At 41.1% G+C, this 54072-nt stretch overlaps 2 protein-coding genes and 1 long non-coding RNA gene across 5 annotated transcripts; 2 read left to right on the top strand and 1 right to left on the bottom strand.

Moving 5' to 3' along the window:
* Positions 1–4708: 4708 nt before the first annotated feature.
* LOC132712372 (uncharacterized) lies at positions 4709–5518 on the bottom strand. The gene is made up of 2 exons (XR_015729390.1): positions 5434–5518; positions 4709–4759 (listed from the first exon to the last, which is right to left on the bottom strand). It is a non-coding gene; the product is annotated as an uncharacterized LOC132712372 (long non-coding RNA).
* A 10034-nt stretch (positions 5519–15552) lies between these two features.
* On the top strand, positions 15553–33922 carry EI24 (EI24 autophagy associated transmembrane protein). Of its 3 annotated transcripts, XM_034421917.3 has the most exons (12): positions 15605–15752; positions 16213–16269; positions 19927–20072; positions 21706–21851; positions 24868–24928; positions 25965–26031; positions 26414–26538; positions 27104–27223; positions 28205–28316; positions 28708–28819; positions 30594–30668; positions 32363–33922. In XM_034421917.3, the coding sequence occupies exons 3-12, from the start codon at positions 20031–20033 to the stop codon at positions 32511–32513; spliced, it is 1011 nt and encodes a 336-aa protein (XP_034277808.2). In that variant the 5' UTR covers positions 15605–15752; positions 16213–16269; positions 19927–20030; the 3' UTR covers positions 32514–33922. The 3 variants fall into 3 exon arrangements, with proteins under 3 accessions (XP_087731950.1, XP_034277808.2, XP_087731951.1); XM_087875824.1 differs by lacking the exon at positions 16213–16269 and having other exon boundaries at positions 15553–15748; XM_087875825.1 differs by lacking the exons at positions 15605–15752; positions 16213–16269 and adding an exon at positions 19535–19791.
* Positions 33923–36009: 2087 nt separating this feature from the next.
* On the top strand, positions 36010–53067 carry STT3A (STT3 oligosaccharyltransferase complex catalytic subunit A). The gene is made up of 18 exons (XM_034421916.2): positions 36010–36345; positions 39361–39483; positions 39783–39843; positions 41407–41528; positions 41875–42020; positions 43272–43362; positions 44549–44655; positions 45423–45587; positions 45786–45966; positions 46610–46765; positions 48227–48318; positions 49107–49262; positions 49524–49712; positions 50160–50276; positions 50550–50652; positions 51077–51265; positions 52322–52437; positions 52819–53067. The coding sequence occupies exons 2-18, from the start codon at positions 39396–39398 to the stop codon at positions 52855–52857; spliced, it is 2118 nt and encodes a 705-aa protein (XP_034277807.1). The 5' UTR covers positions 36010–36345; positions 39361–39395; the 3' UTR covers positions 52858–53067.
* Positions 53068–54072: the final 1005 nt, after the last annotated feature.

Raw genomic sequence — 54072 nt, 5'->3', positions numbered from 1 at the left:
ATTAATAAGGAGCAACAGGTGAATCAGATTCAGATTAGAGCTGGAAGGGACCTTGGAGGTCTTCTAGTCCAGCCCCCTGCTCAAGCAGGATATCCTATACCATTTCAAACAAGTAACTGTCCAGTTTCTTCTTAAAAACCTCCAGTGATGAAGCACCCATGATTTCTGAAGGCAAACTGTTCCACTGGTTAATTGTCCTTGGAGTTAGGAAGTTTCTCCTTTATTCCAGGTTGCTTCTCTCCTTGATTGGTTTCCATCCATTGCTTCTTGGCTGCCTCTCAAATACTGGAATACTGCCATCCCCTGCATGTTAGTATGGCTCAAAAACAGTAACTGTGAGAGGGACCTTGGAGTCCTAGTGGACGATCACTTAAACATGAGCCAGCAGTGTACGGTAGCAGCTAAAAAAGCTAATACAATCCTTGGTTGTATGAATAGAGGTATAGAATCAAAATCACGTATTAGTATCTCTTTATTAAGCCTTAGTGAGACCACACCTGGAATACTGCATCCAGTTTTAATCACATTACAAAAAAGATATTAAGACTTTGAAAAAAGTACGAAGAAGAGCAATTAAGATGATTAAAGGCCTGAAAACTTAAACATATGAAGAACGGTTGCAGGATTTGGGTTTGGCTAGTCTAGAGAAAAGGACAAGGGGTAGCAGTATTTCTGTAATTGAGAGGCTGCCAAAAGGAGGAGGAGATCAATTTATTTTCCAAAGCACCAGAAGGCAGCACAAGCAATGGATGGAAACTAATCGAACAGAGAAGCAACCTGGAATTAAGGAGAAACTTTCCTAACAGCGAGGACAATTAACCAGTGGAACAGCTTGCCTTCAGAAGTTGTAGGGCCTTCATCAGCAGAGGTTTTTAAGAAGAGACTGGACAGTCACTTGTCTGAAATGGTAAAGGATCTCCTGCTTCAGCAGCGGGCTGGACTAGAAGACCTCCAAGGTCCCTTCCAGCTCTAATCTGAATCTGATTCTGATTCTTTTCTCTAGACTAGTCAAACCCAAATCTTGCAACCTTTCTTCATATGTTTTAGTTTTCAGGCCTTTAATCATCGTTTGCTCTTCTTTATATCTTTTCCAAAGTCTTGGTATCTTTTTTGTAATGAGGTGACTGTTGAATCGTGGGCACAAGAATGGACAGGACAATTAATACTTTTATTAGCTCCGTAAATCGCAATGGGGAATCCTAGCTGCGGCAGCTCCTTTTATAGCTAGGAGCTGTCCGTGGCTTCAGCCACTGACGTTACTCTGAATTTCCCGCTCACGTCCCTGATTGGTCCGTTCAAATCTGCCATTCAATACTCAACAGTGACCAAAGATCCCTCTCCCTATGGTTGAGTCCCTATGGTTTTTGAGCCATACCAACATGCAGAGCAATGTATTTGGGAACTGGAAAGTGAACAATATATGAATTTTCCAACACTAAGCAGACACCACAAATACTTAAACTTGGTTGAAGAGAAGGTCCATGTGATGTCTTTGGAAGAGGAGGAAAGGGAATGGACACCCACCCCTCCACTTCCATATGCCCATCCTTCAAGTGTTGAATGACCAGTTCCAGAAGAGGTTTGTCCTTCTGTCTCTTGGAATACAAGCCTTCAAGCAAATGGAAGGAAACCTCTCTGATGACATTCTCAGTCCATCCCAGAAGTCTAGAATTTCAGGATTGGGGACCTGGTGCCTCTTTTTAGGGGTACAGGAGTTTCTGTCTGCCAAGCTGGTCTTCAGTTATTTGAGGGGTTCTAATGGTAATTGGCAATGAATGAAATTTGAGTGTTCTCACTATGTTAGTTTTCACTTTTTCTAACCTTTGGAGCAGATTGCTCAGGATCTACTTCAGTAAATGCTCAAATATTCATTTGCCCTGAACTCTGGAGTCATAACACAATATATATTCATGCGATGATCTTCCGGGTTTCCTTAAGGGGGACAGTCTGTCTTATTTTCCTCTTTACATTTTCAGGTGAAACTCCAGATATATGTAATCTTCCCGCAAAAGTAGGACGGTGCAGAGCTCTGTTTTATCGTTTTTATTTTAATACAACAACTCGAAACTGTGAGAAATTCATTTATGGAGGATGTGATGGAAATAAAAACAACTTTGTATATTGGTCTCAATGCAGAGCTACATGTCAAAATACTGGTAAGGTAGAAACTTTAATCTTTGCCTTGTCATAACCATTAAAACAAATAACACTACTCTTGTTTACAATCACTGATCTGAAAAATTCAATATCTTTATAAATGACCTAGATGGGGGAATAGAAAGGGAACTCATTTAATTTTCAGCTGATACTAAACTGGCGGGAATAGTTAACATCCCAGAAGATAAACTCAGGTTCCAAAAAGATCTTGATAAACTGGAACAATGGGCCCTATGAAACAAAATGAATTTTAATGTGAAGAAAAGCAAAGCTTTACATTTAGGCAGGAAAAAGCAAAGCTATAAGTATAGATTAGGTGAGACCTGGTTCAAAAACAATAACTATGAGAGGGACCTTGGAGTCCTAGTGGATGATCATTTGAATATGAGCCAGCAGTATGCAGCAGCCACCGCCAAAAAAGTTAATATAATCCTGGGTTGTATAAACAGAGGCATAGAATCAAAATCATGTAAGGTATTAGTACTGCTTTACAAACGCTAGTAAGACCATACCTTGAATACTGCAACCAATTTTGGTCACCATACTACAAAAAAGATGTTGAGACTTTGGAAAAAGTTCAGAGATGAGCAACTACGATTCAGATTCAGATTAGAGCTGGAAGGGACCTTGGAGGTCTTCTAGTCCAGCCCCCTGCTCAAGCAGATCTTTTACCATTTCAGACAAGTGACTGTCCAGTCTCTTCTTAAAAATGTCTGCTGATGAAGCCCCTACAACTTCTGAAGGCAAGCTGTTCCACTGGTTAATTGTCCTCGCTGTTAGAAAGTTTATCCTTAATTCCAGGTTGCTTTTCTCCTTGTTTACTTTCCATCCATTGCTTCTTGTGCTGCCTTCCGGTGCTTTGGAAAATAAATTTATTTATTTATTTATTTATTTATTTATTGAACTTCTATACCGCCCTTCTCCTTTCGGACTCAGGGCGGTGAACAGCCAAAATAAAAACATTTATACATAACATTACAGTTAAAAATAGATTTAAAATAACTACATAAATTTGGCCCGTAATTTAAAACTTGTCAATATAAAATCCATATCAAAATTTTAAAACCAACTATAAAATCAAGACAGACCTAACTGAAAAAAGTAAGTTTTTAGGGCCTGATGAAAAGTCCGGAGGTCGGAGATCACTCGTATCTCTGGGGGTAGATTGTTCCAAAGGGTAGGTGCCACCACAGAGAAGGCTCTCCTCCTGGGCGTCGGCAGTCGACATTGTCTGGCTGACGGCACCCTGAGGAGGCCCTCTCTGTGGGAACGAACCGGCCAGTGGGAGGCTATTGGTGGCAGAAGGCGGTCCCATAAGTACCCCGGCCCTAAGCCATGGAGCGCTTTAAAGGTGGTCACCAACACCTTGAAGCGCACCCGGAAGTCCACCGGATCAAAGGCCTGGAGACTAAAACATATCAAGAACGACTGCAGAATTTGAGTCTGGCTAGTCTAAAAAAAAGAAAAATTAGGGTGACATCATAGCAGTATTTTAGTATTTGAGGGGTTGCCACAAAGAAGAGAGGGTCAAATTATTCTCCAAAGCAGCAGAGGGCAGGGCAAGAAATAATGGTTGGAAAATAATCGAACAGAGAAGCAACCTGGAATTAAGGAGAAACTTCCTAACAGTGAGGACAATTAACTAGTGGAATGGCTTGCCTTCAGAAATCGTGGACGCTCCATCATTGGAAGTTTTTAAGAGGAGACTGGACGGTCAGTTGTCTGAGATGGTACAGGTTGTCTTGCTTCAGCAGGGGGCTGGACGAGTTGACCTGCAAGCTCTCTTCCACCTCTATTCTATTCTAAAACTCTTTAGTCCTAAAGTTACCTCGATCTCAGTAATGCAATCCAGGCTCTGGACTGGCAACAGGCGCTTATTAGGAAACGCAATCAACAAAATCAGAAAATATTTTAAAATGGTAAAAATGCAAAAATTAAAAAAAATTAAATAAAAAAATCCTAAAGGCAGTTTTCTTGTTTTTTCTTATAAGAGTTCTGTGATTATTTCTGCACTAAGTTGATAAAGGGCATTAAGCAAAATACTGGAAAATCGAAGGAAATAATACATTCCTCACAGGAAAAGTCAGTTTTAACATGTAATGTAATGCCTGGAGATGCTTTTATTTGTCCAGATTGGCTTGCAATGCTTCATAAAAGAAAATGTATTATATACTATTTAAAGCATGAAAATGTTTTTTGCCAAGTTCCTGCTATTCTGCATTCAAGCAGAACATGAAGCCAATGAATTTTCTTGCAGTGTTTGGAGTGGGATTTCCACCTCTGTGGACCTGGCTATAGACTGGGACTTCTTTTTTTAATTCACTTTTGAGAATTTGTCTGGCTCTTTCTCTATAATAGACCTGGCATTTTTAACTATATGGTAACTCACCTTACTCATCCTATTTCCTCCACCTCCGCTGTCCCCCTTTGTATGTCAGGAGTTCATAATTCCTGCTACTGAGCAAAATTATAGAGAATGGTTTCAATTGTTGGAAGAAATGTCCATCTGGGTTCCGTTCCAAGTGGGGAGAAAGACACTGGAATCATGGAGACTGTTTGGAAAGATGGTTTAATGGTGGACAGGATCACATGGTTTGAGGTCCTAGGCAATTGAGCACATGGAAGAAAGAGAGAGACAGAGAGATTTATATCATCCCTTGGGCCCGCCTTGGAGCTTCCTGTTCCTGTGTAAGGGCATGTATTCTGATTGGTTGTCAGACTCCCAAGGGGCCATGGAGGGGTAACTTTGTAGGTTGTCTTGAGTCCTAGGCCTGGTTGAATCTTGCTGGGTGATGATATAATGAAGGGGCTTTGGGCAATTCCTATTATGGCTTAATGGCTTTCTCCTGGTTTGGATCTTGAGTGAGGGCTAATCCTAGCATGTCCTGAGGGTGAACGTCTTTTGTTTTGTAGATAGGTTGGCACCATTCTTTCTGGGGCTATTAACAAAGGTGGGGTCTGCTTTCCAAGAGCATGTTTCTCCTTTTCTCATCCAGGGAGGTATAATATTCTGCCTTTTTAACATTTCCTATAATATTTCATTCCTCTAGGAGAGGGATGGGTGCTAACTTTCTACACAATCGTTATAGAAAGACAATAAAAAGTCAGACTCTGTAAATACTTAAATCTGGGTGAGAAGTTCCACATGAAGTGTTTGGAAGAGGAGGAAAGAGAATGGACACCCACCCCCCACTTCCAGGTGCTCCCCCTCCAAGTGTTGAATGCTCAGCTCCAGAAGGGGTTTCTCCTTCTGTCTGCTGGAATAGAAGTCCTAACCTTCAAGCAAATGGGAGGAACCTTCTCCCTGATGATATTCTCAGTCCGTCTCTGCAGGCTAATCTCAAGAATATGGGCCTGCTGTCTCTTCTTAGGGTTACAGCAGCCTGTATCTGCCAGGCTGTACTTCAATTCTTTGCATGACAATTCTATTGTCAATTGGCGATGACACAAAATTTAGGTGTTCTCAAAATGTTATAGTAGACAAACTGTTTTCACTTTTTCTGATGTTTGGAGCAGATTTTTCAGGGTCCAGTTTTCCAATGGATGGTCAAATATTCATGTTGCCCTGCACTCTGGAGTTAGAACACAATATATTTATATGCAATGATCTTCTGGCTTTCCATAAAAGGGACAGTGTGTCTTATTTTCCTCTTTTCAATTTCAGTACTATTTCCCGAGAAATGTACATTTCGCCCAATAGTAGGACCATGCGATACTCCTACTATTCGCTTTTTTTTCGACACAATCACTGGGACATGTAAGCTGTTTGTTCATAGTGGATGTGGGGGGAATGAAAACAACTTCATATCCGAAGAAGCCTGCATAAACGAATGTAAAAATACTGGTAAGGAAGTATTGTAATCTAGGTTCTGTACTAGTAATAGAAGAAAATGGAGCACATTATTGGGATCAATCAGTAAATATTTAGAACATTAAAAACACAAAAAGAAATTTCATAAAAAAGTGCCCTAAAAGTAGCTTTTTGTTTTTACGGTTTTCCTTGAAAATGGTTATGTGAGTATTTCCAGCGGTAGGCTCCTGGGGGTTTGGCAGGGTTCAGGCGATCCTCTAGCCAAGGATCGCCAGGGTTCGGCAAATGCCACCCCTAGCTGTCCATGCCCACCCGGCCCCTCTCCTCCCCGGAGTCTCCACGTGGGCCATTCATCATTCCAGGTAAATGCAGAATCTGAGAGGGCAAAAAATGGGCCTACCAGAGGTTCCAGCCTGTTTCCGGCCTCTGGAGGGCCTCCAGACCCCAGAGGAAAATGTTTTTGTCCTTCCAGAGGCTCAAGAAAAGCCTCCGGACCCTGGGGAGAGTGAAAAACGCCCCCTCCCCCATGGTGCAGGCAACTGACTAGGCCACGCCCACCCAGCAACGGGACAGCAAACCGTTGCTAAAGAATGAAGCCCACCCCTAAGCATTTCCACACTCAATTGACAAAGTGGATCACATAACAATTACATACACTACTGAAAAATTGACTGTTGACAACTTGATTTTCATTGTCTCCTTTCCAGGGTAATACTGATTCCAATACCTGATCGGATTGATAGATGGGGTGGATTCAGCAGCTAGGGAAGGAATCCAAACTTCCATGGACTCTCCCACTGGAATACTTTGCATGCATTGAATTTTAAGCATTCTCTTAAATAAACAAACAAGTGCTTTGAACCACAATAGTCTGTCTCTAAAGTACTGTTTTCATTGCTCCCTTTATTCTGTCAGGCCATCAACAACATTGCAAACAGGACACCCCAGTACAGAATATTCAGTGAATATATCAGATACAGGGAATATTAAAATACGTTTTGCAGTAATAGAGAATGTTGACCGTCTGATCCGGTAGGAATATTTGGTTGGCCTTCTTCTCTGTCAGCCCTTTTGAAATACATCAGTCAGGAACTCCAACCTATGGTTGAAGGGATAGTGAGAATGATTGGTGTATATCTAAAGTTGTAAAGGATGTAAAAGAGTTTCTAACTCTTTCCATATGCCTTCAATTTAGTAAATGCAACATTTCTTAGTCCTTGCTATGTTTTATTTAGCCTTACCTAACCAGTATGGAAGTACGTAGTTAAAGCAGAACTGTACTTAAGTTCCCACATATCATGGTTCCAACTGCATGAAAGTCCAGCTGCATTTCCTATTGTGCATATAAAAAGTGGCTTGATTGAGCACCAGACATTTGTTTTCAACACCAGGATGTATTTCAATTTGTGGTTGTTCGGACTGATTCATTTTTTGGTTTTAGGTTGCCTCTAACCCAAATTTAGGAACCCTTTCCAACCGAATGCAGAGTTTTGTATATCCACATACAAGATGGTCTCCCTCCACACTGCACAATGATGACTTTAAAGAGAATAGATGGTGGAAAGCTCTCCTCATTTTAGATTGACTTTAGAAAACTGTTCCCTTACCAGAGACACATGACATTTATTTATTTATTTTATTTTATTGCAATTTATATGCCGCCCTTCTCCCGAAGGACTCAGGGCGGCTTACAAGATAAAAATTCAACAATATGAATTAAATATAAATTAAAATCCAATTAAAATTAATTAAAATTATTACAATGTAAAAACCCCCTCAACGGGTCAGTCCATTTGATGAAAAAGCTACGTCTTCAGTTCGTGGCGGAAGGAGAGGAGGCCGGGGGCTGTCCTAAGCCCGGTGGGCAAACCGTTCCAGAGGGTCGACGCTCCCACACAGAACGCTCTCCCTCTGGGGGCTGCCAGCTGACATTGTCTGACTGACAGCACCCTGAGGAGGCCCGCTCTGTGAGAGCGCACAGGACGATGGGAGGATGGCAGAAGATGGTCCTGCAAGTACCCCGGGCCTAAGCCATGTACGGCTTTATAGGTGAGCACCAGCACCTTGAAACGAACCCGGAGGACCACTGGCAGCCAGTGCAGCTCGTGCAGGAGAGGTGTTATACGGGAAATAAGACTCTCTTTTCTGCATTATGCCCTGTCACCCCTTAGTTTTGAGATAACCATATGAAAAATTCTTGGAGGACTGTTCCATTTTCATGAAAGGCATTTAGGTACATGAAGATGGGCACATTTTGGGATGAGAGCATAATTCAAATTTTGGGGGAGCTAGTGTTTCTGAAAGAAAAAGTCTAAACCATATATATGGACAAACCCTCCCTCCCTCCCTCCTTACATGATGTTATTATAGTGGGAGAGACAGGTAATGTTCAACCTGAAGATCCACTGCACTCCTACTTTCTTATTTCTAACTGAAATAAAGTTGTTAATTTAAAAAACAAACATTTAAGAACAACTTAAACACTGAAATTTTCAAAGGAATAAAATTACATGCAAAAATGGTAGAAGGTGGGATAAATGATGATACTCAGCTGTACATCTCCACCCCAGACCACCCCAATGATGCCCTTGCAGTGATGTCCCGGTGCCTCGAAGCCGTGCGGATCTGGATGGGGAGAAACAGGCTCCGACTCAACCCTTCCAAGACCGAGTGGCTGTGGCTGCCGGCGTCCCGATATAGCCAGCTGATACCATTGCTGACTATTGGGGGCGAGTCATTGGCCCCCACGGAGAGGGCTCGCAACTTGGGTGTCCTCCTGGACACGTGGCTGTCTTTAGAAGAGCATATGACAGCCGTGGCCAGGGGAGCTTTCTATCAGGTTCGCCTGATTCGCCAGTTGCGACCCCTTCTAGATCGGGACTCCTTACGCACAGTCACTCATGCCCTCATCACTTCCTGTCTGGACTACTGTAATGCTCTCTACATGGGGCTCCCCTTGAGGTGCACGCGGAGGCTCCAACTGGTCCAGAACGCAGCTGCGCGGGTGATATTGGGAGCGAAATGGTGCTCACATGTAACACCTCTCCTACGCGAGCTGCACTGGCTCCCGGTGGTCTTCCGAGTGCGCTTCAAGGTGTTGGTTCTTACCTTTAAAGTGCTCCATGGCATAGGACCTGGGTACTTACGAGACCACCTTCTGCAACCAATAACCTCCCACCAACCAGCACGCTCCCACAGGGTGGGCCTCCTCAGGGTGCCATCACTAAAGCAATGTCGACTGGTGGTTCCCAGAGAAAGAGCCTTTTCTGTGGGGGCACCTAGCCTTTGGAACAGGTTACCCCCAGGGATACGAATGATCCCAGATCTTCGTACTTTCTGTCATGCACTTAAGACCTTTCTATTTCACCAAGCCGGGCTGGCATAAATCTCTTCTAACTGTTCTAAATCTTTACGCTGCAAATTCTTAATCGATGAACCAAATTGGCTTAATCATCTTATATTCACATTTTATATGTATGTATATATATGTACTGTTCACCGCCCTGAGTCCTTCGGGAGAAGGGCGGTATAGAAATTGAATGAATGAATGAATGAATGAATGAATGAATGAATGAATGAATGAATAAATAAATAAATAAATAAATAAATAAATAAATAAATAAATACAGAAAAGACAGAAAAACAAAGGGAATACATCTTTGGGAAGGTCCCTGCAGATCTTTTCAACAAATGTGGGACATGTGATGCTCTGGGAAGCAAGATATATATTCAATATATCTTGAATATATTTCAAGATATTTTCCTAAAGGAGAAATGGAGAAACATGTTTTTAGAAGCAGGAAGCAGCCCCAGAGTCTTTCTTAATAGCCCCCAAGCAGAAACTGAGGACCCAGCTTTTAGAAATGCAGATTTGTTAATCCATTCAAGACATGAACTTTTGAAACTCCCTGCAGCAAAGGCAGAATGATAGGATTAGAAGCAGCCCCTCACCCAAGATTCAACAAAGGATGAAAGCCATTAGGCACAATAGAAATTGTGCCTTTCAAAACACAAGCCCCTTCATTGCACCCCCCCCAGAGCAGTCCAAACTTCACCTGGGAGCTCAGATAAACAATGAACCAGAGGTTGACTAGATTAGCTCAGACAAGCACCTACGATTTGTATTTCCTTTTTTGCATATAGAGCCAGCTATGACCCCTACATAACCCCTACATGACCCCATAGGAATCTGACAATGGCCAATAGAATATTAAAGGACATGTTCTTGCATAGGAACAGGAAGCTCAAATACAAAGCCCAAAGAAGGTAAAAAACCCACCCACTCTCAACTCCATTTTGTCAGCTGCCCAGAATCACACGTGGTTCTGCTTCATCAATAAACCATCTTTTCAATCAGCCTCCATGTTTACAGTGTCTTTCTCCCAGCTTGGAACTGAACCAGATGGTTATTTCTTCCAACAATTGGAAAAGGGGTAGCTATATCATTCGTGTGGTAAACCAAGAAGGGATATAGTGGGGAGTGTGTGTGGGGCATAATGAATACAAAATACAAAAAGTCTAGTAGAGTAAATTTATGGCAAACACGTTGCTAAGCAAATGCATGAAGAAAAAGCGAATTGTTAATAATGAAGGCAAAGAGTTAGAGTTATGGCTGGATCAGATGAGACTCTGGAAAGAAAGAGATGAGACATCAGAATATGGAAGTGGTAAAAAGAACGTTGGTTTGCAGGAATAGAAAGATACAGTGAGGGGAGGTAGTGCAGAGACATTCTACCTCTTTCCTTTTTATCACTTTCCTCATTCCTTCAATTTAATTCGGGTACAATTCCTAACTCATTTGCTACACTCTATATAGCACTGTTTATGCATGATTGGTGACCTGTACTCAGGGTCCCTACTAGGTTTGGCCTCCTTGTTCCAACAACATGAATACCCAGGTCTACTTCCCTATTGCCTATTCCCCCTCTCCTGGAAGAATGAAATATTTTGAAAAATATTAAAAAGGCAGAATATTATATTTCCCTAAAGGAGAAATATGTTTTAAACACAGAAAGTAACTCCTTGCCCCCAGCAGATATTTGGTGCCCATTAAGAAAGACTGGGACAGGCTATCTACAAGGCAAAAGACCTCCAACTCCAGATTGATGGGATTAAGACATGACCCTCCAGGACATAATAGGATTAACCCATCTAGCAGCAGAGCAAACATCAACCAAACCTGGGACTCAGACAACCTACAAAATTAGCTATGGCCCCTACAACAGCCAACAGCCACGTTCTTGCACAGGAACAGGAAGTTCAAGTTCAAAGCCCAAGAGAGGGTATAAATACCCCCCTCTCTCAACTCCAGGTGGTCAGCTGCATCAGGACCATCAGGATGGTTCTGCTTCATCATTAAACCATCTTTCCAATCAGCCTCCATGTTTCCAGTGTCTTTCTCCCAGCTTGGAACTGAAGTAGATGGATATTTTTTCCAACATCTATAAAATGGATCAACTCAAATTCATTTTCTTGCTTTGAGCACAATGAAGAATTCGAACTGCATGCTCCTCGCTTTTGGACTGCTCATTTGCTGCTTTCAGGATGTCTCTTCTGGAGATAGGTAGAGAAGACCTTTCTTTTCCCTCCACACCTACGTGCAATCTGCTCGCAAATGCAAATTCCCCTTCCAAGATATGATCACATTAACAACAGATTTGATGTTGGAGGGGCCACCAGAATATGTCATTCACTATATACAGAAGCCATTTTCTGGAATGAATCATCCAAAACACACAGAATAAAACTTCCTTTTCAGCAGTATTCCCAGTTAGTCCTTAGTTGTGTAGGAAGTTAGCACCCACCCCTTTCCTAGAAGAATGAAATATTTTAGGAAATATTAAAAAGGCAGAATATTATGTTTCCCTGGATGAGAAATGGAGAAGCATGTTTTAAAGACGAAGCAGCTCCCACCTTATTGCCCCCCCCACCCTTTGTCAATGGGCCAGAGGCAGAAACTCAATTCCCTCCCATCTGTGTCAATGGACCAATGCAACACAATAGGACCCATCTAGCAACAGAAACTAAAACAATAGGACCCATCTAGCAACAGAAATTAACACAATAGGACCCATCTAGCAACAGAAACTCACCACATGGCACCTGGGAAGATTACATCAGCCAGCAAGGCTAGCTAAAACCCTCAACCCCTGGGAGTTTGACAACCAATCAGGATACTCTTTCGGGGCCCCAGGAAGTTCAAAGCCAGAGAGGGCATAAAACCAGGGGACTCGCTGCATCTCGCCCCTTTTCTGTTCGGGAACTCAAACTATGTGATCCTGTCTATCATTAAACCATTTTTCCAAGCAGTCTCCATGTTTCCAGTGTCTTTTTTCCCACTTGGAGCTGAACCCAGAAGGATAATTCTTCTAACAGTTGTGAGGGAACCATTTTGGGATGGATGAGCATTATTCAAATATTGGGGGGAGATTCTGATTCAGTATAAAACTAAATGCGAGTAGAAGCTTTCATGCAGTTTTGTGTATAAGCTTTCCTATGAATAATATATTCTTCCTAAAACCTGTTGTGTCCGGCGCGCTGCCTGATGACAGGAGCACGCATCCTGATTGGTTGTAGCAAGCGCGGGAGTTTTCGCGCTTGCGGATTGGTTAGTTAATTTGACAGCCGGGTATAAAAGGCTGTAATTTTCCTCAGCTGTTTTGTTCTGTCAGTTTTAGTGTTACTGCGTTAAATGAATGAAGTTAGATGTTCCGAGTTGCCTCGTTATTGCTACCCCCAGTATTTAATACTGGCGACGAGGGTTGAGGATCGCTCCACGGCCTGCACAGTACCGTCTCCATGAGTTTTGCCACCTTAGCGCTCGAACAGTGTTATTGCTGTGATGGCCCCGCCAATCTTCGCCCCTTTCGATGCGGCTACTGAGACCTGGGACGCATATGAAGCATGTTTTGAATGTTTTTTAGAGGCCAACGATTATACTGACCTATCCAGTAATTGGAAACGGGCCCATTTCTTGAACTCCTGTGGCCCTGAGGTATTTGCTACGACTAGGGCATTATTAGCTCCTTTGCCTGTACACACAGTTTCCTGGGAGACATTGAAGGAGAAACTTAGAAACCATTATTTTCCTACACCGTCTAGCATCACACGCCGTTTTAACTTGCGGCAAGTGCTTCAGGAGGAGGGGGAGTCAATTAACCGCTATGTGGCTCGCCTAAGGACCGCTGCTCTCGATTGTGAATATCGGGACTTGGATGACGCTTTGGTAGAGCAGCTGGTATGCGGGGTCAGAGACATTAGGCGGCTTTTGGCTAAGAGAAACTTAGATCTACCTACAGGCATAGAGGAAGCCCAGGCGGCAGAGATGTCAGAAAAATCCACTGCTGATATTCGGAAATTTCATTCCCGTTGCCCCACCTGCTGCGACTGTACACCTGCAGGAGTTGCCTCTGATGAAACCTCTGAGGAGGAGGCAGATGTCAGTCTTCTGAAGGCCACCAAAGCCCGGGGTTCTGGCCAGGGGCCGAAGAAAAAGCCTCCTGCCTCTTGTCTTGGCTGCGGGGAGAATCACCCAAGGGCTTCCTGTCATTTTCGATCTGCCATTTGTCACTATTGTGGCAAGCAGGGCCACATTGCCAGGGTTTGCCGTTCTTCACCCAAGCCTACCTTTGCCTCCAAGCCCAGGCGTCCAGCGAATGAGGAGTGTTTTGCCATTTTTCGTGGCCGCCGGGTGGAAGATGTCACCGCCCGCCCTGCTGTATCTGGGGAGTCTAAACTATGGATGACTGTCAAAATCGAAGGAGCTGACTGCTGCATGGAAGTCGACACGGGGTTGTCCAAGTCTATTGTGTCCTGGAAAGTGTTGAAGTGCCTAATCCCCACAATTCAAAAGAGCCAGCTTCGTTCCTGTCCTGTCAAACTGCGGGACTATCAGGGAAATTACATCCCTATCCTGGGGCATGGCCGATTCCTAGTAGAGAGAGGGGTTCGCGGGGCGTCTGCCTCTGATTGTAGTCGATGGGTCCCTTCCTAGCCTTCTCGTCTTGGATTGGTACCGTTCCCTGGGGTTGGAAATTTCGGGAATTCACTCCATGTGTGTGGATGAATTCTCTGCCTTATCCTCTGAATTCGCTGATGTGTTTGAGGACTCTTTAGTATACAGGCTCCCCAATTTCCCTGAACCTTGACCCTGGGGTGGCCCCGATACGTCTCAAGCCTCGCCGGGTGCCACTGGCCCTGCGTCCTAAGGTCGATGCCAAGCTGGACAAGCTCATCGCCCAAGGGGTTTTAGAACCCACCGACCATTCTAGATGGGAGACCCTATTGTGATACCGATTAAGCAGGACGGATCTATAAGGAATTGTGCTGATTTTAAATGCACGTTAAATAAGGCGTTGCAAGCTAATCCATACCCGGTAGCTGTTGTACTTACTTCACTCCCTTGGGCCGGGCTCCATTTTTGCTAAATTAGATTTAGCTCAAGCGTACCAGCAGCTCCCAGTGGATGATGCTTCTGCAGAAGCCCAGACCATCATGACCCACCGGGAACTCAAACTATGTGATCCTGTCTATCATTAAACCATTTTTCCAAGCAGTCTCCATGTTTCCAGTGTCTTTTTTCCCACTTGGAGCTGAACCCAGAAGGATAATTCTTCTAACAGTTGTGAGGGAACCATTTTGGGATGGATGAGCATTATTCAAATATTGGGGGGAGATTCTGATTCAGTATAAAACTAAATGCGAGTAGAAGCTTTCATGCAGTTTTGTGTATAAGCTTTCCTATGAATAATATATTCTTCCTAAAACCTGTTGTGTCCGGCGCGCTGCCTGATGACAGGAGCACGCATCCTGATTGGTTGTAGCAAGCGCGGGAGTTTTCGCGCTTGCGGATTGGTTAGTTAATTTGACAGCCGGGTATAAAAGGCTGTAATTTTCCTCAGCTGTTTTGTTCTGTCAGTTTTAGTGTTACTGCGTTAAATGAATGAAGTTAGATGTTCCGAGTTGCCTCGTTATTGCTACCCCCAGTATTTAATACTAAGTTACTGTTTTTTTGTACCTCAGCAAAGAGCAACAGATGCAGAGCAATGTCCAGATAGCCCTCGACTTACAACAGTTCACTTAGTGACTATTCAAAGTTACAAGGGCACTGAAAAAAAGAGATTTAGGACCATTTTTCAGACTTATGACCAATGCAGCTTCCTCATGGTCACTGTGACTTATATTTGGATGCTTGACCACTGACTCACGTTTATGACCGTTGCAGTGTTCTCGGGTCACGTGATCGCCTTTTGCAAACCTTCTGTCAAGCAAAGTCAACGGGGAAACCAGATTCGCTTAATAACCCTGTTATTATTTTAAGAAACGCCATGATTCACTTCCCATACGTGGCCAAGGAAAGTCGTAAAATGGCGCAAACTCACCTAACCAATTTCTGACTTGGCAACATAAATTCTGGGCTCAGTTGTGGGGGTAAGTGGAGGACTACTTGTACACGGGAACTGGGATAGATTTGAAAAAAAAAAAAAATACACGAAAGTCCCTCACGCGCGTCTGAGGTGGGAAGGAGAATACGCGCGCCGGCCGGGGGTTGGAGGAGCTTTTGAACTGCGCATGACTTTCCTGGCGGGAGGGCGCATGCGCATCGCCGCGGTCGAAGCCCGGGATGCTCCCTGGTGCGGGCGCTACCTCCTGACGGGGCTTGAGGAGGGTTGGGAAAGAATGGTGTGAGGTGGGCCGCGCGTGCGCAGTGGCGTCCCGCCCGGTGCTGCCTGAGGAGTGAAAGGCTGACGGGCCGCCGCGGACCCCAGGAGGCCTGGGCTGGCAAGTATCGACGGCCGTCTGGGCTGGCTGGCTGGAGGAGGGAGGCGGCCTCCCGGTTTTCTTTTCTGGAGTCCGTCTCGGGCTTCCCCGGATTGCAGATTTCCCCGCTTCGCTTTCCCCCTTTTTTTGGGCCACTTCGCGTCGTCCCCGGCGGGCCTGACTACAAAGCCCATCGCCCACTGCTTGCCCGCCTTTCCTGGGTCGTTCCCCGTCCGGCTGGGCAGGAGGGATGCTGTGGTCCCTTTCTGCCATTGCCGGGGAAACCGGGCCGCATCTATCTCGATCCCTGGCCACCAAGGTGTAGTGCATGGGGATGATGGGAATTGTAGTCCTTTGGAGACACCTGGACGCGGACCCCCGCCCCCCCAAACAGTTTTCATCGATACTTATGTGCAACGCTGTGTTTTGAGGGAATAATAATAATATCTTTTTTCTAAAATTTTATTTTGTACAATTCAAGGCAGTGTTATTTAATGCTCCTGCTTCCTGTTTTCCCACAACAACAACAACAACCCTGTGAGGTAGGTTGGGCTAAAAGAAAGCAGCTGGCCTCACAGGTTTTCATGTCTGATTAATAATAATAACATCACCCACAATCTTTCTATTTCCTTGGTGCTCTCTCAAGCTCTCAGCTTGGTTGTTTACTTGCGGACATTTCATTACTCAGCTAGGTAACAACATCATTGTTTGAGACTCTCTCTCTGCTACAGGTAGTCCTCGACTTACAGCAGTTTGTTTAGCGATGGCTCGAAGAACTGTGGCAAGAAAGGTTGTAGAATGGGGCAAAACTCCCTTAACAAACGCCTCACTTAGCAACAGGAATGTTGGGCTCAATTGTGGTCGTAAGTCAAGGACTACCTGTATTGGAGTCTCCATTTCTTCTCCCCATGTCATTTTCCCCCCTTCTTCAATTACATCCAAATCCTTAAATTTGGAACCTGCTTTGCAATCCAGCACTGCTGCACCCTAATACTTTTTGGAGTTGAAATTTTTCCCTTCTCTTTTTTCTGTTTCCTCCATTACTTTGAAGCTTTCCCCACCCTGTGGGGAAATGTTTGTTTATAATATTTTAAGGCACTCCATTTGCAGAAGTTTCCTTCTCGTTCAGCAAACAAATAGACACTGTTAGCAAGTAGTTCAGATGTCAGAGAGATGGTCTGTTGCAGCACATCTTCTGAGTTAATCTCCTTGTCAAAAGGAGTCTAGTGCAGTGATTAGAAGCCTACTAGAAACTATCAGTCATGAAGTTATTTTTTCAGGCTTTGCTGCATCTACTTGCACGCAGATTGTCCAGTAAATTTAGTTAATATGATTTTTCTCAGAACCAGATATTTCTGTTCTGGGAATTGGGGCAATAACACAGACATTTATGACGGCTTCAGTAAAGTTAAAATAAACATGTTCTAAAAAGTGGCATAGTACCTCTAAACTGAAACATGATTTCAGTTGCATTTCAAACATTATTTTAAACACAGTACTCGGGAGTAATTCTGTCTTGGCAAGAGGATGAATGAGTACTGTACAGCACGCAGTAGTAGTTCTGTTCCCAAATGACATGATTTAGTGAGAGGTTCCTACATATTGTAATGCTTAAGGTTGTATTTCAAAGTACTAGAGTTGAACAGTTCTTTGAGACTGAAAGTTTTCCTTATAAATAATCTCAGACCTTTGAAAATTTGTACTTCATCCTTTTCTTCTAAGTCTTATTACTGCAACTGCAGATAAAATAGTTCTGGTTTGAAATATGAACCATTTGAGAGTTAATTTGGAAGAGGTTTAGATTGAAATTCAGTACATGTATTGATTTATATTTTCTGTAATGTATATATGGTTCTTGTGGAGATCTGAATTGATTTATGACAAAATAAGCTTCTTCATATTAAATTTTATGCCAGGTAGCCTTGGTATTTATAGGAGAGGTCACAGCCTGATGTTTTAGAGCCCTGTATTACTTTCCCTTGGCATCCATACCCTCTGTTATGGAGAGAATATTATGAGTAATTATACTATCTTTAATTGAATTTACTAATTAAATCAAATTATTTTTTGTCTTGACATGAACCTCTTCATTAAACCTTCCGTCTTGCTTCAGGTTATGATTATTTTAGTCTCTAGAAGCAGTTTTGTTACCACCTCTTCAAATTGTTCCTTGATGCTATTCTAGAAATTAACCCCGGAATCATGATCATTATCTTTAACCCAGACAAAACGAACGATTAGAGCAATCTGTTGGTTTTCCCTTTTCTTCTGTAAATCCTCAAGTTAAACATCTAAGCATCATTTTTTCATTAAGCTGAATGATTTGAACAAACCATCATTTGAAAACAAACCTCAAATCATGATCTATGACTGTTTTTAGCCAGTCATAAATTATAATTTCATAGTTCAGTAACTAGAATGAGACTAAACATTAATGATGGTTTGGTGTAATATCTCAGGGAAACTGGTTTTGCAACTCTTCTATGTACTATTCTGTAATGTTAATTCTCTGTAAAGTCCTTCTACATACTAGCTAACTCATATTAGTCTGTAAAGTGATTAGTACATTGATAGTCCTATATTTAAAAAATTTGCATATGCCATATAAAGATCTTAAATTGTATTTTAACTTCACAGACAAAAATGAGAAATTATTCAGTTAATTGTTTGTTAATAAAAGATCCCTATTCTTATTTCATTGGCAGCAGCCTGATTTCTTTGGAGAATTCTTCTCATAGTATATCACCATTTGCTTTGCCATCACTTGCGCTCTAAATTAATTTTTTCTTTGGTTTACTTTGTTCAGTAGTATTTTGGTGACTCTGAAGCATTGTTCTAGTTGTAAGAACTTTGAAAAATATAAGAAAAGACATGTTTGAAAGATAAAATTCTAGTTGTGGATACTTTGTAATTTGTGATTTTTTAATTAAAAATGTTTGAATGCTAAGTAAAATATACATGCATATTTATTGGCAATAGCACTTAGACTTACGGAAAATAAGACCCTGTTTTATATTTTTTTGAACTCTGAAATAAGCGCTTGGCCTTATTTTCGGGGAGGTCTTATTATTTTGGGGCTCATGGAGGAAACCAGAGGAAATGGCAGGGACTGGCTGCACATGTGTTTAAATATTTTTGGGGAGGGCTTATTTTCAGGGGGCGCTTATTTTAATGTATGTGCTCAAAAGCCCAGTTGGACTTATTATCAGGGGATGTCTTATTTTAGGGGAAACGCTATATACTGCTTCATAGTTCTTTACAGCCCTCTCTAAGTGGTTTACAGAGTCAGCATATTGCCCCCAACAATCTGGGTCCTCATTTTAACGACTTCGGAAGGATGAAAGGCTAAGTCAACCTTGAGCCTGGTGAGATTTGATCTGCCAAACTGCTGGCAGCAGGTGATCAGCAGAAGTAGCCTGCAGTACTGCACTCTAACCATTGCGCCACTGTGGCTCATTAATTTATAGAAACATAAATGAATAACATAAAATATGTCAAAAAAATGACAGAAAGTAAAGTAGAGAACCAGAATAGTTTGAGCTGGCATCTCATTGGTACTGAGAAAGGGGTTGACATGTTTGTGGGTGGTATTTGTCTCACTTGTGTTTAATGGAAACCATCCCTGCTGAGCTGTTGTGACATCTTAAATTTTTTTTGCCATGATTTTATATATCATCCACACCCCAAACATGAGACTTGAATATTTGGAGCATTGTATTATTTGTTGTTGCTTCTTCTTGGAATATCTTAAGCACTGATGTTTATTGTGGTCTGGAAGAAGCATGTTTAAAATGATTTAATATGGTCTTGGAAAGTAAACATTTTCATGATCCATATGAATTTAAGAATGATTAAGGACAAATATACTCCATTTATAATTATTTTTTTTTTGCTTTAATTTATATGCCGCCCTTCTCCGGAGACTCACGGCGCCCTACAATGCGTTAAGCAATAACCTTCATACTTTTGTATATTTATACAAAGTCAGCTTATTGCCCCCACAATCTGGGTCCTCATTTTACCTACCTTTGAAAGGATGGAAGGCTGAGTCAACCTTGAGCCTGGTGAGATTTGAACTTGCAGTAATTGCAAGCAGCAGATGTTAATAACAGTGCTTTAGTCCACTGTACTATCAGGCTCTTATCATAACATTAATTTTGTTGCTTCACTTACAGCTATCTTTTTTGTTCTTTTGTCAGATTACCAATTTCTCATGTTTTCACAATGAGACAGGCCTGGGGTCATTTCTTCCCTACACCTTGTAGTTGATAGTTTTAGATGTCGAGACAATGCTGGTGTAGATATGGCAGACAGCGTCAAGATCTTCCTTAATGATCTTATCAGGGTAAGTACTTCCTTTTATTCTTGTTATACAGGACAGTGCATTTAAGATAAGATTGGATTTTAGAGTGTTTCAGCCATTAACATTTATGTTAGCTCCCATAAATCTGTCTTTGGTGGTATGAAGAAAGGAAGTTTTAGGAACCTGTAGGACTTCTTTCACAAACTATGTGTAACTAACAAGTAAAATCCATTTCAGCACCAATTCTAACTCTGATAGTTTCTCAGCATTTGGGTTAAGCTCAAGTGTAATATCCTTGTGTCTAACTATGATTCATAGTAAATGGAGAGTTTCTGAACTGTGATGCCATTATATTACTGATCAGATAATGAATATCAGAATAACAGAACAGAATAACAGAATTGGAAGGAATCCTATACCATTTCTGACAAGTGGTTGACAAGTCTTGCTTTAAAGGATTAGATTTAGCTAGAAAACCACTGGGTAGTTGCTTAGATATCTTATTTAGAAAAAAATCAGGAGAAACAAGATGTCGATGAAGATTCTCAGTCACCCAGGTAGAACTGTTTGATGAATCATGACAATTGGTCAGCAGAAACAAGAACACCTAGAGCAAGTATCCAACTTATCTCAGACATTTGAAGTATCTAACGGGATTGCATTTTGACATTCAGTAGAATATCTTTAGAAGAAAATATGCAGGCAACAGATGTTTAAATTTGAATTTGCAGCAGAGGTGCACAATCTGTTTTGAGTCAGGGAGCGCATTTTGTTTTTGAGTCAAATGCCAGGGTAAACATATACTTCATTTAGTTTCTGGTTTTCACTGAATTAAATTAATGAAATACAATTACTATTACAAGCTTTTATTAGTGAAATAGTTACAAACAGGCTTTCTGAAGCTTCAGATTTTGCTGCTCTGACATACAGATAGTCCTCACTTACCAATCACAATTGGGACCGGTGGCTCTGTCATTATGTAGTATGGTCATTAAGTGAAACATTAAATGGCTGTGCCAATTTACAACATCAGTTCTGGCTGCTGCCAATAAGTATATCACTGTAGGTTGTTAATTTTAATGTAACGTGACCACGATTGGTAACTTCCTGATGGCTTCCCCATTAAACTGTTGGAAGCCAGCTGAAAAAGTCGTAAATGGTGTTCATGTGCCTGAAGGGGATTGTGACAACTGCAACTTCAAGGAACAGCTACAAATCTTTTTCAGTGCTGTCATAACATCAGTCACTGAATGAGTGGTTGGTAAGCGTGCACTATCTGTAGTCCCAATACTGAAGCATCTAACTTTTTATCATTTGCATTTAATACTTTTGAAATACATTTTCAAAATCTGGATTTTTCATACATGTTGGGGATTTGGAACTATTTGCGGAATTTGAGTTTTGCTTGTCAGAAGCCAGTGGGCAAAGTCGCAAATGGTAAATCCATCATTCTGGGACTCTGCAGCTACTGTAAATAGCTGCTGGTTACCAAATTTTGATCATATGACTGGAGTTGCTACAACAATCATAAGTGGAAGGACTGGTCATAAGTCACTTTTTTTAGTGCTGTTGGAATTTTGAATGGTCACTAAATGAACGGCTGTTGGTTGAGAAGTACCTGCATACAGACTTGAATTGTATACTATATGTTGAATTTAGATGTTTATGTCTCTAGGGAATTAAAGATTCCATATGGGGGATCTGCACAATCTCCAAGCTGGATGCTCGGATCCAACAGAAAAGGGAAGAGCAGCGGAAAAGAAGAGCAACTAGTGTGCTTGCCCAACGAAGAGCACAAAGCGAAGAGAGGAAGCAAGAGAAGTAAGTTCCAAGCTTGGGAATTGTGTCGTGACCTCAGTAATCATCTATCAGTGTTTTATCAACAATAGCAATAGCACTTAGACTTATATACCGCTTCACAGTGCTTTTTACAGCCCTCTCTAAGTGGTTTTACAGAGTCAGCATATTGCCCCCAACAATCTGAGTCCTCATTTTACTGACCTCAGAAGGACAGAAGGTTGAGTCAAATTTGAGGCTGGTGAGAATTGAACTGTTGGCAGTCAGCAGAATTAGTCTGCAATACTGCATTCTAACTACTGCACCACCACCAAGATGGCACTGAATCCCTAGAAATCACTTCTGCTAGCATAGTCATAAACTGGATCCTGCAAATTTTAGTAGGGATTTTTATTTTATATTGGCAAAATTAAATGAGGATTTTGAAATATTCTATTATGTGGATCTCTCAGCCAGTGTCATTTGAGGGACTGACTATGTTCTATATAGCTGTTTAATTTCATCATGGAAGCCACTGGATTCTTTGTAGGAAGAGACTTGGAATGAAGATTTTAAGATAATAATTTTAGTCTCCAGCCCAGTAGCTTCTGTAGTTGTAATTCACGTTTTTTAAAAAAGTTGACTTTATGAAAAAGAAATAAAAAAGGCTGCAAAGGCTGCCGGGAAGAAGAGAAGCCAAGGAGGCTGAGAATTTTTCTTTCCAAGAGGCGGACTCCTTGTAACTGGGAAGGGGAAAAGGAGAATTGAGGAGAATGAAGAGGAACGCCAAAAGCTCGTCGACTATGTCTACTACGCCATCCTCTAAAAAGCGACCACAGCTCCTGACGAGTCATATAATACCTGTAAGTGTTTCGTCTGTGTTGAAGAATTTGAGGAGGATAAGAGTACTATGAAGTGCTCCCTGTGGGACTCGCATGCTCATCACAAGTGTCTGGGGTTAACCAAAGGTGTTGCCCAGTTTTTACACTCGACTTCCCTAACCCAGTTTGTGTTTCCGTTGTTTTGCCCTTCTTGTAAGCTTAAATTTGACAGATTCATTGTTTTGTTTGAACGGGTTGACCGTATGGAAGAATGTTTGGCGGCCTTAGAAGAAAAGGAAAGGATACAGAGCATTGAACCATCAATTTCCTGCAATTCCAATCTGAATCGCCGGCCTAAATTGCAGGACGTTGTTAAGCCCATGCATGACATCTGGCTCCACATGAAAGACGCGATTGAAAGAGAAAAGAAATGACCCAACGTGATCTTATTCGGATTGGATGACTCTGATGAATTTGATGACATCACCAGGGTGTGCGGCATTATCAGCAGTTTCCAGGCGTCAACCATTAGACCCAACAAAAACGTACACGTTTCCCGTGAAGGCCCTGAGTATAAGAATAATGACGGCTCAGTGGTGCCACGGTTTTTGCAAAGTAGTTTGCAAGAATGAAACCTGTAAACGGGAGTTCATATCCATGATAAATTTGTTTGCCAAAAGCAGCGTAAACCATAAGAAATTACATTCGCAGCCTGATTTGTCCGTCCTACAACATATCCGCGCTCAAGAGCTCCATGCAGAGCTTAAAGAACGTTTGGACAAAGTGAAACAGATCTATATGTCGACTACCGTGCTGACTGTATTAAACGTAAGAACATTGGCCAAGCCCTAACATTCATGCTTCTGTTCACCAATGTTAGGTATGCACACCCTCCATCTACTTAAGGTCCATTCCTACTGGTTTAATGTGTAAACTATTTAATGCAAGAAGCCTCGCAAACAAAATGTCTGAATTCCTTTTGCTCCTGAACACGTCTCTTTTTGACCTCATTTTTGTTTGTGAGACTTAGTTGAATGTGTCTTTTCTAGACACTTTTTTTTTACTGCAAGTGATTATCACGTTTTTCGGCCTGACCGTGAAAATCACAGAGGTGGTGGTGTTGCACGAACAACTGCTTTAAACTCAATGTAAATCATTCTAAACTTGACTGTAAAAAATTTGATTTCTTTAATAGAGTTGTCAAAGTCTGGAATGCCCTACCTCAGTGATGGCTAACATTTTTGTTGTCGTGTTCCGAAAGCGCGACAGCACCCATAATTCAATTCGCGTGCAACCCCCATGTGCCCTCCACATGCACGCCCCCCACCACGCATGCACCCTGCCCCCCCCTTTGCCCATTTTTGGCTTCCAGGTTGGTGCAGGAGGCCTTTCTGCCACCCCCCCCCTCCGATTTGGGCCTGGAAAGCCACCTGCACCAACCTGGAAGCCAAAATGGGGTGCTGGGGGCAATGTGAGTGCCCCTTGCTTATGTGCCTCCCTGCACATGCGTGCACATGTTCCCCGCATGCACCCTGCGCATGCGCGGCAGAGACCTGAAGACCAGCTGGCTGGTGCACGCACATGCATGGTGGAACTCGGCTGGGGCGACAGCTGGCATGCTCGCAGAGAGGGCTGTACGTGCTACAGGTTTGCCATCATGGCCCTACCTGATTCAGTTGTCTCAGCTACAAATTTTTGCAATTTCAGTCACAAATTGACTTCTGTGGACCTTACTTCATACTTAAGTGGTCAGTAGAAGGGGCGTGCATAAGTGTACTAACGTGCTTATTGTCCCTGTCATTGTATTTTTATTCTCTTGTTCTTGTTTTTGTTTGACAAATTCCAATAAATAAAATTAAATGAATAAATAAATAATTCTTAGGTGCTAAACCACATACAGTTCTACATATATATCTGTATGATATTGAATAGTTGAAATGATGAATGTCTAGATAGGGTTACCTAACAACAGAGAAAAACAAGGAAAACTGGAAACTTTTAAAATAGGGTGGTTGTTATTTTTACCAAATGTGGCTCCCAACAGTTTGAAATTTAATGAGAATAATGGAAATGTACCAGTATACTTTTGCATTTTTATGGTTGCAAATAGATTGAAACTACCAAGCTGAAATAATCTGCTTCCGTATCAAGCATTCCCATCAGTTTCTGTGTTTAAACAGATATGCTTTTTGAAAATACATGTAGTTTTGATTTTTGCACTTTCTTTTATTTTTCTTTAGTGAACCCAGGATAGTAAGCCGAATACTTCAGTGTTGTGCGTGGAACGGAGGTGTATTTTGGGTAAGAATATTTGCGCTTCTTTTTTGACAACAGCAACATAATTGAATCAATTGCTTTGTTCTTTTTGCAAATATACTTACTTGCTTGAACTTTTTAATTGGATAATGCTGCAACCTGAAAAGCAAACTGAATAGTGATTGAAATCATTACTATTTCCCAGATAAGAGATAGTTAACATTTTGTTAGCCTTGGTAGATGCAGTGTTATCCCAATCATATTTTAATATAAATATAAATAAAAATAGCCACACAATCCCAGGAAATACATGTTTGAGTTAAGAAATGTTAGCAGCCCTCATCCATTTTTGCCATCTCAATAGCAATAGCACTTAGACTTATATACCCCTTTTCAGTGCTTTACAGCCCTCTCTAAGCGGTTTACAGAGTCAGCATGTTGCCTCCAACAATTTGGGTCCTCATTTTACCTACCTCAGAAGGATGGAAGGCTGAGTCAACCCTGAGCCTGGTAAGATTTGATCTGCCAAATTGCAGTCAGCTGGCAGTCAGCAGAAGTATTCTGCAGTACTGCATTTAAACCACTGCGCCACTGCCGCTCTCAAATACATCTTTTACTGGGATTGTGGAGCTATAGCACTGGGCAAGTCCTAAAAAAGGTACAGTTTGTTTAAGGGGGTGCTTACTGATATGGAATGTAATCTTACACCTTTTCTAAAGCACCTTTTTCTTTTGGATTTAAAGAACTTTATATTCTTAATTTCAGTTAGGGAAACTTAGTAGCTCTGTGTTTATAGCATTTTAGTGTTTCTTTTTGCTGTGTTTTTCCCGGTTACAATTTCCCCATAAAACTAAGGATGAATGTGCTGGAATTGTCATATTAGTAAAGATAAATTATTCATATATTTCCTTGTGTATGTACTTGGGGAAAACCATGAAATATATGCTAAGGTATCAGGATTGAAGCTCAGTTGTAGAAAACAGAATTGCATCTTCTGGAACTTGGAAAACATTCTTTCCCCATTGTAGCATGCACAATTAAAAATAGTGGTTAAAACTGAATTGCTGTGTGTTTTTTTTAGCTTAGCCTCCTTTTGTTCTACCGGGTGTTCATCCCTCTGCTTCAGTCAGCAACAGCACATGTAATTGGTAAGTATATTACTGTTTAAGACATTTACCAAGTAAATACTTCTTTGTACCTAATCTAGGCAGTTATGTTATGATAGACAAGTGTACAATTGCTTGTATTGAATCTATCCTACTCTTCTCTTCCCTTGCCCTCATATTTTCAAACTTGGAACATAGTACTTACTATATTTGTAAACATGAAATAACGCTCTTGAATGAAAGGAAGCTATAATTATGGTCCTGTCTACATTTAATGATCTGTCGCCTACTTGTGATCAGTAGATGAGATTTATAGAGGGAAGATGTATTTTCTTTTTCTGGTATGGCAGTTCATGTCAAGCCCCTAAATTGTAATGAATCCTTTTTCTTACCACCATTGAACATGCTCTCTCTGTTTTGAAAGGGGACCCGTCATTACATGGTGATGTCTGGTCTTGGCTGGAATTTATTCTCACCTCCATCTTCAGTGCCCTTTGGGTCCTCCCCCTCTTTGTGCTCAGCAAAGTGGTCAATGCCATTTGGTTTCAGGTAAATCGTTTTTTTGAAGAAATTGAATACTGGCCTAGCTCTTCTTGGCTATCTACATAAGCCATTCCTTGATATACAGATAGTCCTTGTCTTACAACCATTTGTAGTGAACATTCGAAGCTACAATATCACTGAAAAAAGTGACTTACAATCGTTCCTCTCATTTAGGACTGTCAGAGCATTCCCACAGTCATGTGATCAAAATTTGGGTGCTTTGCAACCGGCCTATATTTATGATGGCTGCCATGTCCTGGGGTTAGGTGCCTGCCATTTGCAACCTTCCCAGCCGGCTTCCAACAAGTAAAGTCAAAGGGGGAAAGCCAGATTCGCTTAATGACTGCATAGTTCACTAAGTGCAGTGATTCGCTTAACAACCATGGCTGAAAAGCTCTTAAAATTGGGCGTGACTCATTTAACAACCAATGTGCTTACCAATGGAAATTCTGGTCTTAAATTGTGGTCATAAATCAAGGACTACCTGTATTGTACTGTGTTTATGAGGGATATTCAAGACAACAATCTTCTTCCATTTTGTTCAGAAGTAAGTCTGATTATTCTGTTTCAGGACATTGCTGATCTGGCATTTGAGGTGTCAGGAAGGAAGCCGCAGCCTTTCCCCAGTGTCAGTAAAATCATTGCCGACATGTTGTTTAACCTCTTACTGCAAGCTCTCTTTCTCATCCAGGTAAGAGTGGGCATAAAAACACTCAATCTAGATTATCCAGACTCTTTAAGAGTAATAGACATTGATATTTGAAAGACATCCAAATGCAGAACCATACATTTGGCAGACCTTACAAGAAATAAACGACAAGGTAGAGAAAAGCAGAGAGGACTGGGAAAGAAAAAGGAATGAATTAAGCCATATTTTTATAAATAGGTTGCTAGCCACTTTGATTTATGTGGTAGTTCTCTCCCAGTCACAACCTTTGGGATTATAGATTAACGCTACTACTTCTTCAAAGCTATTTATAATGGAGAGTCCTCCTGCCATGCAAGAGAGAACTACAGGCCAGGTTTGTTGCTCAAATGTGCATAGCTGGACTTCTAGCCAAGAATGATGGTCATGGACTGTGTTGCCCTTGGACCTGAGATCCAATGCTCTAATATTGGGAGCGGAGCAGAAGGTATCAAGGGAGAAGAGAATCGAGTATACAGTCAAACCTTGATTTATGACCATCCTTGGACCAGAATTTCAGTTGTAAATCGAGGCCCCATATGACCAGACTCAATAATATAATTGTTTTTTACAGAGGTTGTTAAGCAAATGCAGTCATTAAGCAAACCGTATGGTTGTAGGTGGAAAGCCACTTTATCCAATGGATCGTTCTTGCCAGAAAACTGCAAAAAATGTCACGAAGACCAGTCATACGATGCTGCCACTGGTCATACATGTGAGCCAGTTGCCAAAGGCCAGAAATACAACCGGGAGTCCTGTGGCAGTCATAACTTGGGGGATGGGTCATGTGTAATTTGAGTCCATTGTAATTGCAAATGGTCATTAAGCGATCGGTTGTAAATCAAGGACTACCTGTACTGTCCCTTCATTCGTTTAGTTTCTTGGGCTTTTCATAATGACTAAAGAATTGGGCTTTTTAACGAAGTACAGAATTGTGTTTTCTATGGAAGGGAACGGACTTTAAAATTGATTTCTTGCTTTTCCCAGGGGATGATTGTGAGCCTGTTTCCTATTGATATCATTGGGCAGTTAATTAGTCTGCTTCATATGTCGCTGCTTTACTCACTGTATTGCTTTGAGTACCGTTGGTTTAATAAAGGTGAGTCCAGCTGGCTTTCCCCTGTGTAACTAATTAAAAAAAAAATCCTCTCATTTTCTTCTTAAGCCTGGGGGTTATTTTGTGCACATGTATACAAATCCCATCAAACCCTCTTCCAGTAGAATCTTTGGAGATTCTCCAGTGGCAGAAGCAGAACTGAAAAATTAAGATTAAAATTATTTTCTGCCTGCTGGTGGTGTGGCGGCTGGAGGTCTCCGTTATCAACAGTGATCAGTAAATATGGATACATGGGTTGGAGGTGTAGTCACATAATACTTCCTAGAATGTGAAGTAGGAAATACTGGGATCGTAATTCTTGAAATATGAAATCCAGTATTATATCACAGCATTAATTCTTTGAACCATGTGTTTTGGGTTTTTCTCTTGCCAGGAATTGAAATGCATCAACGATTATCCAACATTGAAAGGAACTGGCCTTATTACTTTGGATTTGGGTTGCCACTGGCCTTTCTCACTGCAATGCAGTCTTCTTACATTATCAGGTGACCTACTGAGAAACTGGAGACATGCCATCCTTTTTCTTTTCAGTGAGAGGGATAGTAGGAAAAGTAGGTAGGGAATTACTGGAAAGAGACCCGGTGTAAATGATAATGGGGAAGGAGAACAAGAACATCCCTCAGAGCAGTGATAGAAGCAAAGCCTTTGAAAAGCTGGTCTTGGGGTATTGTTGTGAGCCCTTGAAGATTTAATTGAGATGTATGGCTTTTTCCTTCTGGACATCCATGATGTGTTTTTCTATTTTATTGTGTCCTCCTTTTAAAAGTGTAAGCCAGTGGTGGGACTCAAATTTTTTTACTACCAGTTCTGGGGGCATGGCTTGGTGGGTGTGGCTTGGTGGGCGTGGCAGGGGAAGGATATTGTAAAATCTCCATTTCCTCCCCACTCCAGGGGAGGGTTACTGCAAACTCCCCATTTCCTCCCGATCAGCTGGGACTTGGGAGGCAGAGAATAGATGGGGGCGGGGCCAGTCAGAGGTGGTATTTACCGGTTTTCCGAACTACTCAAAATTTCCACTGCCGGTTCTCCAGAACTGGTCTGAACCTGCTGAATACCATCTCTGGTATAAGCCACCAGAGTCATCCATAGTCGGGCAACCTCTAAATCATGAGTGAACGAATGAATATTTCATGATAAAGTGCAGGAAAACCAAGACACTTTTTTATAAGTACAGTACTATTTCCTGTTTCCAGTTATGCCAGAATATTAATCTGGGCAGAACTTGGATGCTGGCCTTTCCTGCTACTGATTGAGTCATTCCATGTGTCAGCTATAGGGGACAAGAGGGAGCCTACTATATAAAAACTTAGATGGTATATAATAAATTATCATATAGGACAGGGGTGTCAAACTTGTGGCCCACAGGCCGGATGTGTCATGCACTGGCCATGCCCACCCCCAGCTTAGGGAAGGGGGAAAAAAGTCATGATATGTCACGTGATGATGACCTGACGACACAAGTTTCATACCTCTGATATAGGAGAAGCTATGTTATATTAAGTGGCAAACTGCATGACAAAAGATGTGGATACAGCATTTGGATGCTGGATATTTGGATTGTTCTTTGTTACTTTGTATTTATTTATTCAGTTTATACGTTGCCCATTATTAAATTTATGTCACCCATCTCATCAGTAAGGCGACTTTGGGCAGTAAAAGATAAATATAAAAACAATTAAAATTAAGAAGAGGTACATAAAAACTAAGACCAAGGTTGCTTTCAAAACCTCATAATGTATGAGCAATTTTTTCAGTGATTGAAGGAGCATGTAAGTTAATAAATACAGTCTGAAGTCTCCTAAATTTAAGGCACAACATTTGGAAAAAACTGGTTCATTTACTAAACTGTCCTCTTCATTTTCCAATACACATGTATGCATGTGCAATGCATATATATGGGTGGTTGGATTCTCAGATCTTGTTAACACATGGTTTATTCTACCTAGAGTTTATCAAAGCAATGACACTTGTTTCAAGTATAGCTCTGAGCTGATTACCATAATTTAAAAACCATAGTGCAATTCATTAATTTCTTGATAGCATAAATGCTTATAATGACATGTTCCACTTGATTGAGTCTAAGGATGTAAAAAAAAAAACCTGCACTAAAATAGAAAGGAAAGGTTTATGTTCACCTCTGTACTCTGCATTAAGACTTTTCATCCACATCATATTCTGTATTCTCCCTTTTTAAAAAAACTCTGCAGAGAGACTTGTATCACATCTTCTATTTTCTCTCCCCGCCTCCTTTCCCCACAGCGGCTGTTTGTTCTCCATTCTTTTTCCTCTATTTATTATCAGCGCCAATGAATCCAAGACACCAGGAAGAGCATAGTAAGTACCCATTTCCTTTTTCAGCAGATGTTTTTATGAGTAAGGAGAGAATTACGGTCTACCTAAAATTGCTGATTTCTTTTTTCTTAATGGTCTCACTAGATATTTTTTCTTGGTGTTGAAAATGAGGTCATCGAGATTAGTGGTTTGTGGACCTCTAGCGGGGGTGGGGGGGTTGCGATGCTATCACAAGGGGTTCATGAAGATGAAGAAATGTTATGATTTAAATCTTGAGTTAAATCTTGGGGGTCCCTGGCCATAATCAATGGGTACAAAAGGTATTTAAAGATGATAGTGGTGAAGAAAAGGTTGAGAATTATAGAAATTATAGAAATACTCAAGTATTTATCTCAGTGATCTAGATAGCTTTGGAAACAGCTGACTGTTATTTCAAGATGTTCAAACTTGAATGTTGTCTTCCACATCCAAAGTTTGCTGTATTAGGTCCATAAAATTAGGGTTTTTCTATTTATGATTATTTTACTTATAATTATTAGTTATATATTTTATTATTTATGATTGATGGGGAGTTGTATTATGCTTGCTTTTACAGTCTTGATTGGGAAGAATGCCAGTGTCTTTTTTTGACATGAACAGTGCTTGGCAAACACATATTAACTGATAAGGGCCATATTCAATATTCATGTCAAAAATGGCAGAACAGTGATAGCCCAGCAGTTGTGAAAAAAGGAGATATTGAGGGCTGCAAACCTGCAAGATTTTACATGAACCCCAAGGTTGCCCATTTCCTTGCTAGAGTAACTGAGTGCCTTTCAGCTAGAGTGAGAAATAAAAGAATATTTTGCTATCAGGAAAAGATGCAGATAATCCTAAACTTATGACAGTTTGTTTAATAATAGTTCAGTTTAACGATGGACTCAGAAAAGGGCCATAAGGCAGATGTGTTGCTTAATGACTACTTCACTCAACAACTGAGATTCCATTTTGGTTGTCAAGGATTACCTGTATAGGTAAATGCTTCTGCCCCAGTGAAGTAGATTATACATTTTTTGCCCTGACAACTATGGATAATTAGTGTAAGCAGAAAAGATTCTACTACTTATAAACCTGTATTGCTTATAAACTTCTAAAAGTCTAGATCTTTTAGACCTAGGCTGAGGTCTAAAAGTTTTATTATTTATTTATTAAATATGTTTGCCGCCCATCTTGCCACAAATCTGCATAACTGACAAAAGATTTCAGCAGTAGAGAAAAATGGTAAGAACTGTTCTCTGACATCAATAATTGGTGTTAGGCAGATCTGGTATGTTGAAAGGATCTAATGCAGAATGTAGGGAGTTTTCGACTTAGGACCATAATTGAGCCCCAATTTCCATTGCTACGCAAGATAATTGTGTAAATTTTGCCCCATTTTATGACGGCAATTGTTAAATTAGTGACACGGTTGTAAAGCAATATTGATTTTGCTTGTCAGAAGGTCACAAAAGGTAATCACATGACATCGGGACACTGCAACTGTCAGAAATAGATGCTAGTTGCCAAGTGTCTGGATTTTGATCACATGACCGCAGTAGTCATGTGAAAAACTTCCAAAAGTTTTTTTTTTCTGTGCCATTATAGCTTCGAACGGTCACTAAACGACTGGTCGTAAGTCGAGGAATACCCATATGTCCACGAATTAAAGTGATCTTAATAGAGTTTAAGAAACTAATAGAGGTTGTCTTCTATTCCAGCCACTTCCAGCTACGACTCTTTTCCTTGGTCGTCTTCCTTAGCAACAAGCTATTTCATAAGACGGTTTATTTTCAGTCCAGCCAGAGCAGCTCTTCGTCCGCTGATCGACTGCCCTCGCCACGCTCCTCACCTGCTCGACTGGCACACTGAACCCCAGAGCAGGAAGGCGGATGAGAACCGTTGTTTCTGCGATTCTGAAGTGGGCAGGAAACAGTCTGCCAGGGGTGGGGGTGGGGGTGAGGGGCTTGTGCATTTTCCCTTGTGATCTCTCTTTTAAGCCCCAGTTGGACATTTGCATCTCACTTAGTGGTAGATTGAAATACTTTGGGTGGGCGGGTGGGCGAGTGGGTGGGAGGAGCCTGGATTTTTAACTTTTGTGAGTTTATTTTGGAAGCCAGGTTCTATGCTTGTTTTTATAGTGTGTAATGAGCCTGTTTCTGTGCACTTTTTTGTATATTTCCTTACATTTCCCAGGATGAATGATTTTTGTAACGCATATTGTCGTAGCTTTCTGATGCTGATGGGGTCTTTACCACAAGTGTTGGATTTTTCTCAATGGTCGCAGTTCTTTATATGGTTACCTCAGGTCAGGATTTTGTAATCCCCATTGTATGCTGAAATGAAAAGTGGATCATGTAACATTTGGGCAAAGTTAAGATTTGTGGGGGTGGGGTGGGAAGATGCTTCTTGCTGGCATCCGGTGGCCTCTCTTAACTTTATTTGGTTTTTTTTTTATTTTGAAGGAATCTGCTTTTGATGGATGCAACAAATTCCTAATCTTAAGGACAGAATGTATTGTTTTGTTTTTTACTTATATCCTTGGAGCTTTTGAAAAGCACCTTCTGAACATTGAAAGGGAAATTTGAAAAGTGTACGGGTAAAGTCAGGCACTGAAGCGAAAACTTGTTAATCCTTGTGTCTGGGGTTGAAGGGTGACAATATACTGTTAAAATTTTGCAAGAAACAATGCTTCTAAGGAACATATTTATGGATCCTGGGGATGGATTATGGGGTGGGGGAGGACTTGTACACAAGGGAGATTCTGAACTGAATCTATGGAGAAACAGGTGTTGGGGCTGGTGGTTACAACAGGGCTTATGCACAAGTCTACACAGGGGCCACTGGTGCTAAGCCCAATATGGAGAAGAGAATTTGCTAATGTCAGTTCCAAAGGCCTCCAACTCAAATACTGATAGGAAGCCTGACCTGGAATTATTGTCCCAGATGAATGAGAATGATGTACACCAAAGTGCTCCTGTGTGATTGTAGCTGCAATTGAAATTAAGGACTCCTCAGCTCAGGATATGTGAACTTCATATGTATTCATCTGTCTGTGTGTGTACATACGTAATTGTGTATGCACAAAGAAGTATAATGTGGTCCTGATCTTAGGCAGTATTCCTTATGCATGTCAGTTTGTGTATGGCTAAACATTACGAGATTTTTTTTTAAAGAAAAAGCCCTCTGGTTTTTGTAGAACTGAAGTCAGTCTACAGATAAATGTTTTCTCTTGTATTTTCACACTGAACCATTAAAGGAAAATGGGATATTAAAAAAAAGACTAATTGTGTGACTGAATCATGAAACTCATTTTGATGGGGATGGGAGAATGGCAGAATAAAAACTAAAACTTTCTGCAAACTGCTTCATAGAATTTCTGTTCCTGATTCAAACTATTCTGCTTGGGAAATGAGGAAAATTATGGTTTCCAGGGAATGAGGGAGAATTGTATAAATGCTAAAAAATAAGTAGGGATGTGTATATAGATTTTTAAAAAAGAATGGTATAGGATTATCTGCTTTGAATGTATTAATTTTTGTCTTTAACTGCAGCATTTTCAGATGCTGCCCAATAGACATCATGAGAGCAATGCAAGAAATTCATTTTCCAAAAAAAGAGGGGGGAGGCAGAATCAAGTGAGGAAGAGAATTCTGCTGCTGTTGATACAGTGCCTAAAATTATGTTATTATTTATTACAGTTGTTTATATCTTGCTTTCAAAAAACTAACAGCTGTCATTAGGGAAGGACTGAGGTAGAAGGAGCAAGAGAAGGTCAGAATGCTCAGAGTTGATGTATTGTAGAGCATTTGGAAATCATGTGTATTATACTGTAAAGAATACCTTTGAAAGATGTTTGAGCTGCCCTTTAAGCCTGGTAGAACCAGGTTGAGAACTGGATGGGGGAAAGGCCAAATTTTAATTTTGATAACGTTTGATAACTCTTGGGGCTGGATGGTAAATTAAACTTGGGGTAAATACAATTAATGCATTTGCACAAACAAATCACTTGCATTGGGGTTCTTATAACATACAGAACTATCAACTTTCCACAGCATATTAGCCTATGTAGTTGCTTAGTGCAAACACAGCTTCCCCCTTGGGACCTTGCTTATTCCCATCTTATCTTAAAGTCTTTGTTCTTTAAAATGCAGACTCATCCAGAGTACCCACTTGTTACTCTGTCTCATTTTGAAGAGGAAATGGAAAGGAAGTGTTTTTGGAGCTGCTCTTAGTGTTGGGTGTTGGGCAAACGATACCCCAAGCTATCAACAAAGTATGCTTATTCAGGAATATACCAATTGAAATCGGTGGCATATCTATTTCCTCTAATAATAAGCTGTGAGCGATCAGTCCCCTGCAAAACAGCCCTTCAAATGCGCCCCGCCTCCCGCACATGCGCGTGTAACTGCCCTCACGCTCCCCACACTTTTGGCAAGCGATGGCACGGTGGGCCTGGCAGGCCCGTTTTTCATCCTCCCTAGGCTCCAGAGGCTTTCTAGGAGTCTGGGGAGGGCAAAAACTGCCTCCCCTCCCCGGAGGCCCTCCAGAGGCTGGAAATAGCCTGTTTCCGGACCTCTGGTGGGCCCGGAACGGCTTAAAATCAGGTGGCCGGCGCGCACATGTGTGCTGGAGCTGAGCTAGGGCAACGCTTGTGTGTCCACAGATACGGCTCCACGTGCCACCTGTGGCATGCTTGCCATAGGTTCACCATCAGGGCCCTATACCTATACCATTTCAGACAGGTGGCTGTCCTCCAGTTTCTTAAAAGCCTCCAGCGATGAAGCAACCACAACTTTTGAAGGCAAGCTGTTCCACCGGTCAATTGTTCTCCCTGTTAGGAAATTTCTCCTTAATTCCAGGTTGGTGCTGTCCTTGGTTTGGTTTCCATTCCATAGTTCCTTGTCCTGCCTTCTGATGCTTTGGAAAATAGGCAGACCCCCTCTTCTTGGCGGCACCCCTGAGATACTGGAAGACTGCTATTCTGTCACCCCTAGTCCTTTTCATTAAACTAGCCCAGGGATGGGCAAATGTGGCTCTTTTACAACCTGTGGACTTTAACTCCCAGAATTCCTGAGCCAGCTTGGCTGTCTCAGGAATTCTGGGAGTTGAAGTCCACAGGTTGTAAAAGCCACACCCCTGAACTAGACATGGCATACCCATGCCCTAACTTCAGCTGGTGCGGTCATCCTGATGGGATTCTGGCAGTGGCACGCGTCCCAGTTGAAGGGCGTCAGACTGGGAAAAGCCGCCAGAACTCCAGCCACATCCTTCAATCTGGCGGTTCAGATGCGCTCAAGGGGATCCCGGCCGCGAACTCGCCCTGCCGCTTCCTGCCACGTGAAAGCCTCTGGCCACGCCCCCCCTCCCAGCTCCTCCTCCCTCCTCCCCGTTACCCAGAGCGACACGTCACTACTCGCGCCTCAACCAAGCTTCCCTCCTCCTCCCGAGACAACCAACCGCGTCGGGCACGCCTCCCCTGTTAAAAACCGCGGCGCCCCGTCCTTCGAACTTCCGCTTTGTTGACGGACGTGGCCTCGGCCCCGTTATCTTTCCCGCGGGGCGGGCCCGTCGTGGTGATCGACGCGCCCCTCGGCCTGTCGCTGTGCACGGGGAAAAGGCGAGCGGGCTGAGGAGCTGGGAGTGGGCGCGCGTGGAGCGGATGGCTGAGGGAGCCGGGCGGAGAGCGAAATCTGAGTCCCCGGTGAGGAATCGGAGCCCGGAGGGAGTCTCCATCAGGCCGGGGGCTGCTGCAGCCTGAGGGAGCTGAGGAGGGCGGCGGCTGGGCGGTGGGATCACCGCTGAGGGTGTGTGTGTGTGGGGGGGGAAGCCGTGGAAGCCCCACGCGCGATCGGCCCAAGGCGGCCTCTGGAATGAAGGGGGTGGCTGTTCCCCCCCCCCCCCCACCGGGCCTCCGATCGTGTTGCTCGACTTCATTCTGCATCGGGCACCGCATCTTCCAGCCCCTCCCCCACTCCCAGCCCTCCCCCCCCCCACAAAAAAAGCCTTGCAGCTAGAAAAGTAGCTCCTCAGGGAATCTTTGCCCATCGTTCCCCCAGGCAACGGGGAAGGATGAGATGGGCTTCCCCCCGAAAGCTCTCCTTCCGCCCCGCCAAGAGAATGAATGAAATCAGGACACAAACAGGCAGGGTGACTTCACACGTTAGCATTAACCCTGGTTTGCTAACACACACACACACACACACACCCTCAACACCCCCGTCCCCCCGACCTTTTAAGCAAGAGGCCGACTTGGGGCGGGCTTGTGCAACGTGTGAAACCATCCTCTGCGAGTGGGAAAGGTAGAAGGGCTTCCAAGGAAGGGCGCAGCCGAATTTGTCTCCTTGAACCGGATTTCTGGTCTGTTTTAAAGCTTTGTAGAGCTTTTAAGGCAGGGGTCTCCAACCTTGGCCACTTTAAGACCTGTGGACTCCAACTCCCAGAATTCCTCAGCCAGCAAAGCAAAGCTGGCTGAGGAATTCTGGGAGTTGGAGTCCAGAGGTCTTAAAGTGGCCAAGGTTGGAGCCCCCTGCTTTTTAAGGGGTGATCTCTCTACCCATTAAAACCCTGCAATGGGGCCTTTTATTCTGCCATTCCGTTTTCTTCCAGGGAACATTTTTCACTTCCCTTGATATTTCTGCCTGTCAGGTAGATTTATGTGATTTGTATGCCGCCCTATCTCTGTAGACTCAGGGCGGCTCACAACAATAAAAACAAACCCAATGAAACATAAAATACATACAAAATACATTAATGTATAAATATAAATTTAAAACATATATTAGAACCCATTAAAATAATCAAACCCCCTCAGTCCAGTCCAGATCTCATCGTCCTCAGTGTTTTGACAGACTTTTTTTGTTTTGGGGATTCCAGTTGTGTATGGTTGGCATCCTGAAGAGCCCAGCCAGGAGGATGGATTTTCAATCGAAAAGTTACCGTTAGCAGTGCTTAAAAATCTCTGTCTAGATGCTAAGAATAGTCAAAACTTTCCGGATATTGCACATAACTAACCGTAAAAGCAAGTTTGATTTTTTTTTTTTTTGCTTTGATTCTGTTCAGTAGTTCTTTATGCATCCTATTGGTACAGTTCCCACTTCTCAAGACAGCTGAGCATGCATCCAGGTCCTTGCTTCATGCAACATTTGCATGCACAATGATCCTTTAAATGCATGAAATCATGTCCTTAGATCTATAATGATTAAAAATTAAAATGTGGAAGGAATCTGGGAGATTATGTAATCATGAAACATTTTGGCAGAAGCGGATCCAACTTTTGTTTCACTGCATTCTTAATGTTTAGTGCAAATCCGTATTTCTGTAAGTCTGAGTTTTTACCTGTCAAGCTAATATGAGCCAATTTACCCAACTCTCCAGCACTGAATTAGAGAATTGGAAAGGAAACCTGTTTACGTCAGTGGTTGACAGTTGCTTAAGTTGGCTCATATCAGTTTGATAACTTTCCACTGATTTTAAATCTGAGAGTACTATGCTGTATAGGAGTGATTCTATATAGACCATGGTTGGGTTTTTAAATGCACAGTGGAGTATAAATGTAGAACAACGTTGCTGTGAATCTTTGTGATCTTGAATGCTGCTGTATTCTTATCTCAAAATTTAATTGTGCGCTTACTAATAGGTGCTTGAAAAGTACCTCCTATGCCTGATGGACTTGACCTGGGATATTAATGTTTTACTCCTTCTATTTGCTCTTAACTGATAATTCCTAGCCCTGTTTCTGATTTTTTATTGGAGGTAATTTTTATTGGGTAACTGCAGCACTTGAATAGTAGCCCTTATAATTCTAGTTTTATTGGACTTTTTTTTAATTGGAAACCTTATTCTCATTCATTGCTAAGTAGTTTAAGGTAAAAGGAAATCTGTGATTGTTATTGAATCCTAAATGAAACTTGATTTGAAAGAAGTGCCCATCCTATTCAGATAAGAAATTGAAGCAGAAACTATCTTTTTTTCTGGAGCAGCTGTTAGCAAAAATGAACTGTGAAACTGGCTTTGTAAGCAATTAACTTTCATCTTGATTTTGTTTTGACAAAGTACATGTTCCTGTAGATCCCCCATTAGGCCGGGTGAACAAATATTTATTTTAAGCAGTGTTTAAAGGTTGCATGAGATAAATTCAAGTGAGCGTAACCTTTTCAAACTTCTGTAAACCTGAACTTTTGTGTGAAACCCACATCCAGAAGATAAAGTTTATGCTAATTGGGCTCCCTCATAGGCTACTGGATGGAAAAAAGATAACTTAAGTAAAGCTGAAACATATGCTTTGAATGTTTTTGGTAATTGGTGGGTAGTGTTTCATAACTTTTGCTTTTTGAAGTTTTAAAAATGGTTAAACAGTGGAATCTATTGTGAACACATGAAAATGTAGAAAGAAAGCCTCATTCAGGTAGCTGTTCTTTGTTTTAGTTGGCATTGATTGTTTAGGTCCTTAAGCCACCACCCTGCTTGTGATTAAACAAAGCAGTGAACATTTCCTGTGTGTTTCCTGTTGAACTCTGGGGAAGTATACATAGAATTACACTCATTTAGGTAAATGGATGGATGATACATTGTTTGGAGGAAAAATTGTTTGATCCTGATAAAATGAAATATGTGCCACTGTCTCATCCCATGCAGTGTGTTTGCTTATGGTGTGTTAATAAGGATGACTTGAAGAATGTATTTGTACTTAATTTTTTTATTTTATTTTTTCTTTCAGGTGTTTAAGTGTTGCCTTTGGTTATCTTTGCCAGAATGACCAAGTTAGGTTTCCTCCGCTTGTCATATGAAAAACAGGACACCCTCCTCAAGCTCCTGATTTTGTCAATGGCAGCTATTCTTTGTAAGTTTGAACTTTAAAAATTCTAGCTGACAAGAGTATGGCTATAACCCTTACCTGTTGGTTGTTTTTTAATGTGAATTCCATTTTGTATGGAATGTTGTTCTCCTAGTCTTATAATCAACTTTGACTTGGTATGTTTCAACATTTCTAGCCCTTATGTTTCCAATTGGCAAATAACTAACATCAAGATAATTGAAACATCACGATAACCATGATGATAGATAGATAGATAAATAAATAAATAAATAATCAATCAATCAATCAATCGCCTCTGCATATTTTCTTCCTTTGTGTTGCAGCTTTTTCTACTAGACTTTTCTCTGTGTTACGATTTGAGAGTGTCATTCATGAATTTGATCCGTAAGTATCCCTCTTGATTCTGATTTGATTGGAGAGATCATTTGCCTGGGTGTGTTCAGGTGCAGGTTTTGTTGCTGTAGATTAGAATATTAGGCTTCAAAATAATAAAATAGATTGTTCTGCTTCAGCAGTAGGACTTCAAAATATATCAGGGAGAGTGTTTTTTTGGAAGACAAAGAACTAGGATTAGATTCAGATAGTTATGCAATAAAATTAATATTCTAGCCAGTTCTGCCTGGATTTCCTATGAATCTTGAGTATGAAATGCAATAGAATTGTTTCTTTTATTTATTTATTTATTTATTTATTTATTTATTTATTTATTTATTTATTTATTTAATTTCTATACCGCCTTTCTCCCGTAGGACTCAAGGCGGTGTACAGTCAAGAAAAATATAGACACACAAACATCATAAAATTGCTAATTAAAATTATTACTTGGTTTGGTCAATTAAATAAAACCCAGAATTAGATAACATTTAAAAAATCATTCACATGTTCGTATGTTTAGCCCCGCCTGTTGGAACATCAGGGTCTTGAGGGCACGGCGGAAAGCACGGAGATCAGGGATATTCTGTATCTCCGGGGGCAGTTCATTCCAAAGGGTTGGAGCCCCCACAGAGAAGGCCCTCCCCCTGGGAGTCGCCAGTCGACATAATTTGACTGACGGTACCCTGAGTAGTCCCTCCCTGTGAGAACGAACTGGTCGGTGGGAGGCTATTGGTGGCAAAAGACGGTCTTGTAGGTACCCAGGTCCTAAGCCATGGAGCGCTTTAAAGGTGATAACTAACACCTTGAATCGCACCCGGAAGACCACCGGGAGCCAGTGCAACTCGCGTAGGAGAGGTGTTACATGGGCATTTCTTCTAAAACTGTTTCTCAGCCTTAGCAACTTGTAAAATGTTCAATCCCAGAATTACTCAGCTAGCCATGGGAATTGAAGTCCACAAATCTTGCGATGTTGCCAAGGTTTAGAAACACCGTTCTAAAGGAATGTGTACAACTGTGAGATTGACTCAGAATAATGGACTACAGTTGAATGGTTATGGGTTTTATTAGATGCTTACTGTCTAGTACAGAAGTCCTCAAACTTGGCAGCTTTAAGACTTGTGGACTTCAACTCCTAGAATTCTCCAGCCAGCCAGCTATGCTATGTTGGCTGGAGAATTCTGGGAGTTGAAGTCCACAAGTCTTAAAACTGCCAATTTTGAAGACCTCTGGTCTAGTATGATGAAGAGCAGTTTGTATAAGGGGAATATTTGTATTTTTACAGTAAGCTAAAGAGCGCATAGCAATGTTTGGAAATGTAAGGCAATGCTACGTTTTCTTGATTGCCTGCAAGGAAGATTAATCCTTTATCCATTTGGATATTTCTGTTCAATTTCTATACGAATCTTGATTCCAAGTGAAAAACTGCTTTAGTCAAGTTGGTGTTAATTTGTATGTTAGAATGGTGAGCTTTTCTACATAAGAACTGTAACAGAAGGCCAAGCCTGCAATACGAGGAACAGCAAACGATAAAATCTTACTAGCAAAGGACTGAGATTTCTGTTACTCCCACAGGTATTTTAACTACCGCACCACTCGCTTCTTGGCAGAAGAGGGTTTTTATAAATTTCACAACTGGTTTGATGATAGAGCATGGTATCCTCTGGGAAGGATCATAGGTGGAACCATCTATCCAGGTAAGAGCCAGGCATTTCTCAAAGACCAGTGCACAACGTATTGTAGTGGCATCGCATTTTAGAATAGTCCTTTTCTGATGTTCTGTAGTTCCCCCGAAATGGGTAAGCAGGTGTCATTCATCTTTCAGGTAATTCAGCCAAACATAACTAATCCAGTGTGGAATTGGCTTCATTTGATAGGGAAAAGCATGCTTACTGATCTGTAAGAGAGCCTATGTCAGCCAGTGATTTTGAGAGCTACCTTAGTTCTCTCTGCAGTCCAGATTTTGCTTAAGTCTATCGAAACATAAGCATCCAGAGGCCAATAATCCTTTGCAAATGATATTCCTGCTTCACTTTATTTCAGGTTTAATGATCACATCGGCTGCTATCTACCACGTTCTGCACTTCTTCCACATTACAATCGACATCCGAAATGTGTGTGTGTTTCTGGCCCCCCTCTTTTCTTCCTTCACCACCATAGTAACATACCACCTCACCAAAGAACTTAAGGTAATCACTAAGATAGAGCCGGTTTTGGGGAATGGTAGCTGTACTTTGTGCATTGCTGTAGAGAAGTTGAGACTGCTAAGTTTACCGTATTTTTCAGAATATAAGACGCCCCCACCCTTTGGTCTCTGCCTCCCAGCAGTTACCTCCTTGCAGCAAGAAGAAGAAGCTCCTTTCAGCTTCAGCACAGCCTAATTAGCACAAGTTGATTGGATCATCCTCCTGACTCTCAGCTGTTTTGCTCTCAGCTGTTTTGCCCTGGCCTCTGCTGCTTGCTGCAAGGAGGTAAATTGCTGGGAGCAGATTTTTTTTTCTTGTGCTAATCAAGCTATGCTGAAAACGAAAATGAAAGTAAAGCAGGCTGTTTGCTGCAAAGAGGCAAAATTGCTGGGAGGCAGATTTCTTTTTCTTGTTTTCCTCATCAAAAAAGGTAGGTGCGTCTTATAGTCCGGTGTGTCTTATACTCCGAAAAATACGGTATTTCTAAAGTTTCTCCTCATTTCAGCTATTGATTGGCCAATTTAAGCAAGAATAGTCTGATTGTAGGCTGTTCCAAACAGCCTATAATTATTATATTTGGGGAAACAGGAGGTAGTGGAAATCTATGTTGGTGTAATGTTAGCATATTGGGAAGCAGTTAAAGAAAAGTGTAATACTATCGTATAGTGGTTAAGATGCTGTCTGGAAATCAGGACACGGTGAGTTCTAATCCCGTCTTAGGCACCAAAGCCAGCTTTGTGACTTTGTGCCAGTCATCTCTCAGCCCATCACAGGGCGGTTGTGCAAAAATAGGAGGAGGGAGGAGTATTTATGTTCTCTGCATTGAAAAGTGGGATAAAAATGTAATAAGCGCAATATTCTTAGGTGAATTGCACTGAAAGACTGTCTAAGCTTTTAGATGCATTCATGTGTGTTGTTTTAACATTCATGAATGTTGATTTAAAATGGAAGGTTGATTTAAAATGCTGAATACTGAAATAAAATATATTTGAGATGCTTAAATGGGAAGATTTTTGCTGGTGACAAATCAGAAATTTACTTAGACTTCGGTTAACAGAAAAAATTAAATCTTTGTAGCAGCCTTTATTCATCACTGCTTTATTTGTACCCTTTTGACAAAATAATAATAAATGCAAGAAAAGCGGTCATGTCTATGAAATACATGGAGCCTCCTTCCCTACACTTTTTAAACATCTTAGAAATAATGTCATCATTAGTGACTTACTCCCCCCCCCTTTTTTTTTTCCTACCTAGGATGCAGGAGCTGGTCTTTTGGCAGCTGCAATGATTGCTGTGGTGCCTGGTTACATCTCCCGTTCTGTTGCAGGCTCTTATGATAATGAAGGTGAGGTCAGTTTTTTAAAATGCCTTTAATAATTTCAGCCTGGAATAAATTGAGGGAGGGAGGGAGGGAGGAAGGAAGGATCTCTCTTCAGTCATGTAAGCCAGTGGTCCCCAACCCCCGGTCCGCGGACCGGTGCCGGGCCGTGGAGTACCTGGCACCGGGCCGCGCAGCGGCCGGGGGACATGAACGCTGCAGCGCAAAGGCTCCTGGGCCGTGCGCAATGGGCCGTGCGCAAAAGCTCCTGGGCCGTGCCCGTACCCCTGCGCGCGCTCAGCGGGCCGCGGCGATAAAAAGGTTGGGGACCACTGATGTAAGCAATATATAAGTAACCAAATATACTCTACATACAGAAACAAATATAGAATATTCTGTTGTATGGCACTATGGGGAAAAATGTCAATATCTCTGACAAGGATTGAAGAAACCAGTTAGTTCAGTCTTGATGTCTTTGTTGATAACCATCTCCAGGCTAATGTGTATTGATTTAATGATCCTCATTCATCTCTCAAATCAGACTAATAAAATTAAAATTGGAACCATCTGATGCTCAGTCAGATATAAAAACATTTGTTCCCGGTATGAAATAAGGAAGCTTTGGATTTAATAATTTTGTTGGCAGCAAAATGACTTTTTAGTTCAAGTCCTATTTCTGGTTTCACTGCTAAATGTTTTTCACATGAAAGCTACTTCTCGGAGCTTTACTAAAAATCTATTATAAAGAAATAGTCCAAAAGTGTAAGAAGCCTTTAAAAATGCATGATAAGATTAGCTCTCTGTTGATACCAATAGCGGCCTTCATAAAATTTCATGATGTTTTTAAAATTATAGAATTAATGTTAATGAATGTATTGCATGCCCTTCGGGTGGAGTATAAATTGAAAACATGAATAAGTGAATTGTGTGAAGAAAAATTAGAAGAAAATATATGATAAATAGTCCTCTTTTCTTTTTGACAAGTCAACAGTTTATACAACAGCGTTTACCAACTCTGGCAACTGGTAACTTTAAATTGTGTGTTTAAATATGCTAGCGGGAGAATTCTGGGAGTTCACACACCTTAAATTTGCCAAAATTGGAAAACACCGTTTTGTAGTATCTTTTACTCTATGATGTGGTAATGCAGGTTTATCCTTCTGTACTTTGGATGCAAAGCCTGAAGTTTGACTTAGATCTGGTTTATTTCCAGGTATTGCTATATTCTGTATGCTTCTGACTTACTATATGTGGATCAAAGCTGTGAAGACAGGTTCAATCTACTGGGCGGCCATTTGTGCACTTGCCTATTTCTACATGGTGAGCGATAATTTTTCATTAGATACCTTGAGTCATCCCATCAAAACAGACAAAATTCTGCCTTGAATAATTTCCCAACTTCTTTATATTTTGTACACTTGTAAGCATTGTTGTAGTGTTGTAAATTTCTGAAGCCACCGGCTTTTGTATTTAGGACCATGTAGCATCGTTCTTGAAGGATGTGCCTCTCTCCTTGGAGAAGGAAAGGGGAAATTAGTGCCACTGTTTCCCTTACTTCAGACAACAGCATGTGCCTCTTAGCCTCCATCTGTATTACTTGTCAAAGCCAAGCTATTTTTATATTTGTATAAATTGCTAAATAAAGACCAGATTGTTCCCTTTCTTTCACAGCTGAGTTATTTGTTAAATTTAAATCACACCTTATCTCTTGGGGCCCAAGGGAGAGAATGTGACTCTTTCTTTCCCCAATGCTTATTTTCACAAAAATCATGTTAGATAGTTAAACTGGGAATTTGTCTCTGGTCTGGAGTCAGTCACAGACCCTCAAGAATGAAGGCAAAAAGCAGACAATGCCTTCCTATTCCTAGCATGACTTAAACCGTTATATTAGCCCCCATAGACCGACAGCTGCTCTTGCTTGTGTTGCAAAGATGAGCATGTTAAGGAACTCTCAATCTTATTAAGAACAATAAGATTTTTGAGGGAAGAAAAGCTTTTGTGTCACACATACTGTAGACAGCGTCCGAAGCCATTGGTGGCATTTAGAATGTCTAATTTCTGTATTCCATTCGTTTTTCCCCCCTCAGGTTTCTTCTTGGGGTGGTTACGTGTTTTTGATCAACCTAATTCCACTTCATGTCCTGGTGCTGATGTTGACTGGACGGTTTTCCCACCGGATCTATGTGGCTTATTGTACAGTATACTGCTTAGGAACTATCCTCTCGATGCAGATCTCTTTTGTCGGTTTCCAGGTAAGAAATCTAAAAGATTGAGGAAAGGGGATGGTGTAAAGCTTTTTCTGCTCTTGAACTAAGTGTCTATTGATTTGGCCGTCTGACAGTGACAGTAGTTGAGTCAAATAGCTAATTCGGGTAGCCTGCTGGCTGAAGAAAAGCATTTAGTTGTCATAAAAAGTAAGCTTAATCGAGCTTATTCTTTCCTTCCTGTAGCCTGTTCTTTCATCTGAACACATGGCTGCCCTGGGGGTATTTGGTCTCTGCCAGATTCATGCCTTCGTGGATTATCTGCGCAGCAAGCTGAATCCTCAGCAATTTGAGATCCTCTTCAGAAGCGTCATCTCCTTGGTCGGGATTGTCCTTCTGTCCATAGGAGCTGTTTTGATGTTAACAGGTAAGGAGATGCTGCAGGTCGCAACAATGCATATTGATTTATTTCTGTACAATTTCACTGGAACATTAATTCAGTGGATCCAGAAAAATACTATTTTAGTGAAGAGTTTGATTGGATGTTCTCTTTTTTCTTTTCTTTTGAGGCTCAATAATCTTTCAACACATGAGATAATTTCACTGTGTCAGCATGTTTCTTGGGGCACTGCAACTTCCTGAGAAGAATGTTTATGTTTACTTATTTGAAAGCAATTTATGTTGTGAAATAGATTAAAAGTCTCCAGCTTTTGGATGCCATTTAAAACCAAATGACTTAATTAGTCACGTGATTGAAGCTTTGAAGAGTTCTGGATAAATAAATAAAATCTGGTTTGCAGGAGCAGAGTTTTTATTTAGTTGAAATGGTTCATAAGTCTGAGGAAGAAGAAGCAATAATCCTGATTAAATTTTCTGGGCATGATTGAGAAAAATATTTTGATTCTATCTTAGCAAAACCAAATTTCTACATTAGTTATAGAATGTGTGTGAGTGTCCATGTGTGTAATTCAGGCATTATGTAGGTATATTGAGATATTATTGCTTGAAGATATTATAACGCTACTGTATAAATATTTTTATTGAGCCTGGTTATTTCTCAATTTTGTCAGGAAAAATTTCTCCATGGACTGGACGTTTCTACTCTTTGCTTGATCCTTCTTATGCAAAAAATAATATTCCAATCATTGCTTCAGTTTCTGAGCATCAACCCACCACATGGTCATCCTACTATTTTGATCTTCAGCTTCTTGTTTTCATGTTTCCAGGTTTGTATAGTATAGAAATGTGTAATACAATAATATTATGTATTACTTTTTTGTTGTTGTTAGTTGCGAAGTCGTGTCCGACCCATTGCGACCCCATGGACAATGTTCCTCCAGGCCTTCCTGTCCTCTACCATTCTCTGGAGTACATTTAAACTCACACCTACTGCTTCAGTGACTCCATCCAGCCACCTCATTCTCTGTTGTCCCGTTCTTCTTTTGCCCTCAATCTTTTCCAGCTTTAGGCTCTTCTCCAGTGAGTCCTTCCTTCTCATTAGGTGCCAAAGTATTTGAGTTTCATCTTCAGGATCTGGCTTTCTAAACAGCAGTCAGGGTTGATCTCCTCTAGGACTGACCAGTTTGATTGCCTTGCAGTCCAAGGGACTCATAGGAGTCTTCTCCAACACCAGAGTTCAAAGGCCTCAATTCTTTGGCGCTCAGCCATATATTGCAACTGGGACCACAATAGCCTTGACTATATGCACTTTTGTTGGCAGAGTGATGTCTTTTTTACGTTTTTACTTTTTTAGCTTGTGTCATATACCATATTTTTCGGAGTATAAGACGCGCCTTTTTCCCTCCTAAAAGGAGGTGAAAATTTAGGTGCGTCTTACACACCGAATGTAGTCCTGCTCACCTACTGGCCCCCACCCTTTGGCCTCTGCCTCCCAGCAGTTTATCTCCTTGCAGCAAACAGTAAGAAGAAACAGCTCTTTTCAACTTCAGCACAGCCTAATTAGCACAAGTTTATTGGATCAGCCTCCCAATTCTCAGCTATTTTGCTCTCAGCTGTTTTGTGCTGGCCTCTGCTGCTTGCTGCAAGGAGGTAAATTGCTGGAACAGATTTTTTTTTTTTTTTGTGTTAATCAAGCTATGCTGAAAACGAAAATGAAAGTAAAGCAGGCTGTTTGCTGTTTGCTGCAATGAGGCAAAATTACTGGGAGGCAGAGGCAGATTTCTCTTTCTTCTTTTCCTCACCAAAAAAGGTAGGTGCGTTTTATAATCCAGTGCGTCTTATACTCTGAAAAATATGGTATTTGGTCCTCCTCTGTTACTTCCAGACTGATTTGTTAATTGCTTCATTCTATACTTTGATTTTTGACCTTAATAAAGCTTGACTTGACTAACTAGTAAAATGTTAAATGCTTTCGTTCAAACAATGTTCCGCTGAAATTTGGCTTTTTTTAAAAGGACCAGATTCTTACTTGGACAGATAGAGAATTAAAGGAAAATCTTGGGGAAGTGTCTCATGCAAATATTGGGGGAAAGTTGATTGGAATATCTTATTCAATGCCTTCAAAGTTTCTATTCAAACTTCTAATTTATTAGTAAATTAGAATAATTTGAATAAATTAGACCTTTATTCAAATGTCTAATTCAGTCTTAAGCTTTGTTTGATAAATTTTTTCCATCTCATATTCTGCGTTTCCTTGACAGTTGACCTGTTTTCTTTCTCTCTTACAGTTGGCCTGTATTACTGTTTCAGCCATCTGTCTGATGCCCGAATTTTCATCATCATGTATGGTGTCACAAGCATGTATTTCTCTGCTGTGATGGTGAGTCCCAAATGTTGGCTTACCATTGGATTTGTGTTTTTGGGAGAATGTATTAATATGAGCCGAGGTTGCGCAGTGGTTAGAGTGCAGTACTGCAGCTACTTCAGCTGACTGCTAGTTCAGCAGATCAGCGGATCAAATCTCACCGGCTCAAGGTTGACTCAGCCTTCCATCCTTCCGAGGTGGGTAAAATGAGGACCCAGATTGTTAGGGGCAATATGCTATTTTTTTTAAAATTTGATTTATATGCCACTCTTCTCTGGAGACTCAGGGCGGCTTACAATGCGTTAAGCAATAGCCTTCATACTTTTGTATATTTATACAAAGTCAGCTTATTGCCCCCTCAAACTGGGTCCTCATTTAACCTACCTTAGAAAGGATGGAAGGCTGAGTCAACCTTGAGCCTGGTGAGATTCAAACTTACAGTAATTGCAGACAGCTGGTGTTAATCACAATGCTTTTACTCTGCTGAGCCACCAAGCCCTTCCCTGTATTTAGTATACTGTCTTTGGTGTAAGCCGCCCAGAGTCCTCGGAGAGTGGGCGGTATAGAAATATGACAAATAAATAAATAAATAAATAAATAAATAAATAAATAAATAAATAAATAAATAATAAGAGAGATTGTTTTATTTTACTCTTAATAGGTAGATTAGACAAGGTGCACTGGGCAAGTTAGAGAGTGGGGGTTTTTTAGAGACAACAAGCATCATATCTGATCCCCTTTGCAATTTCACCTCCCAGAAAGTGATGTATATAAATGTGCTTAGTATTTTGGTGTTTTAATAGGTTCGTCTCATGCTGGTACTGGCCCCAGTTATGTGTATTCTGTCTGGTATTGGAGTTTCTCAAGTGTTGTCGACTTACATGAAAAATCTAGACATCACCCGACCCGATAAGAAAACTAAAAAGCAACAGGATTCTACTTACCCCATCAAAAATGAAGTGAGTGGTGATATAAGCAAGCATAACTGTTTAACATATCAAGGTTTTCCACCACATATTAAAAATGCAATTTACAACATTGGATATAGAATGTTTTACTTTACTAGTGGTGGAAAGAGATATCATTGGAACTGTCTCTAGATTATTTGTGAGAGAGTAGATGCTTCTGAATGGTTCTAAAAGGTTCCTTTAATAAAATGGTGTGGGTTTTTTTCCCCAAAATAGCTTAAGCATGTTTTAATGATTCCGGTTGCTTCTTAGGTTGCCAGTGGAATGATCCTTGTCATGGCTTTCTTCTTGATCACTTACACCTTTCATTCGACTTGGGTAACCAGTGAAGCCTACTCTTCTCCCTCAATAGTTCTGTCTGCTCGTGGTGGTGACGGGAGCAGGATTATTTTTGATGACTTCAGAGAAGCATATTATTGGCTTCGTCACAATACACCAGAGGTAATAATACCTGCACAATTGGTCTCTGTGCAAGCACATTGATAGGAAAACTAGAACAGACTTTAGATTCTCTTATTCCTTAAAAAAAAGTGTATGTTTCTTAGCCACCAAAATTTTGTCTAAAGTCTGTATGTCAGCTAATATTTAAAGCATTTACGTATCACAAAGATTTCTGAGACAGCTACGGGATAAATACATTCTCTGCAAGTGTAATAAGCTCGGAGTTTTGCTTTTATCTTTTCACTGCCTGTGGACAAAACCATTTAATCATCTTAACAATTAGAGAGCTAGCATTCTCATCCAATTGAAAAACTTGGGATATAAAACAATATACAAAATACTTGTTTTGTGTAACCAGACTTTTTTCACCATTTAGCTCATAAACATTTATTCTGTTATTTGCATGTTCAATGAAATGTTACGGATTTTCTTTTTGTTTGAGCTCAGGATGCAAAAGTTATGTCGTGGTGGGATTATGGTTATCAGATAACAGCTATGGCAAATAGAACAATCCTCGTGGATAATAATACTTGGAATAATACGCACATTTCCCGAGTTGGACAGGTAGGTGCTGAATTCTTATGAATTATTTCCATAATTTTCATTGTATTCTGAATAGTGAAGGCATAGTTTTTTTTTAAAAAAAATCATTATTACCTTTATACCTTCAAGGAATTCTGAGTGTAGGCATTAGATTATTATTCATTCCTATTTTATCTGTGAATCGCTAGCACGCATTATGACTGCAGTGGTGGTGGATAGATTGCATAAAATAATAATAGTTATACTTCAGCAAATTGATGAAGGTTGAATTTATGAGCTGATGTGTGTTTCCAGGCCATGGCATCCACTGAAGAGCGGGCTTATGAGATCATGAGGGAACTGGATGTCAGTTACGTGCTAGTGATATTTGGAGGCCTCACTGGATATTCCTCAGATGGTAATGCTATGTTTTTATTATTTCCCTTGAAAGGACCTTTCAGGGTTCCTGAGACATCGGACTTTGCAAATCCCTACATAAATCCACCTCACTACAGCTGCTGATAAATTGCTTTTTATATTTTATGTTTTCTGCATTTAATAAATCCAAACCAGATGGCCTTGTTAATCCAGAGCAATATTTTTCAACTTCTCAACCATCCCATGGCTGGTTGGGGAATTCTGGGAGTTGAAGTCCACACATCTTAAACATGCTGAGATTTAGAAACATTGATCCAGAGAGAGGTTTTTTCCTGCTGGTATAATGTGGTTAATTTAGAAACAGAGAGTGATTTTTGAGATCTCTGATACTAGGAGGGTAAAGCGTCCTGCATCCCTGATGAATTGGAACAGGTTCATCAATTGCATTACTTTTTGTTCCGTAGACATCAACAAATTCTTGTGGATGGTGAGAATTGGAGGGAGCACAGACACCGGCAAGCACATAAAGGAACATGATTACTACACACCCACTGGAGAGTTCCGGGTAGACCGAGAGGGCTCCCCGGTGCTGCTTAACTGCCTTATGTATAAGATGTGCTACTACCGTTTTGGACAGGTCTACACAGAAGCAAGTGAGTGATGTCTATATTTTGCAATATTATTGAGGAGTTAATTTTTGGGACATTCCCTTTTTCTATATGCTGTTCTCTTCACTTTCCGTGTCTTAGGGGCTTTGTTCTATTTTGTTCTCTAGCAAATTAGTTTTTGTTTTTTTTTCTCCAGCAATAGGTAGATCAGGGGTCTGCAACCTTAAACACTCAAATGGGCCTTTTGGACCCATTTCCCACAGAAAAGAAAACACCGGGAGCCACAAAACCTTCCCGTGCTTGACTATTTCTTGAGCGACCACAAAACTAGCATGTGTAGTTGAATTAAATGTTCTGTTTTCTTCTGAAACTTTTCTTTTCTTGGATTTATCCATGGTTGGCCTACCGGGGGTTGGAAAGCTCAATAAATCGCGTGCCGGCAGGTGTCCCACGTTGGCGGTTGTGATGCATATTTTGAGTGATAGGGAGTCGCAGCAAAGGGGTGAAAGAGCCACATGCGGCTCCAGAGCCACAGGTTGCTGACCCCTGGAGTAGATAGTAGTAATCTCGGAGTGCATAACATTTTACCTTGACCACTGATGATGATGTTATCCATTCAGTCGTGTCTGATTCTATGGGCCAGGTGTCTCTACCTCCTCCGATCCTATGCTACTTCTTTGAGTTGTTCTATGCTCTGGCTGGTGTCTACCTTGATGGTGTCCAGCCACCTTGCTCTTTGGCGGCCTAGTTTCCTTTTACCACTAACTCTTTCAAACGTAATTGCTTTCTCCTAGTGAATTCCCCTGCATTCTTAAAGTAGAAGTGCTGTTTTGAATATTTGGAAAGTATTTTGAACTTGCACCATGGATTTGTATTCCATTTTTACTTCCACTGCAGCTATGATTTCTGCCAGTAGTCTTTCATATTATTTGCTTTATGAGGCATAATTGATTAAATATCACTTTAAAAAAAAGTTACCTAGAGTTTTAAAAAAGCTTAAACGTGTTTTTCTTAAGGTGGGATAACTGGAATTCATAGGTTGAGGAATGCTTGGTCAACAAGGATGTTTTTTCAGCCATGGTTTGTTTCCTTTGTGTTTAGAACGCCCACCAGGTTATGACCGAGTGAGAAATGCTGAAATCGGCAACAAAGATTTTGAGCTTGATGTTTTGGAAGAAGCTTACACCACAGAACACTGGCTAGTTCGAATATATAAAGTAAGCTGACCATATGCAATCATATACTTTGGGGGGGAATTGATCATAACTGGGAGTCGATGTGTACAACTTGATGACTCTTCAACTACTGATCACAATTAAGAGCAGAATTTCCACTGCAAAGCAAACTCGTTAAGTGAGTCATGCCTGATTCTCCCCCCCCCCTTTTTTTTTTTTTTTGCTATAGTTGTTAAGAAAATTCGTGCGGTTAAATGAATAGTCATGAAACTAAACCTTCCCTGTTGACTTTGCTTGTGGGAAGCTAGCGAGGAAGGTTGCAAATAGCTTCTTGTTTTTATTCAGTTTTTATTACCCTTCTATTTACAAACTGAAACAAACAAACAAACAAAAACCCCTAAAAAATAAATTTTGTTTTAACAGGTAAAGGACTTGGATAATCGTGGTTTGTCAAGAACGTAACCGGCCTTCAGATGTACCATAATAAGCACTGATCGAGCCTTTGTGAAACAGATGGTTTTTATACTCTTTGTCAGCATGGAATTGGGACTTAATTGCCCAAGGAATCCCATCTTCATGTAATGAATCTGTATTATGATTTTTATAAATACAAACCCGCTACCAAATCAGAAGGAGTAGCTTTATGAAAGGATATTAAAAGGGTGTGGAAAATGTGGATTCCTGTTCATTTCTTTCTACCTTGTCTCTTGATAATTCACAGGGGTAGTTGAAATCAGTTTTTCTTATTCAATTGCTCCCTAAATTGGAGCTAGAAAGAATTTCTGCTCAATAGATCTAGATCAGTGGCCCCCAACCTTTTGGGTAACAGGGACTGGTTCCGTGGAAAAGGTTTTTCCACGGACCCAAGGGGGCGTGGTTTTGTGTGCTGCCTGCATCCCGCGGATGGGACTTAGCTTGTTTGCGTGGGCCGATTTCTGGCATGCTGCAGACCTGTGCTGGTCCAGGGACCCCTGATCTAGGTGGTCCAAATTTGAGAGCTGATTTAAATGAACAAAATTGATAGCTGCTCAGAGTGACCTTAAGGTTAAAATGGGCAGCTTATAAATTTTATAAATAATCAAATAAATAACAAATAAATGAATACAATACAACTCAAGAGGGAGCCAGCAATGGAATTAGTTCTCCCAACTTGTTCTTCTAACGTATATTTTTTGTCCATACTCCAGTGATATAAATGGACCTGCTTGGTCCATAACTTGACCATTTGGTTTTGTACAGTATGATTCAAGATATTCCTGATGAAAAGAAAAAAAATCTATAGACCACCTCACTGCTAACACTCTGGGTAAATTATGAAAACTAGTTTTTCAGAAATTTTAGGTGTGTTTTAAAGAAGGAGCTCTATGATTGAAGGGTGTTCCTGTTTTACTTTTGATTAAAATAAAATTGGGGGAAAATCTGGAAGATTGCTGCTACAGTATATATTGCATTGGATAAATCTTAGAACCTTAAAATGAAATATGGGCTTAGGCTGCAGGAATTAAAATCCCTGGTTGAGATTGCATTTGGTATTGCCCAGGAGGCTGCTGCAATTTTTGCAATTTATTTTGCAAATAAATGCAAGTTATTGCATGAAGTGGCATTTTGTATTATTTTATGAACTCTGCCACTTTCCCGTCCCAGTTATAGGCTGCCTTTAAACAAAAACACTAATAG

Source organism: Pantherophis guttatus, chromosome 9, assembly GCF_059756535.1.
Source record: "Pantherophis guttatus breed Tessera chromosome 9, ASM5975653v1, whole genome shotgun sequence".
Lineage (NCBI taxonomy): Eukaryota > Metazoa > Chordata > Lepidosauria > Squamata > Colubridae > Pantherophis > Pantherophis guttatus.
This window is presented reverse-complemented; position numbering and strand designations above follow the sequence as displayed.

Excerpts from the sequence above, each read along its gene's own strand:
- STT3A (XM_034421916.2), top strand. The coding sequence starts at position 39,396 with ATGACCAAGTTAGGTTTCCTCCGCTTGTCATATGAAAAACAGGACACC. Across the intron at positions 42,021-43,271 it reads ACCTCACCAAAGAACTTAAG|GATGCAGGAGCTGGTCTTTT; the intron begins GTAATCACTAAG and ends TTTCCTACCTAG. Across the intron at positions 49,713-50,159 it reads TTCGTCACAATACACCAGAG|GATGCAAAAGTTATGTCGTG; the intron begins GTAATAATACCT and ends GTTTGAGCTCAG.
- EI24 (XM_087875824.1), top strand. The coding sequence starts at position 20,031 with ATGGCAGACAGCGTCAAGATCTTCCTTAATGATCTTATCAGG. Across the intron at positions 21,852-24,867 it reads GAAGAGAGGAAGCAAGAGAA|TGAACCCAGGATAGTAAGCC; the intron begins GTAAGTTCCAAG and ends ATTTTTCTTTAG. Across the intron at positions 24,929-25,964 it reads GGAACGGAGGTGTATTTTGG|CTTAGCCTCCTTTTGTTCTA; the intron begins GTAAGAATATTT and ends TGTTTTTTTTAG.